The 72089-nt window shown below is 44.1% G+C and overlaps 1 protein-coding gene across 1 annotated transcript; it reads left to right on the forward strand.

Moving 5' to 3' along the window:
• Positions 1–25111: 25111 nt before the first annotated feature.
• LOC141088582 (uncharacterized) lies at positions 25112–41338 on the forward strand. Its single transcript, XM_073574734.1, has 4 exons — positions 25112–25505; positions 25804–26134; positions 40870–40919; positions 41233–41338. Exons 1-4 carry the CDS (start codon positions 25159–25161, stop codon positions 41336–41338), a joined length of 834 nt encoding a protein of 277 aa, XP_073430835.1. The 5' UTR covers positions 25112–25158.
• Positions 41339–72089: the final 30751 nt, after the last annotated feature.

The raw sequence follows: 72089 nt of genomic DNA on the forward strand, positions 1-72089 counted from the left end.
AAATTGTACACATTATACTAAGTGTGGCCGCACTAGTGACTTGTATAAAGACTAAAGTATGTTCTCGCTATGATCTTCTACGCCTCTATTAATTTCTTCACGACATGTGCCATAAATGTACGGCGCATGTCGAGTCTCCCCCTTTGATGTGGGCTCTGGCGATAAGCCCGCATCTTTTCCAGTACATGACAGCTGATGAAATCAGCTGTCATGTGCCTCTAACAGCCACGGGTGGAATAGCGAAACATCGTATCTACACCAAAATGGTATCAGTAAACAACATCAGCCTGTCACCCAAAAAATAAGCCCTAACCTAGCCCGAGATCCCAAAAAATGGAGACACTATGGGTCTCAGAAAATGACGGATTTTTTTTTTCTTTTTACTTTGGATTTTCTTTTCACCTCTGAAATAAAAAAGAACCTAGACATGTTTGGTGTCTATGAACTTGTAATGACCTAAAGAATCATAATGGCAGGGCAGTTTTAGCATTTGATGAACTGGTAAAAAAAAAAAATTGGAAATGCACATTTTTTTTTTTGCAATTTCACCACACTTTTATTTTTTCCCATTTTTTCAGTACATTATATGGTAAAATCAATGGTGACGTTCAAAAGTACAATTCGTCCCTCAAAAGAACAAGCCCTCACATGGCCATATTGATGGAAAATAAAAAAGATATGGTGTGGGGAAACGGGGCCAGTGGGTGCTCTTGTCCGCTGGCCTGGCTGCCTTTAGAAAGACTGCACGGGCCAGGGCTCTTACCACTGAATGCCCGCTCTATCTCCCCGTGGGCAACATACTACACAGATAACGCAGGGTTATGGTAAAACAGTGTAGCAATACTTTATTGAACCACAACACCCAATAGAAAACAGAACAATTCCAGCAATTACCCCCAACATGGTGCACATTAAAGGGCCTAACCCTTCCGCTGACTCACCTGGATAACAGTTGATGTTACGTCAGAGCTCCCAGGGTCGATATTCCACCTGTAATATACACACAGAGAAGAGATATAGACAAGCTTAGGGAGATGATCGAGAACAGTCCATAGAGTCCGTAGAAGGTCGAAAGCCAGTTGACACAACATCACAGCTCCCAGGGTCGCTATTCCACCTGTGATATACACACAGAGAAGAGATAATGACAAGGGAGGTGACAGTCCATACTGTCCATACAAGGTCCAAAGCCAGTTGACACGAGAGTCACCACCTGGCTTATCCGACCATCTCCATGGAACCAGGCGACCAGCGGGTCCTAAAACCTGTCTTTCTCCAAACATACAGTATCTATGGTTCTAAGATGGTCACTGGATCAGATCTGTGTTCTTCCAACCGAAGTCGAAAACTCCTAGATTGTTTCCCTTAGAATCATAGATCCGTGTCCCTTGTGATGGTGCCATGATGAATTGGGTGCAGTCTTCTCATCCATTGAATGTTGTACAGAATGTCTGACTAGTAGCTCTCTGTGTCATGAGATGAGATGAGATCTGGTCTCTCCGTCTCAGGGTCTTTTTATACCCCAGGCAAGTAAGCTATTTTTAGAATTACCCAGTGTCCTTCAGTACATCCTCACATCCTTTACCTATCTACCTTCGAAGTCAACAAACTGGTTATAGAATACAATACACAATTAGCATATCAGCTCACAATAAGCACAGATAAGCACACACTATGTACAAGTCACTATTACAGACTTACACAGTATGAAACTCATTTGAAAGAGCAATAAGCGAAAAGGAGAACCATACTCAAGATGACCACACCCAAGTGAAGAATGCATGGTCTACAAATATCTAAAGGGCTGTCACATTGTAGAAGGATCAACTTTATTCTCATTTGCACAAGGAAAGACTAGAAGCAATGGGATGAAACTGAATGGGAGGAGACACAGATTAGATATTAGAAAAAACTTTTTGACAGTTAGAGTGATCAATGAGTGGAACAGGCTGCCACGAGAAGTGGTGAGTTCTCCTTCAATGGAAGTCTTCAAACAGAGGCTGGACAGACATCTGACTGGGATGATTTAGCGAATCCTGCTTTGAGCAGGGGGTTGGACCAGATGGCCCAGGAGGTCCCTTCCAACTCTACGATTCTATGATTCTATGATACATCAGACCCAAGGCACTTTATGTCAGTGCATATAGATGACCAATGTCATGTATGTAGTATATTTTTGTGATGAGATAGGAAACCCAAATGTGAATGGAAAGAGCAAGAACAAACATTGGGCCTTCATCATTACAAGACCCAAACTCTTAACGCTGTATGACATCTACAGTTGGTAAGTGCCAATTACTTAGATGGCCAAAAAAAATAACAATGGTTTTGATTTAACATAGGAAACTCATCTGAGCACAGAAAGAACCAACAATGAGAATCATATGAAGGTGACTGTATTCAAGATCCAAAACGCCCACTTACCACTTTGCCTCTAGTGTACTTCATTGTATAACTAAATTCATCACATTTAAATCTATGGCCCGAAGCTGTAAGACCTAATGTTAGTGTCCATGAAAAGCTCAATTTCTTAGCTAACAATTCGGTAACTAAAGTGCAAAAGGAAACGACAAGACCTAACATGAGAAACACATGGTCTACATCAGGTAGAACCTGTAGATCTAGGGTATCTGCTAAAGGTGAGTGCACATACTATGGTTAATGTCATGTATGTAGTCTATTTATGCTGTGAAATAGGAAACCTAAATGCAGAAGGAAAGAGGAGGAACAAACTTGGGGCCTTCATTCTAAGAAAACCCATAGGCTCTGATTCATCAAAGTGTTTTTTGACGTAAATCCTTTTGAGAAATTGCAAAAATTTTTGCACAAAAATTTCACTATGTTTGGCATTTTAACACCACTTTCATCCAGCTTTGCCAAAATGGGTAGCGTTAGGATGGGACAGGGGCATGATGGGGTGACCACAGCTCGTCTAATTCATGACGAACTGTTGTGTTCCTTATGCCATGTCCCTAACTGGAGAAAGCTTTGTGGCGAGATGCACAGAGGTGCAAACCGCTTGTCAGACGCTCTTAATGTGCCTATTAATGAATCATTAGCATCTGGTCGAACATTCTACATCAAGACAAGTGTGAACATTGCTGGTCTTGAAGAATCTGGGCCATAGTCTCAAAGATGCATGGCATCTATTGTAGGTAAGTGCCAATTACTTAGGTGGCTCTTTGACCTTTCCCAGCGCGTGTGCACCGCATCACATTGCTCTGCCCTAGTCAGGGCAGAGAAGTATATGTGGCACCCCTGAGGCTCAGTCACCACAGAGGTACTGCACCTCCTCCTGAGGTGTGGTGCCCCACCATCCAGGTAAGTTGGAGACTCCTGACTACGCTCCAACACTCGCACCCGACGCAGCAGAGTAGTTCAGCAAAGCCACATTGCGGCTCCTTGCTTAGAGAGTAGCAGAGCACCTTTGGTGGTTCCCTGCTTGGAACATGAAACATGCTGGGAGGCGGGTGGAGTTGAGAATACATAAAAGAGCGGGAAGGTTTAGAATTACAGGTCAGTCTGGGAGAGGAAGCCACTCAGAGAGGAGTGAGGAAAGGAGATCCCTGAGAGAGGGATGGAGGAAGGAGGTGCTGCAGCAGATCTCAGTGACCTGGGTCTGCTGGCACGGGAAAGGAAAGAAGGAGAAAGACATTGAACTGAAACCAGATCTTCCATAAGAGAGAGAGATTAGAATGGAATGAAGGAGTAAAAGGGAACAGAGAGGACGTGGGTTAGAGGAAGAACCCTGCCTAGAAGTTCTAAGCGCAAGGCCGGGGCCCGGTCCCCGAGGTTGTATGGACACAAATGGTTCTGCAGCAGACACCGGTGGAGTGTGGGCTGTAAATGCACTACTCCCATCTAAGACTTGGGGGCACAACAGCAACTTGGATAGTGAGCTGGGACTCAGGAGTAGGGAGTCCCCGAAGCAGGCTACAGCTGTCTGCCGTACAAGTAGAGTTCTTGGGAACATCTGTCAGAAGGCACTCCAGTGTAACTCAGTACTGGGAGTACTTCACACTTAAAGGCGCTATAGAGGAGACGTTCAGAAAGGCACATGTTGGCGGAGCGTTGGAAGGGAGCATTCCATCTTGCCTGGAGATTGACTGAGTCCCTGACCCGGAGGACATGGCACGGAGGCAGGCACCTGTGTGTATTACAGACTGTGAGTAAAGCTTTGGAACTGCAAGCCCTCGTGTCCTCCATTCATTCTTGCGCCAACGCATCTAGCCCCGTTACATCTGGGTACCAGCTTCTACACCGCTTGTGCCTCTCCTCTTCCCCCACATCTACACTGCCCTGGGGCTACAACTCCACCTGTGGGGAGCTTCACCATCTTGGCGGAGCGTTGGAAGGGAGCATTCCATCTTGCCTGGAGGTTGACTGAGTCCCTGACCCGGAGGACACGGCACAGAGGCAGGCACTTATGTGTACTACAGACTGTGAGTAAAGCTTTGGAACTGCAAGCCCTGGTGTCCTCCATTCATTCTTGCGCCAACGCATCTAGCCCCGTTACAACTGGGTACCAGCTTCTACACCGCTTGTGCCTCTCCTCTTCCCCCACATCTACACTGCCCTGGGGCTACAGCTCCACCTGTGGGGAGATTCACCATCTTGGCTGCAACACACCACCAGCCCCAGAGGATCTGCATGCAGCGTCGGCCTAACATCTCACTTGCCGAACACCACAGGTGGCATCACAAACTATTCATTCCACCTTTCATATTTTCCTATTACTTGGGCGCCCAGGGCCACGGACTGGGTCCCCGCTGCTGTGACACGTCCTGCTGATACCGGCCCAGTGCCGAGTACCCCACAGCCAAGGGATGGTGACCCAACTTGGCGTCACGAACAGGATGACGAGACCCGATGCCATCGGGTTCTGTGTGCCTAAGATTTGTTGGACTTAAAACTTTTGAGAATGTGCAGAAGACCCAATTTAATAGACTGTAAAATGAACATTAAAAATGGCCGCTGGCACGGTGAAGAAGGGCGTGACGATATGAGAAGTCTTAGGAAAAGACCGCCAACAGTCTTGGGCCTCCCCTGCCTGAATTACTATGTGACAGCAACATGGCCCACCCCCCGAGGGGTTTGTATACTTGCTTGGTATGGAGGCGCTGGAAGAAGACGCCGCCCCAAGAAGGAGGGGCAGAAGCCAGTGGTGGGAAGGAAGCCGAGACAGGAAGAAGAACACCAGAACGCCATGATGGAAAGAGAAAAGAAGTCAGAAGAGTGGGGGGAGGAGAAGTCAATCGCCCCCAGGCCGCTCCTGCGGAGGCTGCGACCGCTGATACATCCTCTGCAGCGCCCACCACCACCTTACAACCGATATTGCCACTGGATGAGCCCCATCCGGAGGAAATATATGAGGGCTCTGGAGCAGAACGGAAGGCCGGGACCGCGTCCCCGTCTGGACCGGGCATGGTTGCACCGGCCTCCGCCGACGACCCCGGCGGAGACTGGTCTTGCCCCTGCCCGAATTCAGCTGTGGTCCACCCCATGAACAACTCCGGGAGTTGCGGCTGCCGCCGTCCACCACCAGGTAGCGGGGCCGGAACCGCGGCTGGGAGCGCCAGGTATGATTACCGCTCCAGGTCTGACCCTAGTTTTGTTAGCGGAACCCAAGAATAGGGATGGCCCAATTGACCTCCGCCGGCGAGCCCCGACCGCAGTGCCGCTGGCTGAGGTCCCGATGGACACAGAAGAATCGGACTCCGAGGTAGCATCGTCAACACCGACTGAATCGCCGACAGCAGCAGCAGTGCCATCGTGGTAGCGGATATGCCGTCCCCGCAGGCAGTTGACATTTCCATGGCCCTTTCAATTACCCCAGCCAGTCCCTATCTCTCCCCTTGGGAGACAGAGTACATGCACTTAGCAAGCAACCAGCAACAGGATGAAGATACCCAAAGCATCTCCACTGGAAACAGCAACCCAGAGAACCAGTTTCCAGAAACCCCAGGAGGGAACAACAACCACTAGTTAAGAAGTTTCTAAAAAAAAAAAAGAAGAAAATAATAACTTTCGTTACCCAGGAGGGTTTATTTGCACCGTTGTGCCTTTTGTCCTATTTTTGACCATCATGGTTTAGTTTTGTTTGTTTTTCCAGTGTTGCCCAGTTGTGTTGGCAGCCTTTCCATTTGAACTACAGAGATCATGGACGCTGAATGGTCCAGAACTGCTATTGTAAATAGTTGCACCTCTTTAGGTGCCCTCTCTTGGTTTTACATGGACACTTTTTGAAGATAAGGTCTACCTCATCTGGAGTATGACTCCAATCAAAGGACACTGCAAGAGATCCTGGCTGGGAGCGGTGTCCAGCACTTACAAGAATTGTTGAAAGTTTTAATGTGAAGTATTTCATAATGATGTGTCTTATGAGAGTATTGGTAACTAGGAAATTGCTTTTATATAGAATTAGGAATGTTTTGGTAGAGAGATGAGAGATTTGAATAAAGAATAAAGAATTGAAAATGTAGGTGATGAACCAGGCACCACGGTTGTCACTCAGAGTTAAAAGAAAGAAGAAAATGTGCACTAAAGATGGAAAGACATGTGTTGATGAAGAATACTGAAGTGATAGTGAGTAACAGACAAAAGCACTTTGAATTACGTAATATATTGAAAATTGCACTTTTGACTTAAGATTTTAAATAGTTAATTAAGAATTGTTTGCAACGTTCAAGAATGAGTGCCTCCCACATTGGGAAGTTTAGTATAAGAAATGTTTATTCAGCATTACAAAAATTTTGTATGTTCCTGTGTTGTCAACTTTGTTTGCCATGCAGCCCGCAGATGTGCTGTGTTTAACGGGGGGGTATGTGGCGCCCCTGAGGCTCAGTCACCACAGAGGTACTGCACCTCCTCCTGAGGTGTGGTGCCCCACCATCCAGGTAAGTTGGAGGCTCCTGATCACGCTCCAACACTTGCACCCCACGCAACAGAGTAGTTCAGCAAAGCCACATTGCGGCTCCTTGCTTAGAGAGTAGCAGAGCACCTTTGGTGTTTCCCTGCTTGGAACACGAAACGTGCTGGGAGGCGGGTGGAGTTGAGAATACATAAAAGAGCGGGAAGGTTTAGAATTACAGGTCAGTCTGGGAGAGGAAGCCACTCAGAGAGGAGTGAGGAAAGGAGATCCCTAAGAGAGAGATGGAGGAAGGAGGTGCTGCAGCAGATCTCAGTGACCTGGGTCTGCTGGCACGGGAAAGGAAAGAAGGAGAAAGACATTGAGCTGAAACCTGATCTTCTGTTATGAATGAGTCACCGAAGGAGGAAAAAACAAAAATACAAGCTAAGTCCAGAAAACCGGAGAGGTTGGTAGCTATCGGATTGCAGACCCCTGATCCTATCCACAACAACTAACAGTAGCTGTGGGGGGTTCCTACGATGCCCTAGACCCCTCGATCTCAGCCGGAGAACTAAATAGGCCTAAAGAAAGAAAGGGGAAATCTAAACTGCCCCAGAGCAGACCCCAAAGCAATAGGCAGCCCCCAACATATAATGACGGTGAAGCAAGATGAAAACACTAACACAGATAGAAAGATAGGTTGAGCAAATGATGGGGCCCAAGCTAACTAAAAAGGACAGGATAGAAAAGCTGCTGTCTGCAATCCGCAAAAAACCCTACCAAAAAATGTCCCAACCGTCTGATAGGAAAAACAGGCCCAGAAGTCGCTAGGACTTCAAAATGACTATATCAGCACTCAGGTAAATTCTGAAGACAGAGCAAAGAGACAAACTGATCAGAGACAAAAATGGAACTCAGCACACCCCCTACCGGGGATGGCTGAACTCCCAAAAACAAGGTAAACAAAACAAAACTAATAAGTTCAATAGCAGAGCAAAAACTTATCTTTGGGAAGCAGGAATCAGACTGGTCTCCAAGAATCCAGCAGAGAAATCACCAGCGACTCAGTAGGGCGTCGGCTGCCTTATATCCAGTCAGCAGTTCCTGTTACCCAGTCATCATCTACCAGATCAGGTGTTTGGTAATCAGCCTCACTACCTTCCTTCACCAGAAGAGGGAGTTCATCAGACATCGACGGTGAAGGGGAAAATGAACTCACAACAGTACCTCCCTCTTGAGGAGGGGTCACCGAACCCTCATCCACGCCACCAGGGCGATCAGGATGGGCCCGATGAAAGGCACAAACCAATCTTTCGGCATGAATATCGAATTATCCTCCTGGCCATAACCCTTCCATTTAACCAAATACTGGAGTCTCCGTCTAGCCAGGCGAGAATCCAGTATCTTCTCAACCTCATATTCCACATTACCTTCAACCAATACCGGGTCAGGAGGTGCCACCACAGGAACTACTGGCTCAACAAACCTCTTTAACAGAGACTTATGAAGCACGTTATGGATCTTAAATGTAACAGGAAGAGCCAATCAAAAAGAGACTGGATTAAGAATCTCCAAAATCTTGTAGGGTCCAATAAATCTAGGTTTAAACTTTGGAGAAGCCACCTTCATAGCGATATTCTTTGATGACAACCAAACCATATTACCCACCTTAAACTGGGGACCAATGGTCCTATGCCGGTTGGAAAACCGCTGGGCCTTTTCCTGGGGGAGAGACAACTTCTCCACCACTTGGTCCCAGATCTGGTGCATTCTCTCCACCACAGTGTCAACACCTGGGCAGGCAGAAGGCTCCACCTGCCCTGAAGAGAGTCGAGGATGAAACCCAAAGTTACAAAAAAAAGGTGACATCAAAGTGGCAGAACTAGCTCTATTATTTAAAGCAAATTCGGCCAAGGGCAAAAATGAAACCCAATCATCCTGATCAGCAGAAATAAAACATCTCAAATACGACTCCAAAGTCTGGTTTGTTCTCTCCGTCTGCCCATTGGTCTGAGGGTGAAACGCAGAGGAGAAGGACAACTGAATTCCCAGCTTGGAACAGAAAGTCCTCCAAAATCTAGACACAAACTGAACTCCTCTGTCAGATACAATGTTCTCAGGAATCCTGTGCAAGCGAACCACCTGTTGCAAAAACAAGGGCACCAACTCTGAGGAAGATGGCAACTTAGGGAGTGGTACAAGATGGACCATCTTAGAGAATCTATCACAAATCACCCAAATAACAGTCACTCTCTGAGAGACAGGCATATCAGAGATAAAATCCATTGAAATATGGGTCCATGGCCTCCTGGGCACCGGCAAAGGCATCAACAACCCACTAGAGCGAGAACAAGGTTGAGACCGAGAGCAAGTCCCACAGGACTGCACAAAATTCCTGACATCACGAGACAAGGCAGGCCACCAAAAAGACCGACTCACCAAATCTCTAGTACCAAAAATACCTGGATGACCAGCCAATGCAGAGCAATGAACTTCAGACATCACTCTCTTCCTCCACTGGTCAGGAACATACAATTTTCCAATGGGACAACTCTCAGGTTTGTCCTCCTGAAACTCTTCCAGAGCACGTCTCAAATCGGGCGAGATGGCAGAAAGAACTACCCCCTCACCTAAGATGGTAGCAGGCTTGGTCACAACAGGAGAATCAGCAAAGAAACTCCTAGAGAGGGCGTCTGCCTTGACATTCTTAGTGCCCGGAAGAAAAGAGACCACAAAATCAAAACATGTGAAAAACAAGGCCCACCTAGCCTGTCTAGGATTCAAGCGTTTGGCCGACTCCAGGTAAATCAAATTCTTGTGGTCAGTAAGGACCACGACTTGATGTTTAGCTCCCTCCAACCAATGTCTCCACTCCTCAAATGCCTATTTCATGGTTAACAGTTCCCGATTCCCCACATCATAGTTACGTTTGGATGGGGAGAACTTTCGGGAAAAGAAAGCACAGGGATTCATTTTAGATGTTACAGGATCCTTTTGGGACAAAACAGCTCCTGCACCAATCTCAGAAGCGTCCACCTCCACCTGAAATGGGAGTGAGACATCAGGTTGCTGCAAAACCGGAGCAGAAGTGAACCTTCGCTTCAGCTCCTCAAAGGAAGAAACAGCCTCCGGAGACCAATTCAGCACATCAGCACCCTTCTTAGTCAAATCAGTCAATGGTTTGGCAATACCAGAAAAATTAGCTATAAATTTACAATAAAAATTAGCAAAACCCAAAAACTTCTGGAGGGCCTTCAAAGAAGTGGGCTGAACCCAATCATAAATAGCCTGTACCTTGACCGGGTCCATTTTAATAGTTGACGGAGACAAAATAAATCTCAAAAATGAAATCCTCTGTACACCAAAAAGGCATTTCGATCCCTTGACATACAGGGAATTCTCCCTCAAAATCCGGAACACAGTCCGAACATGTTCCACATGAGAGTCCCAATCCTTGGAAAAGATCAAAATATCATCCAGATAGATGATCAAAAATTTATCCACCAAGTCTCAGAAAATATCATTCATGAAGCACTGGAAGACAGAAGGGGCATTAGTGAGCCCACAAGGCATCACCAGGTACTCAAAATGTCCCTCCGGAGTATTAATCGCCGTCTTCCATTCATCCCCCTGCTTAATGCGAATAAGATTATACGCCCCCTGAGGTCAAGCTTTGTAAACCAGCAAGCACCTTTAACTCTGGAGAATAGATCAGAAATCAGGGGTAACGGATACTGATATTTAACAGTAATTTTGTTGAGGGAACGATAGTCAATACAAGGCCTTAATGACCCATCTTTCTTAGCCATGAAAAAAACCCCAGCACCTAAGGGTGAAGAGGATGGTCTAATATGACCCTTCTCCAACGACTCCTTAATATAGGATCGCATAGCCTCGTGCTCGGGTACAGATAAATTGAAAAGTCGACCCTTGGGAAATTTACACCCAGGGCTCAGCTCAATTGCACAGTCATAACTCCTATGGGGAGGCAAAGACGCAGACTCATTCTCACTAAATACATCATAAAAATCAGCCAAATAGTCAGGAACATCATGCGACTGGGGAGAGGTGGAGAAAACAGGAGCATCACTAAGGGCACACCGACAACCCCAACTCACCACAGACACAGATTTCCAATCCAAAACTGGATTATGGATTTGCAACCAGGGAAACCCCAGAACAATGGTATCATGCAAATTATGCAACACCAAAAATCTGCAATTCTCTTGATGGTCTGGGGTGACCCGCATTACCACCTGGGTCCAAAACTGAGGTTTATTCTTCGCCAAAGGAGTAGTATCAATACCCCTCAAAGGGATAGGCGTCCGCAGAGGTGTCATAGGAAATCCACAACGTTTAGCAAAATCCAAGTCCATCAGGATCAGAGCTGCTCCCGAATCCACAAAAGCCTTAGCGGAAAATGTGGACAGGGAGCAGATCAGAGTAATTGCCAGAAGAAACTTAGGTTGAACACCACCCACAGCAAATGAGTGTGCAAAACGTTTCTCTCGTTTAGGGCAGACAGAAATGATATGCGAGGCATCACCACAGAAGAAACACAGCTTATTATGCCTTCTGAACTCCTGACGCTGCGCCCAAGACAAAACTCTATCACATTGCATAGGTTCAGACATTTGTTCAACAGGTGGCAACACCTCTCGGGCGGTTTTGCGTTCACGCAAACGCCGATCAACCTGAATGGCTAATGACATAGAATCGTCAAGACCAGAGGGAACAGGAAATCCCACCATAGTATCTTTTACGGTTTCTGACAAACCCTTCCGAAAGAGAGCTGCCAAGGCACCATCATTCCAGGTAGTAAGGACCGCCCACTTTCGGAATTTTTGACAGTACAACTCTGCAGAATCCTCACCCTGACTCAATGCCAACAGGGCCTTTTCAGCCTGATCAATAGCATTAGGTTCATTATACAACAACCCCAAGGCTTGAAAAAATGCGTTCACATTAGTAAGAATAGGATCATCAGGTTTCAAAGAAAACGCCCAATCCTGGGGATCGCCGCACAGCAAAGAGATGACAATTTTAACCTGCTGCGTGGAGCTCCCCGAGTTAGGCTTCAAGGCAAAAAATTATTTACAATTATTCTTAAAATTCAAAAATTTAGACCGATCCCCAAAAACACATCAGGAGTAGTGATCTTTGGTTCAGCAGCATGTGAATGAGCAAGATAGGCGGAAATTCCCCACACTTCAGCAGTGAGCTGCTCCACACGATCAGACAATTGCTTCATCTCCATTGAGAAAGAAAAAAAAATTCCCCCTGCGGCCTCAGAGACATAGAGGAAAAAATATACACAAAAAAAAAAGTATTCTGACAAACTCTTTTTTTTTTCTTTTTTTAACAATCCTGCTATTGAGTACCCTAGGATCTGCGGTATGGCTGGTGATTCTGTTATGAATGAGTCACCGAAGGAGGAAAAAACAAAAATACAAGCTAAGTCCTGGAAACCGGAGAGGTTGGTAGCTATCGGATTGCAGACCCCTGATCCCATCCACAACAACTAACAGTAGCCGTGGGGGGTTCCTACGATGCCCTAGACCCCTCGATCACAGCCGGAGAACTAAATAGGCCTAAAGAAAGAAAGGGGAAATCTAAACTGCCCCAGAGCAGACCCCAAAGCAATAGGCAGCCCCCAACATATAATGACGGTGAAGCAAGATGAAAACACTAACACAGATAGAAAGATAGGTTGAGCAAACGATGGGGCCCAAGCTAACTAAAAAGGACAGGATAGAAAAACTGCTGTCTGCAATCCGCAAAAAACCCTACCAAAAAATGTCCCAACCGTCTGATAGGAAAAACAGGCCCTGAAGTCGCTAGGACTTCAAAATGACTATATCAGCACTCAGGTAAATTCTGAAGACAGAGAAAAGAGACAAACTGATCAGAGACAAAAATGGAACTCAGCACACCCCCGACCGGGGATGGCTGAACTCCAAAAAACAAGGTAAACAAAACAAAACTAATAAGTTCAATAGCAGAGCAAAAACTTAACTTTGGGAAGCAGGAATCAGACTGGTCTCCAAGAATCCAGCAGAGAAATCACCAGCGACTCAGTAGGGCGTCGGCTGCCTTATATCCAGTCAGCAGTTCCTGTTACCCAGTCATCATTTACCAGATCAGGTGTTTGGTAATCAGCCTCACTACCTTCCTTCACCAGAAGAGGGAGTTCATCAGACATCGACGGTGAAGGGGAAAATGAACTCACAACAATCTTCCATAAGAGAGAGAGATTAGAACGGAACGAAGGAGTAACAGAGAGGACGTGGGTTAGAGGAAGAACCCTGCCTAGAAGTTCTAAGCGCAAGGCCGGGGCCCAGTCCCCGAGGTTGTATGGACACTATTGGTTCTGCAGCAGACACCGGTGGAGTAGTGGGCTGTAAATGCACTACTCCCATCTAAGACTTTGGGGCACAACAGCAACTTGGATAGTGAGCCGGGACTCAGGAGAAGGGAGTCCCCGAAGCAGGCTACAGCTGTCTGCCGTACAAGTAGAGTTCTTGGAAAATCTGTCAGGAGGCACTCCAGTGTAACTTAGTACTGGGAGTACTTCACACTTAAAGGCGCCATAGAGGAGACATTCAGAAAGGCACATGTTGGCGGAGCGTTGGAAGGGAGCATTCCATCTTGCCTGGAGGTTGACTGAGTCCCTGACCCGGAAGACACGGCACGGAGGCAGGCACCTGTGTGTACTACAGACTGTGAGTAAAGCTTTGGAACTGCAAGCCCTGGTGTCCTCCATTCATTCTTGCACCAACGCATCTAGCCCCGCTACATCTGGGTACCAGCTTCTACACCGCTTGTGCCTCTCCTCTTCCCCCACATCTACACTGCCCTGGGGCTACAACTCCACCTGTGGGGAGCTTCACCATCTTGGCTGCAACACACCGCCAGCCCCAGAGGATCTGCATGCAGCGTCGGCCTAACATCTCACTTGCCGAACACCACAGGTAGCGTCACGAACTATTCATTCCACCATTCACATTTTCCTATTACTTGGGCGCCCAGGGCCACGGACCGGGTCCCTGCTGCTGTGACACATCCCGCTGATACCGGCCCGGTACCGAGTACCCCACAGCCCTAGGAGGGCGACCCATATACATGAGCAGCAGGGCAATGCAGAGGAACACTGTGTAGATGACATGGTGCTCGTCATCCACACAAAGCACAGAAGAAGGACAGGGTCAAAATAAGAAGGGATTCGCCAGAGCAGGATCAGCGACACCCATCAGACCCGACCATCCCCCAGGTGAGTATAATAAAAGGTGTTTTTCTTTTGTTGCAGGCCACATCGGGGGCATGTACACAGAATATTAGCATATTACGAGGGGCTGCTGATAAGTCTTTGGCTTTGTGATAGTTTTTTGTTTCTATGGTAACGAATGTTACCTCACATGAAAACCTTATGTGTCTAATATATGTTTTCAAAATTTTGTGTTTTTAGCTTATGACAACAGTGTTCTACGCACACGGGAAAACAAAATGCCGGAGTCAAATGCGATATTCACAGCAAATGAGAGCAGAGGAGTGATAAAATTCTTGTTTTTGCAAGGAAAGTCCACAAAGGTGGTATGTTGCAAACATTGGGGGATCAATGCCCTTCATATTCTACAGTTAAGTACTGGGTTGCCAAATTTAAAACGGGCCACTTCAGCACCAACGATGAGGAACGTCCTGGACGACCGAGAGTGGTTCTTGTTCCAGAGATCGTCAATGCTGTGCACAACCTCATACTGGAGAATCGGCGAATTTCAGCTAAAGCAATAGCAGACATCATGGGGATTTCCTGTGAATGTGTTTGTGCAATTATCCATGAACATTTAGTCATGAAGAAGCTATCTGCAAAGTAGGTCCCCAAATGTTTGACAACATATCAGAAAAGCATGCGAGTGAAAACTTCCCGGTCCATTTGTCAGCATTTCCAGACTGATAAGAACTTCCTGGATTGACTGGTCATTATGGACAAGACCTGGATTTATTTGTATTACCCTGCAACCAAGGAGCAGTCAAAAGAGTGGAGGCACAGTGGTTCTCCTCGTCCAAAGAAATTCAGGGTGCAAAAATCAGCCACTTTGGTAATGTCTTCTGTGTTCTGGGATAAGAAGGGCGTGCTGCTAGTGGATGACCTTCAAAAAGGTTCCACCATCACTGCAAGGTATTACATAAAACTTTTGGACCAATTAAAGGCAGCTCTGGAGGCCAAAAGGCGACGCAAGCTGTCCAAAGGAATCTTGTTCCTGTAAGACAATGCCTCCTGTTATGAATGGGTCACCGAGGAGGATAGCAGGCCCAGGTTAAGCCACAGACAACCAAAGAGGTTGGTAGCTAAGTGGATTGCAGACCCCTGATCCTATCCACACAACTAGCAGTAGTCGTGGAGCGTACCTACGATGATCCTAGACGCCTCGGCACAGCCGGAGAGCTAACTAAGCCTAAAGCAAGAAAGGGGAAATCTAAACTGCCCCGGAGCAGACCCCAAAGGAATAGATAGCCCCCAAACATATATTGTCGGTGAGACAAGATGAAAACACAAACGCAGGCAGGAAAATAGACTGAGCAAATGATGGGGCCCACACTGACTAGACAGGACAGGAAAGGAAAGACACTGTCTGCAATCATGCAAAAAACCCTGCAAAAAGTCCAACACGTCTGATGCACAAAAAACACTGAAGTCGCACGACTTCGCCCCCACTATATCAGCACTCTGGTATATTCTGAAAGCAAAGCAAAAAGAGTCCAATATAACAGGGGACAAAACAAACTAGCACAAGCAGTAACATATGTGTGGTGATTCAGCACAGCCCCAGCCGGAGCTGGCTGACCCGTACAAAGCAGAGATAGACAAAACCAGATTAAACGCAAACAGAATAGCAAATGAACCACTTAGCTGAACCATGCAGGGACAGAGCAGGAGACATCAGACCTGAGAAGGAACAGAAAGAAAATCACCAGCAGGGATAAAGGGAGTCAGCTGTCTTAAATCCCAATCAGAAACCCCAGATCTCCAATCGTCTTCCTCATTACCAGGTGGCAAGCCTCTGTCAATCTGACCAGCTCCACTACCTTCAGTAATCACTAGAGGGAAGCCAGAGAGAGAACTCACAACAGCCTCCGCTCACACTGAACAAGCGACCAAGGCAAAACTGGTGGAGCTGGGCTTCCAGCTGGTTGACCACCCACCTTATTCACCAGATCTAGCTCCCTCTGACTATCATCTGTTTCCAAACCTGAATAAACACCTCAAGGGTACCAAATTTCACACCATTTCTGATGCCATGGCTGTTACGGATGCCTGGTTCGAGGCACAACCGAAATCCTTCTTTTTGCACGGCTTACAGAACTTGGAATACCGATGTAAGAAGTGTGTTGACATCAGTGGTGAGTGTGTGGAATAAAAGTAATCTTTCATCTTCTTGTCTTGTTTATTTCTGGGTAAAGCAAAGACTTATCAGCAGCCCCTCATATATGTATAAAAGTGCTTAAAGGTGGTGGTGTATCTAATATGGGGCAGACCTGGTGATAGGTTCCCTTTAAGCAACCACTACTTACCATTTTGCCTTTGTTGAACTCCCTTTTATAACTACAATTTTTAAAACACAGTTTACAATTTTATACATCACTGAAAATCAATTCTACTTATTCACAACGACTCGTAAGCAAAAAATAAATAAAATAATTAAATGCTAAAAAAAATTCCTCCATCAGTCGAGCTGCTCGACCATTTCCCGCAGACCTTTAAAGTGTCGATTCTGCTTGACTGGCTAATTGATTGTTTCAGCTGGGGTTAATTAATTAATTAGTTGCAGACTGGAATTAAAGATTGCAGTCATTCTCCACTTTCCATTAATGGGCCGCAAAGAGAAGGACGAGAAAAAAAGAAAGAAAGAAAGAAAACCTTTATTAGTACATAAACGAGTAGTTTAAAATCCACATAGAAAGTGATACATTTTCCAGGCGTCCATTAAACAAACCTATAAAATGATTTGCTTCATTATGTATTTTACTTATTTTCTCTTACATTCGCTGATATCTTCTGTTCACCTTTTTTTTTTTTTTTTTTCCTTTTGCCTTTTGCCAGCCGGTTTTAAATGCCTATTTGAAATCAATTTCTCTAATAATGGCTTTAATGAGCTCATCAATTAAGGCTGCCATAATGAAATGTAAGTGTGTGGTTTCAGTTATCAGTTAAACTCTGTAACTAATTTCCATGCTCCATCTATCAAAAATGAATGGCTAATATTGTTTAGCTTCTGCTATAGGCCGATAGGGAGACCCGTAGCCCTTCTTCTCCTCTAATGTCCGAGAGTTCTTCAATGGAGGAGGGTGAGAAAAGGAAAAAAAAAACACGTAATGACTCTACAGATCCGTCCTGTCTTTAAGGATGATAGGAGGTGCGGGTTCTTTCAGAGCAAATGGCAGATTCGTAATTATTAATAATTAATTACATTTTGGGACTTATTAGATAAACCGATGGCTGCGCGTAGAAAACGGGTTAGAAGGTTACCGAGCGTTACAAAGGGCCGGCGTCTGATCCTCTCCACTATCAACTAAAGTGGACAATTGATTAACGTACCAGTGCTGGTAAATGGTTGTCATATAAAAGCCATGCGATTATTAATAATACACATTTTTTAATGAATTAATGTATTCATTTATTTATTTCCAACCTCTATACGGCATTGCGGAATACACCTTTATCTATCTCTTTTACTTATTTCATTAGTTAGTATATTTTTATTCTTTTATTTTCTATCTATATGATCTTACTTTATATATTTTAATTTAATAACTTACTTTAAGTCAATAGGGCGTATTTTAATTTAATTTGTTATTGTTCTTTAGTTTTACATTTTCTTCTTTTTGGTCACATATTAATTTTGGTTTTGTTAATTATGAATTACTAGATCATTTTATTTTCCTTGTATTTATATTTTGGATTTATTTTATTATTATTTCATGTTATTATTTTAATATTCTTATTTATTACAGAAATGTATTCAATTATTTTATTTTTTTTAGTTTTTAATATCACTATTGTTTATTTTTAAATGATACATTTTATTTAGCTGTGTTATTTATCCATTTTTATCCATTTATTAATCTAGTTATTTATTCGTCATTCATTAAACCCTTAAAATTTTCCAGGCTTGGGGCTCACTCTAGGTCAGGGTTCCTCATCTCCGGCCCTCAAGGCCCACTAACAGGTCATGTTTTCAGGATTTCCTTAGTATTGCCCAGGTGATAATTGCATCACCTGTACAATACAAGGGAAATCCTGAAAATATGACCTGTTGGTGGGCCTTGAGGGCCGGAGTTGAGGAACCCTGCTCTAGGTGACTGCAGACTGTGAATCCTCACAGTGTGCACCTTGTGTGCTGTCAGGATTCTCCAGTGCCGGCGCCAAGTGCAGGCTGTCATGTTACCTCAATTTTGTGATTTGCATACTACCAGCCACATTCTGACTAGATGTATCCAGAATTCACTTATTACTAGTGTTGAGCATTCCGATACCGCAAGTATCGGGTATCGGCCGATACTTGCTGTATCGGAATTCCGATACAGACTTCCGATATTTTTTCAATATCGGAAGTCGGCATCGGAATCGGAAGTTCAAAGTTGATTGACAGCTTGACGTCATCATGATGCGCGGTGTGTGCGCATCATGATGCGCCGTCATTTCGGGCCTTCCGGGGGTCTCTGCCGGCCTGCCGGGGGGCTGTGTGGACTGCCCGGGGTCTGTACCGTCCTGCCGGGGGGCTGTGCCGGCCTGCCGGGGGGCTGTGTGGACTGCCCGGGGTCTGTACCGGCCTGCCGGGGGGCTGTGCCGGCCTGCCGGTGGTCTGTGCACCCTGTGGGGGTCTGTACCGGCCTGCCGGGGGGCTGTGCTGGCCTGCCGGTGGTCTGTGCACCCTGTGGGGGTCTGTACCGGCCTGCCGGGGGGCTGTGCCGGCCTGCCGGGGGGCTGTGCTGATGTCCGGGGGTCTGTGCAAGCATCGTCCGATGGGACTATAAGTCCCATCTGGCAATGCCTGCTACCATGACAGTGATTGACACATTAGCCAATGATGGGACAGTAGTAGTCCCATCATCCGGCTAATGTGTTAAATGTTAAAAAAAAAATGAAAAAAAAAAAATACTACATACATACTACATACATACTACATGCATGCTACATACATACTACATGCTACATACATACTACATATATACTACATGCTACATACATACTGCATGCTACATACATACTACATACATACCACATATATACTACATACATTCTACATGCATGCTACATACATACTACATACATACTACATGCATGCTACATACATAACATATATACTACATGCATGCTACATACATACTACATGCTACATACATACTACATACATGCTACATACATACTACATACATACTACATACATGCTACATACATACTACATACATACTACATATATACTACATGCTACATACATACTACATACATACTACATGCTACATACATACTACATATATACTACATACATACTACATACATACTACATGCATGCTACATACATACTACATGCATGCTACATACATACTACATGCATGCTACATACATACTACATACATACTACATGCTACATACATACTACATATATACTACATACATACTACATGCATGCTACATACATACTACATGCATGCTACATACATACTACATGCATGCTACATACATACTACATACATACTACATGCTACATACATACTACATATATACTACATACATACTACATGCATGCTACATACATACTACATGCATGCTACATACATACTACATGCATGCTACATACATACTACATACATACTACATGCTACATACATACTACATATATACTACATACATACTACATACATACTACATACATGCTACATACATACTACATGCATGCTACATACATACTACATGCATGCTACATACATACTACATACATACTACATACATACTGCATGCTACATACATACTACATACATACCACATATATACTACATACATACTACATGCATGCTACATACATACTACATACATACTACATGCATGCTACATACATAACATATATACTACATGCATGCTACATACATACTACATGCTACATACATACTACATACATGCTACATACATACTACATACATACTACATACATGCTACATACATACTACATATATACTACATGCTACATACATACTACATACATACTACATGCTACATACATACTACATATATACTACATACATACTACATACATACTACATGCATGCTACATACATACTACATGCATGCTACATACATACTACATGCATGCTACATACATACTACATGCATGCTACATACATACTACATACATACTACATACATACTGCATGCTACATACATACTACATACATACCACATATATACTACATACATACTACATGCATACTACATACATACTACATGCATGCTACATACATAACACATATACTACATGCATGCTACATACATACTACATGCTACATACATACCACATACATACTACATACATACTACATACATACTACATGCATGCTACATACATACTGCATGCTACATACATACTACATATATACTACATGCATGCTACATACATACTACATGCTACATACATACTACATACATACTACATGCATGCAACATACATACTACATACATACTACATGCATGCTACATACATACTACATGCTACATACATACTACATATATACTACATGCATGCTACATACATACTACATGCTACATATATACTACATGCTACATACATACTACATGCTGCATACATACTACATACATGCTACATACATACTACATACATGCTACATACATACTACATACATACTACATGCTACATACATACTACATACATACTACATGCTACATACATACTACATATATACTACATACATACTACATACATACTGCATGCTACATACATACTACATACATACCACATATATACTACATACATACTACATGCATACTACATACATACTACATGCATGCTACATACATAACACATATACTACATGCATGCTACATACATACTACATGCTACATACATACCACATACATACTACATACATACTACATACATACTACATGCATGCTACATACATACTACATGCTACATACATACTACATATATACTACATGCATGCTACATACATACTACATGCTACATACATACTACATACATACTACATGCATGCTACATACATACTACATACATACTACATGCATGCTACATACATACTACATGCTACATACATACTACATATATACTACATGCATGCTACATACATACTACATGCTACATATATACTACATGCTACATACATACTACATGCATGCTACATACATACTACATACATACTACATGCATGCTACATACATACTACATGCTACATACATACCACATACATACTACATGCATGCTACATACATACTGCATGCTACATGCATGCTACATACATACTACATACATACTACATGCTACATACATACCACATATATACTACATACATACTACATACAATACATTCATAAAATACATACATAGACATACAGTACATATAACATAGAGTAACATACTTACCAATACTTGTCACATTGTTCCCCGAAGCCATTGTCTTTTAAAGGAATAAATATTAACATAACAAACCACAAAAATACTCACCCACGATCCGAAGCAGTCCACGAGTGTGTCCCACGACGATCTTGGGTAGAGAACTGCAGCATCAGCTGTTGCTGCCGTTCTCTACGGGCTGCAGGAATCCAATGACGGAAGGTAGGTATCCTTCCGCACTGTATTCCTCCGCCACTTAATAAAAAAAAAAGTCCCTAGTCTCACTTTATGCCATTGCTGTGTGGGAATTTCCCACGCAGCAATGGCATAAAGTGAGACTAGGGACTTTTTTTTTTTAAGTGGCGGAGGAATACAGTGCGGAAGGATACCTACCTTCCGTCATTGGATTCCTGCAGCCCGTAGAGAACGGCGGCATCAGCTGATGCTGCAGTTCTCTACCCAAGATCGTCGTGGGACACACTCGTGGACTGCTTCGGATCGTGGGTGAGTATTTTTGTGGTTTGTTATGTTAATATTTATTCCTTTAAAAGACAATGGCTTCGGGGAACAATGTGACAAGTATTGGTAAGTATGTTACTCTATGTTATATGTACTGTATGTCTATGTATGTATTGTATGAATGTATTGTATGTAGTATGTATGTAGTATATATGTGGTATGTATGTAGCATGTAGTATGTATGTAGTATGTATGTAGCATGCATGTAGCATGCAGTATGTATGTAGCATGCATGTAGTATATATGTAGTATGTATGTGGTATGTATGCAGCATGTAGTATGTATGTAGCATGCATGTAGTATGTATGTAGTATGTATGTAGCATGCATGTAGTATGTATGTAGCATGTAGTATATATGTAGCATGTAGTATGTATGTAGCATGCATGTAGTATATATGTAGTATGTATGTAGCATGTAGTATGTATGTAGCATGCATGTAGTATGTATGTAGTATGCATGTAGCATGCATGTAGTATGTATGTAGCATGTAGTATATATGTAGCATGTAGTATGTATGTAGCATGCATGTAGTATATATGTAGTATGTATGTAGCATGTAGTATGTATGTAGTATGTATGTAGTATGTATGTGGTATGTATGTAGCATGTAGCATGCATGTAGTATGTATGTAGTATATATGTAGTATGTATGTAGCATGCATGTAGTATATATGTAGTATGTATGTAGCATGCAGTATGTATGTAGCATGCATGTAGTATATATGTAGCATATATGTAGTATGTATGTAGCATGTAGTATATATGTAGTATGCATGTTGCATGCATGTAGTATATATGTAGTATGCATGTTGCATGCATGTAGTATATATGTAGTATGTATGTTGCATGTAGTATATATGTAGTATGAATGTAGCATGTATGTAGTATGAATGTAGCATGTATGTAGCATGTAATTTTTTTTTTTTTTTTTACATTCAACACATTAGCCGGATGATGGGACTACTACTGTCCCATCATTGGCTAATGTGTCAATCACTGTCATGGTAGCAGGCATCGCCCGATGGGACTTGTAGTCCCATCGGACGATGCCTGCACAGACCCCCGAAGCCTGCACAGCCCCCCGGCAGGCCGGCACAGCCCCCCGGCAGGCCGGCACAGCCCACCGGAGCCTGCACAGACCACCGGCAGGCCGGCACAGCCCCCCGGCAGGCCGGCACAGCCCACCGGAGCCTGCACAGCCCCCCGGCAGGCCGGCACAGCCCACCGGAGCCTGCACAGCCCCCCCGGCAGGCCGGCACAGCCCCCCGGCAGGCCGGCACAGACCACCGGAGCCTGCACAGACCCCCTGGCAGGCCAGCACAGCCCCCCGAAAGGCCCGTACAGACCCCAGAGAGGCTGTACAAGGGAAAAACAGGGTTTTTCTTATTCCGATACCGGAAGTCCCATAGACTTGAATGGGACTTCCGGTATCGGAATCGGCGATACCGATACTTTTTTTTAAGATCGGCCGATCCATTCCGATCCGATACTTTGAAGTATCGGACGGTATCGCTCAACTCTACTTATTACACTTCCATTGTGCAAGGCCGCGCATGTCTAGTCAGCACTTGTCCGCATGTATGCAAATCACATGCTCGCGGTCACACACCTGCCCGCTCTCAGCGCCAGCACCGGAGAATCCTGACAGCACACCTTGCATTTGATTGCTTGTGCTTTATACAGAACTACTCTTGTATTGTTGTATTTAGCCCAAATCAGAGTCTCTGACGCCTAGCCTGCGGCTGAATGTTACAGAAGAATTAACTTGACCGGCACATGGGCCTCCACCAGGCTCCCGACTTCCGGGAAGACTTTCTACAAGATTTTGGAGGCATCTGTGAGAATTTTTGCCCATTCGTGCAGAAGAGCATTTATGAGGTCAGACCCTGATGTTGAGGAGATACCGGGATCACAATCTCTGGTTGGAGAGGAAATCCAGGCTCTGTGCAGCACGTGATGTGCTTTTACCAAACTCCCCCAACCATGTCTTTATGGACCTTGTGCACTGGGCACAGTCATGAGAAGCAGAAAACGTTCTTCCTCAAACTGTTCCCACAAAGCTGGAATATAAAATTCTCCACCATTTCACAATGCAAGATTTTCCTTCACTGGAACTAAGAGGAGTAGGCTGGCCCCAGAAAAACAAAACCCATAGTATTATCCCTCAGTGGGCACAATGCAGGTAATGTTCTCCTGGCCTTCACCAAACCCAAGCTCATCCATCAGACGCCAGAGAGAGAAGTGTAATCCATTTTTGCACAGAACATGTTTCATCCACAGTCTAGTGGTGACGGTTTTACACCACTCCATCTTGTGCTCGGCATTGTGCTTGGTGATGTACGGCTGCAGTGTTTGTGCTGATGTAAATATCAGAAGAGGTTGCTTATAAAGTGTATGCCTAATACTATGACTGTCTGATTGAGGCTTTATTTGGATTTGTTTTCTGCTTTTCTTATTACTTTTTTGTTGTTTTATGTTTTGATTTTTGGTATCAGCAGCTACAATAGGGTGGATATAAAATGTTTAGATGGTTTTACACAGTGTCAATATTGTGTCGTAAAGGTAACGGATGGAGGTAGATGGTGGTGTCCCGGAATGGTGGTAAATGTGGTGGAGGAAAAGACCATTGTACATTATTGGTGATGTAGTCAAAGTACGTAGTGGTGGTAACTGAAGAAGGTCACAATTTGTAGTCAATGTGGCTGTGATGGAAGTGGTTTAGGATGGAAAGCTGGAGTATGTTAATTCTCATGGATGGCTGCTATGTCATGATCCATGCGGGATCATGTCAGATAAGAGCACTGGTAACCTTTTCTTTTCTTCTCTCTAAGGCTAGTTTCACATTAGCGTTTTTTTGCGCAGCGCATCGGGAGCATAAAAAACGCAAAGAAAAACGCAAAACAAACGCGCGTTTTTTTACGTCATGCGCACGCTGATGCGTCAAAAAAACGCAGCGTACTTGCGTTTTACATGCGTTTTTGCATGCGTTTGCGTTTTTTATGCGCATGCGTTTTTAGTTGTGACATTTCACAATAGAAAAATCCTTGAACACCAATGGGTCACCAGTGGGCGTTTGTCATTGGAATGTTTTATAGACCCTGTACTGCTGAATTCATCAGATTTTGCTGCTGTTTCCGGTGTCAAGATGGACCTGCGTCTGGATAATTTCCTCTTCAAGCTGGATCTTGACATTGCGCTGTCTCAGGCGTATGCCTTTTGTTGCCAGCAAGAAAGGGAGAGGGAGAGACAGCAGAGACGGCAGCGGCGTCGGTTTTGGAGGCATCCAATTATCGAACTCCGGGCAAGCCGTGGAGCATATCACACGCTGTACAGCGAGCTCCAGGAAAACCCGGAGAAATTTGCTGACTATACACGGATGTCCCAGGAAAGCTTCCGTGACTTGCTGGGTATGGTTGAAGGAAACATCCGGAGACGGGACACTCAGCTCCGGCGTGCCATTCCTCCCGAAGAAAGGCTCCTTGTCACCTTACGGTATGTATGTTGTTATGTTTGCATAATTTTTTTGGCTTTTTCCATTTTTTTTTTTTTTTGCCAAAAAAAATCGTTTTTTTTGGCTATTGAATTTTAACATTATTTTTGGGAAATTGCTTTTTTGCATAATGGTTTTTCTTCTGTCATGTACTAATCCCAAGCCTTTATAAAATGTTTTTTTGCTATGTTGTATTAAAAAAACATGCAAAATAGTTAGGCCATGTACTTTTTTATTTTCAGTGTTTTTAGTAATACCCAAGACAGAAATATAATTATTTTTTCTTTTTATGTTTTGCAGGTTCCTGGCAACTGGAGAGAGTCTTTCATCCCTGCATTTCCAGTACCGGCTGGGAATCTCAACTTTATCCGGGATTGTTGCCGACAGCTGCAGGGCTCTGTGGGATGTTCTGTGTCCGGAGTTTCTGCCATTGCCCACTGCCGAAAAGTGGCTTCAAATATCGGAAAAATTCTGGGCAGTCTGCAATTTCCCGAACTGCCTAGGAGCGGTGGACGGGAAGCACATCCGCATCACAAAACCTGCAAGAAGTGGCTCTGAGTACTACAACTACAAGAAGTACTTTTCCACAGTACTAATGGGCATTGCGGGAAAAAAAAAAAAAAGAAAAAAAGTAAGACTATGCACTGGAGGATGTGATCATCCAACTGTGTGTGATGATAGAAACTCCATGGAGTTAATAGCATCACACACAGTTGGGTGATCCCGGCCAAGATCACTGCTGCATCACACTGCATTTAAATACTTACGAAAATCCTTGCGGACCCGGGGAGAGGCGTTGTCCCAGCCATCCATCAGCGATTCGGCCACCTCGTTCCAGAGCCGCCGGATCACCACGTTGTCCGAGTGCAGTTGGTGACGGGTGTCCCACAACGGGACTCGCTCCTGGACTAGACGGATGAGCTCGTCGTTGTCCAGGGCGAGGTCCTCCTCCTGCTGTGGAGCCTAGAAAAGAAAGACAAACATTAATCTTTGAAAGATTTTAAAATGAAAAATCTAGAAAACTAGCTGAAGAGCCCGGTGCTGCCCGGGCATAGTAGAACTGTGGTTAGTTATAGAAAATTATAATTATCCTCCATCCCATAGTCCTGTGCCCATATACTCATCACACATCCTCCAATCCATAGTTCTGTGCCCATATACCCATCATGCATATCCTCCATCCCATAGTCCCGTGCCCATATACCATCATACATATCCGCCATCCCATAGTCCCGTGCCCATATACCATCATACATATCCGCCATCCCATAGTCCCGTGCCCATATACCATCATACATATCCGCCATCCCATAGTCCCGTGCCCATATACCCATCACACATCCTCCATCCCATAGTCCCGTGCCCATATACCCATCATACATATCCGCCATCCCATAGTCCCGTGCCCATATACCCAAACATACAAACAAACATACACACACACACACACACACATACATACACACATACACACTTTGAGCTTTAGATATTGATACACAAGCCATGAAAAAATGTTTTGTTTTAAATGAAAATAAATGCAAAAAAAGCAAAAAACACCGAAAAAAGCAACCATGAAAATTAAAAAAAAAAACTTTAAAAAATGATTACCAAAAAAAAAGAAAATAAACCAGCCTAGAAATTAAGTTTAAAAAAAATCTGTAACCAAAAAAGCAGCAAAAAAAAACAAGGAAAATTACCAAAAAATACTAATAAAAATTTACCAAAAACATAAAAAAAAAAACACCTGAAAGAATTTTCAATACAGTTCCAAAAAAAAAGAAAATAAACCAGCATAGAAATTAAGTAAAAAAAAACAGTCCGTCTGTACTTACATCCCGTCTTCCCGCCCGCACTTGGCCTTGCTGCTCCTGCCGTTCCTCCGGTGGTGGTGGCGTGGTGGAGGATGAGGTCTGAAAATTAAACAAAAAAAATTAACCACATGTGAATATTTTTACCAATCCATACGGAAGCATGGTACTCTCTTCTTCTGCCTCTTGCCCTGTCCCGGGGACATATTCATCACCAGATGAAGACATGCTGCAATAAAAAAAAAAGAGACATAAGTACATAGAAATGTATTGAAATTTCAGCCAGACATTAGGTTTTTCATACTTACATTGGTGCAGCTTGTGCTTAGCTGTGTGTCCACTCGTTGAGCAATCTGTTGTGGAATCCCAGTGCCCACACCATTTTATCACCTTGTTTTAATTTTTTTTTTTTTACTGTCTAGACCACATTCCAGGCGTGTTTATCTTAGAAACGCATGCGCATAAAAAACGCAAGCCTGCGCAAGACCATGCGCACGCATGCGCTCCCATAGGCTCCAATGTGGTGTTTTTGCGCATTCCGTGCGCAAGCGTGCGCATGCGTTTTTTTGACGAGACAGGGCGGAACCAAAAATGCAACATGTTGCGTCTGACGCGCCTGGCGCGAAAGACAAAAAACGCATGCGCACGAAAACGCAAGTATGCGCAAGACCATGCGCACGTCATGTTAAATATAGGTGCGCAGTGCGCATGCGCCCTGGTGCGCACGGTGCGCTGCGCACAAAAGCGCAAATGTGAAACCAGCCTAAGCTTTGTAGTTTTGCCCTCGGTGGCCAGTATGGTCATTGCACTGGTGTTTTTAGAGATAGTTTTGCCCCGGTGGCTAGTATGGTCATTGCACTGGTGTTTTTAGAGATAGTTTTCCCCTGGTGGTGGTTAGTGTAATTGCACGGGAATTACTAACCAGGTGTGTTTACTCAATAGAGGTGTGTCAGTTGTTCTGACTCACGTTGGTGATATTGTTGGGCTTTTCCAACCATGCTGGGTGAAGGAAGGAGCTGAGGAGAGTCCAGGACAGCTCAGTCAGAGTCCTGGAGTGGCAGCTATGGAGTCAGCGAGGAGTTCGTGTAAAGTATGGTGGAGGTGGCAGCTATGGTGTCAGTGAAGAATTCTTGCAAAGCTTGGTGGAGTGGCAGCTATGTTGTAGAGCTGCACTCAGTTGCTGGACTCTTTTGCTGGAAGCTGCACTCAGGTGCTGGACTCCGCTGCTAGACAGCTGCACTCAGGTGCTGGACTCCAATGCTGGACAGTGCACCCAGGTGTTGGACATGGTGGGAGGAAGATGCACTCAGGTGTTGGACTCTGTTGCCTGGAGCAAGTGCATCAGAGCAAAGCTAAGTGTTTCCCTGTTTGTCACTTTTCCTCATGTTGGTGTTAGTACAGCAGTGGGGCCAGTGCCTGCAGCACCCAGCTCCCTAGTAAGGAATAGGTGTAGGGTGTGCTAGGATGACAGGTATCCTGATCGGCGACAGGTGAGGAGCCTGTATAGGGAACATTAGGGGTGTTAGGGACACTGACTCAGGGGAGTGCAGGAGGTCTCGACATCCCCCTTTCTCTATTGCAGGGCCCACCATTGTAAATGTTTCCCTATCCCTTGTGTCTTGTTGTATTAGTTACCGGCCTGCGGGCCGTGTCACACTGGACAATTACACGTGCTGTGTCCTGTTGTATTAGTTACCGGCCCGCTGGCCATGTCACACAGGACGGGGCACGTGACATTATCACCAACCCATACATTTTTTTTTTCTGGTGAACCTCAGGCCATGTTCAGACCTGTGAGCATTTGCTGCTGGGCCTCACTGAAGTGAATGAGGAGCTGCATGGTGTGTAAGCAGTTCCAGCAGCAGTAATCAGGATCTGGGGCCTTCCCTCTGACTCAACCGGAAAATCAAATAGCGGCTGGCAATGAAGCCCCCTAGAGTCGCTGCTGGGGAGCGGGACTTGCTCATACAGGCGGACGCACCCAGACAGGTGGGTGGAGTTGGTGTCCCCATGGTGCTGTCTGGGGTTCCCAGAGGTGAAGGGGTATGTCCCGGTAGTGAGCAGACTGGTGTTATAGTCTGTGGGGCTCACGCCAAATCTTCCATACCACCTTAAAAGCCGCCCCCTCCTGGTCGTGTGGAGGAAGGCGACCAGGGAATGTATTTTTCCTCCATATCCCAGGCCCCTCCCTCTCCGGTGTGAGCAGCAGGTGTGCTGCGGGGGAGTAGGGGCAAGTCTCTACCCTCGTGATTAGCCAACCCTGGAGGCACAGACCTTATGGTGGAAAGGGTTGGGGGGTGGTGTACCCCTTGGTGGAGTGCGGGGGTGTGAGTGTGGTGACACAGGGGGACGCCTCTGTTGTCAATTCCAGAGAGATTTCCCCAAATATTGACAAACGAATGTGTGGCAATAAACGTTCAGTTCCGGACCTGAGTGTGAACGAGCGTGTATGGGTCCCACCAAAAAAAATCTAGTGGGAGTGTGTTGTGGAGTCTTACCAGCTCATATCAAACATGCACATATATAACTCGTTCCCCAGGATGGCGCTTTGGAGATGTGTGGTGCCTCCAGAACTTATAATGCCAATACCAGCGGTGCATTTGTCATAAACCTGAAGTGCAGGTGGTTGCTGGGGGGAACTCTGGATCTGGGCGTCCCCTCTGTGGGTGGTTCCTGATGAGGAGCGGTTTTGAGGGTCCAGACACCCCTCATTAAGGGGAGGGTACTGCCATGATCCATGCGGGATCATGTCAGATAAGCGCACTGGTAACTTTTTCTTTTCCTCTCCCTAAGCTTTGTGCTTAGAGATAGTTTTGCCCCCGGTGGTCAGTATGGTCATTGCACTGGTGTTTTTAGAGATAGTTTTGCCCCGGTGGCCAGTATGGTCATTGCACTGGTGTTTTTAGAGATAGTTTTCCCCCAGTGGTGGTTAGTGTAATTGCATGGGAATCACTAACAGGTGTGTTTACTCAATAAAGGTGTGTCAGTTGTTCTGACTCACATTGGTGATATTGTTGGGCTTTTCCAACCATGCTGGGTGAAGGAAGGATCTGAGGAGAGTCCAGGACAGCTCAGTCAGAGTCCTGGAGTGGCAGCTATGGTGTCAGCGAGGAGTTCATGTAAAGCATGGTGGAGTGGCAGCTATGGTGTCAGTGAAGAATTCTTGCAAAGCTTGGTGGAGTGGCAGCTATGGTGTAAATCTGGACTCAAGATGCTGGACTCCGTTGCTGGACAGTGCACCCAGGTGTTGGACATGGTGGGAGGAAGATGCACTCAAGTGTTGGACTCTGTTGTCTGGAGCAAGTGCATCAGAGCAAAGCTAAGTGTTTCCCTGTTTGTCACTTTTCCTCAAGTTGGTGTTAGTACAGCGGTGGGGCCAGTGCCTGCACCACCCAGCTCCCTAGTAAGGGATAGGTGTAGGGTGTGCTAGGGCGACAGGTTCGTGATCAGTGCCCGGTGCGGAACCGGCATAGGGAGCATTAGGGGTGTTAGGGACACTGACTCAGGGGAGTGCAGGAGGTCTCCACATCCCCCGTTCCCTATCGCAAGGCCCCATCGTTGTAAATGTTTCCCTATCCCTTGTCTTGTTGTATTAGTTACCGGCCTGCGGGCCTTGTCACACTGGACAATTACACGTGCCGTGTCCTGCTGTATTAGTTACCGGCCCGCTGGCCGTGTCACACAGGGTGGGGCACGTGACATGCTAATCATCGTGTGCTGAGGACTATAGCAATGTATCTAATGACCAATGCTGTACAATAGCCGGATATCTCTGTACATGGTGCTCCTGAGTCCATACAAAATATCTGAGGAAGGAAAAGTAAGAGTCTGGATGGCAAACATTTCAACTTGTGTGTGCACAGAAGATTTACTATTACTATGTGTTTGCACATAAACAGTGAACATTAAGACTATGTGCAGGTGTAACTTGCATCGGTGTATCCTACACAATTACCTGTATATAGATGGGCTCCTTATAGTCGAGTACCACGACACTACACACCCAGCCCGGGGATGCCGCATACACTGTACAACCCCACTGTGGACTTACTTGTGATTTCCACTAGATGTCATGCGATCTGCTCTGTGGAGATGTAACTGCTCACATGCTTAATGTTTATGACATTAATTACCTGCAAAAAGCCCCTAAACAAGAGTGCTGCTTTTTTTTATCCCCCAAGAATAATATATGTGTGTATTATTATATTTTTTATGATTCCAGAAGACCCCTACTCATATATAAGTATTATCGCTTCTCCACCTTCCTCATGGTCTGCACTGCTCTCCTGTCCACAAAATGTCATCATGTGACTGAACCTACCCATCAGCCTCCTCCAATAGAAAACACTTCACTTGGTCACATGACATTCTGTGGCCAGGAGAGCAGCGCAGCCCATGAGGAAGGAGGAGAAGCTGTGATACTTGTATATTAGTATACGCCACAAAATCATGTCCACAACACATTTATTTGAAGACAGTTAAAGTGGTCGACCCCCTTAATGTGTTTATTAGATTTTTTCCTAATGACAGGATGAGACATAACTTACTGAGTACTGGGGGTCCGACATTCTCAGCCCCATTCATTCTCTATGGCATTATCGGAGATAGGCTGGAAATGTTGTGACTATATACAGTATATACAGTATATGTGAGGAAGCTGCAGCTGCTGCAGAACCTGTTTGTGAATCTTTAGTGGAATAATCTTGTCTGCCTTGATTGATATGAAACACCAACATCCTTATAAACAACATAATAAGAATAAAATAGACATCTGTAACTTCTGAGCTGTCATGAGGTTCTGAAGCAGCTGAAGTGCATATTATAATTTGTAGCAGGTGCTGTGTATTATGAGGTTCTGCAGTCGTTCAGATATGTATTATGATCTTCTGCAGCAGCTGAGGTGTATTATGAGGTTCTGCAGCAGCTGAGGTGTATTATGAGGTTCTGCAGCAGCTGAGGTGTATTATGAGGTTCTGCAGCAGCTGAGGTGTATTATGAGGTTCTGCAGCAGCTGAGGCGTGATATGGGTTCTTTAGCTGGGATCCACCATGGAGTGTATGATACATCAGTCTCTCACTAGTTGACACAGCAGAAGAAACTTCCTACATGATTGATCTCCTTTAGGAGGAGATGAGCGTCACCAGCGCCGCTTGTCTCTGTAATTATCATGCTCTGCCATCTTTAGACGTGATATTCACACCAACATCCATGGACATTACAAAATATCATAATATTAGTCATCATAGGGTTAAATATAAAAACTACACAAGAAGCCTAAAAATCCCACAGTCCCGGTATGGCGGTCTAAGCAATTATAACTGATAACTTCCAAACAATGGCGCGTGTAGAGGGGCGCCCGCGCTCCCCGGCTGTCTGTGTGGCGGCTTCGGAGGGGAGAATGGAGATAAAGAAGTGTTATTAAAATAGTGACAAGCCGCTCGGAAAGTCGTCTCGGGATGGAAAGGGGGCAGTGTGCATCAGAGAGAAAATAATGAAATGCAAAAATCAGCCGCTCTGACAATTGGGAGGCTGTGTCGCAGCTTAGCCTGTTGGTCCACGGCTATTTGTCATAATCAGCGGCACTTTTCTCATTAGCAAAAAGCCATTACCAGCGGAGTTTATCAGCAGCTGTGAGTTATCGGGGGCACTCAGCAATCCTAGAGTGTAACCAGGGGGTTCAGAGGGCTGCCGCAGATTTAATAAGCCCAACTCCAACTTACCAAGTCGTTCTCCGAGAGGTAACCAAGTAATCGGCAACTCCGACCGGTGATGAATGGAATTACACATTACAATACATAGGACAAGAAAATAAATATCATCCATCCCTTTCAAGATTAACCCCTTCCGATAGTCATTTTTGATCTTTCATTTTTTTCTTAGCCTTTTCCAAAAATCATAACTTTTCTAGTTTTCGACCATACGAAGACTTTATTTTTTTTGTTTGAAGTTTTGAATCAAGCTATTTATTTTACCATATAATGTATTAAAAAATAGTGTGTGGGGGGAATTCAAGTAGGCTGACATAGTAAAAAAAAAAACAAAAAAACTTTTCCAACATTTTTATTTTAGTTTTATTTTAACTGATTTTGACTGATAAAATTGACCTGGCAACATGATTCTTCAGGTCAGTAATATTATGGTGATTCCGAACATCTATAGTTATTTTTTATGTACTGTATATATATATGTATATATATATATATACACACACGCATATATATATATATATGTGTGTATATACTGTATGTGTATGTTTATATATATTTTTTTAAAGTTCTGTATTATTTTAACAAGTAATATATATTCTACAAAAGCCAGGTAGGTTTGGGTTAAATCCTAGCACTGCAGGTCTTAATTTGATGCACCTGTCTGGGTTTTTTTACAATAACCAAGGTCTGTGTTCACAAAGTGGGTGTCATTCTACTGGATGAAAATTCGAGTGTGCTGGAGCTGGTGAGTGATCAGCCAAGATGTGAGCAGAGAAAGAGACTTGCCAAGATTTCTCTCTGAATGGAGACTGCACGGGTTAGCTAGGAAAGCTGTGCAGTCTGAGTGTTGGAGCTGCAGAGAACCTTGTGAAAGATGCAGTCTGTTCAGTCTGAACTGTGCATGGAGTAGAATATTTCTATTTGGCAGTGGAAGCTGTTGGAGCTCGGGCTGAAGAGGATACTGAGACTTTTGGGATCGGGCTTCTTCTGCGTATGAAATTTTCTCCAGGAGAATGGACTGTAAGCTGTCCTTGTGAGCCCACACCGATATATGTGCCCTGCTAAATGAACTGTACATTTGCTGCTGCCTTTGCGCAAGAAGTGGCTGTGTTTTTATTTTGAATCCCTTGAAGTTTTATGAAAGCAATAAAACTGTACCTGTTTTGCCCAAATTACATTGTCTGTGTGAATGCTATCTAATGCCTACCTGAGAGAGTGGATCCGAATGTCCGAAAGTGTTGACACCCTTGAAATTGTTTGAGAAAATGAAGTACCATATTTTGCGGACTATAAATCTCACTGGACCATAAGATGCAAATTTTGAGGAGGAAAATAGGAAAAAAAATGTAATGTGGCAAATGAGAGTCCTTCTTATTGTCCGAATTTAGCTTACCATCATTGAGCCAAAGTCTTAATCTGTGCATGCACTCCCTCCGGCGGCCATTTTCCTGAAGCCCACAGCCAGGAGAGCAATCTGTAGGTGTGGAGCGGGGACACCTCCTCCCAGCTTAGGACCCGCAGCATCGCCTCACTCCTGCTGCCACCAGCGGCAACCCTGTCTCACATGACCCCACTCCACCGCCACCAATCCTCCGGTAAGATGCATTCAAACTTTAAGATGCAGCCGCATTTTTCTCCCAAAATTGAGGGCAAAAAGTGTGTCTTATAATCTGCAAAAAAAACTGTAGTTCTCCCAGAAAATTATTGCAATTACACATGCTTTGTTAAACACATATTTATTTCCTTTGTGTGAATTGAAGCAACACAAAAAAAACTGAGAAAAAAGGTAAACTGGACATAATTTCACAAAGAACCCCAAAAATAAGCCGGACAAAATTGTTAGTACCTTTCCAAAATTGTGCGTAAACAACTTTGTTTCAAGCATGTGATGCTCGTTCACACTCACCTGTGGAAAGTAACAGTTGTGGGCAACATGAAGTTGACTCAATCTTTGCATTATGTGTCTGTGAGAACAGAAAGAGGAGAAGAGAACTGTCTGAGGACTTGAGAACCAAAATTATTGAAAAATATTAACCTTCTCGAGGTCACACTTCCATCTCTAGAGATCTTGATGTTTCTTTGTCCACGGTGTGCAACATAATCAAGAAGTTTTCAACCGATGGCTCTCTAACTAATCTCCCTAGATGTGGACGACAGAAGAAAATTAATGAAGGATCCCAACCCAGGATAATCCAGATGGTGGCCAAGCAGCCGCAATCAAGGTCCAAAGAAATTCAAGCTCAGGGTGCATCAGTGTCAGTGTGTACTATCAGTCGACATTTCACCACAGCTGACACAGAGACATATAAAAGCTAGACTGCAGTTTGCTAAAATTACATGAGCAAGCCAAAATCCTTCTGAGAAAGTGTCTTGTGGACAAATGAGACTATAAAAGAGCTGTTTGATAAAGCGCATTATTCTACTGTTTACCGAAAACAGAATGAGGCATACAAAGAAAAGAACACAGTACCTGCAGTCAAATATGGTGGAGATTCAAAGATGTTTTGGAGTTATTTTGCTGCCTCTGGCACAGGGTGCCTTAACTGTGTGCAAGTCATCATGAAATCTGAAGATTACCAAAGGATTTTGGGTGGCAATGTCGTCGTCCAGTGTCAGAAAGCTGGGATTGAAAAGCACTTCCATTTATCTATGCCAACCGAATTAGTTTTTTTCAGCCAAACTTGTGGAACAAATAAAAAAAATGCAGCAATGTTTGGTTTTATGATTTGGCTTCTTTAAGGCTTGGTTTCACCAATAATGAAAATGAAAAAATTCTCAGTAAACTAAGGAATAATTTTTTTCCATAAGCTTCACTGCCAAAATTCAAATTACTAGAAATGAATTAACTCTTTCACACCATGGTCATTCCCCATGTTTTAGTTTTTTCCTCCACTTCTTCCACGAGCAATACATTTTTTATTTTTCCGTCAATATATTCATATGAGGGTTTGTTTTTCGTGAAACCTGTTGTACTTTTGAATGACACCATAGATTTGACCTCATACTGTACTGGAAAATGGGGGAAAAATTCCAATTGCAGTGAAATTACAAAAAAAAAGTGCAATTCCACAATATCCACTATATGATAAAACTGACCCAGTAATATGATTCTCCAGGTCATTTCATATACACAGATATGAAACATGTATAGTTTAGCTTTTATTTAAGTAGTGAAAATAAATTGTCAAATTTGTAGGAAAATTTTTTTTTTTCATTTGTCGCCACTTTCCGAGACCCATAGCGCTTTCATTTGCTGGGTGATGGCTTATTTTTTGTGCCCTTAGCTGACGTTTTTATTTATTCCATTTTGGGGTTTATCACTTCTCATTGTATTTTATTGCAATGTTGCGGCGGACAAAAAAACGTAATTCCTATTTTTTTTCTTGTTACGGCGTTTGCCAATCGGATTAATTTATTTTATATTTTGATAGATCGGACATTTGTGATACCAATTTTGCATATTTTTTTAACTGTTTCATTTTTTTCAATGGGGCAAAAGGGGAGTGATCTGAACTTTTTAATTTTTTTTATATACCGTATTTTCCGCTTTGTAAGACGCACTTTTTTTCCCCAAAATTTGGGAGGAAAACAGGGGTGCGTCTTACAAAGCGGACATGCCTTACCTAGGCTGTGATCGGGGGCGTCCGGCGGTTGCTGGCCGCTGCTGCGGGTGTGTCCGGTGCCGCGTTGTGTGCCCGTCGATGCCCGGGGCTCTGCCAACATTGTGCGACAGGCCAGAGCCCCGGCATTTCCTCAGTTCCCTGTGTGCCGGTAAAAAGATGGCCGCCGGTGCGTGCGCAGATGGGATCTCGGGACCCAGTTCTCGAGAGATGAGATTTGAAATCTCATCTCTCGAGAGGTGGGTCCCGAGATCCCATCTGCGCACGCGCCGGCGGCCATTTTCCCTGGGTTCCCTGTGTGCGCGCGGTGGTGCCTGCAAAAAAATGGCCGCCGCGCGTGCGCAGATGGGATCTCGGGACCCAGCTCTCGAGAGATGAGATTTCAGATCTCATCTCTCGAGAACTGGTCCCGAGATCCCATCTGCGCACGCGCCGGCGGCCATTTTTTTTTTACCGGCACTTCAGCGCACATATACAGGGAACCGAGGAAATGCTGGGGCTCTGGTCTGTTGAACAATGTCGGCAGAGCCCCGGGCATCGATGGGCACACAACGCCGCACCGGAGCACCCGCAGCACCGGCCTCCAACCGCCGGACAAGTGGAGAAACCTGACACCAGCACAAGACTCTGCAGCAGCAACAGCACACATCGGAGCCCCCCCTCATCCCTGAATGCGGCCTGCAGCATCACTCCACGCCTGCCTCCTCCAGCAGCGAGCCTGGGACCCCTCTACACCGCAGCCACCAACCCCGGTAAGCAATAAGATGCAAGGATTATAAGAGGCACCACCATTTTATTAAAAAATATTTTTTTCTTATTTTTCTCCTCAAAAATTGTGGTGCGTCTTATAATCCGGAGCGTCTTATAAAGCGAAAAATACGGTATTTTTTAAAAATTTCTTTTAACATTTGACTGACTTTAATAGTCCCTTTTGGAGACTTGAAGCTGCGATCGTCCGATTACCTTTATTATACATAGCATTGCTATGTCTAGAGGAAATTATTTGCCTCAAGCCAGTATTCACAGAATTATCCTAATGGCAGACACAAGGGTCTCTTTAGCAGACCCCTGGATGTCAAGGCAACCCAACGGCGCCCCCAATCACCTGACAGAGGTGCTGATGAGCGGGATTAATGACATGCTTCCACAGAGACTGACAGCAGGATTTAACTGATTAACAGCCATGGTGGAATTCTCTGACTGTTAAAAGCACATGATGACTGATTAAATCAGCTGTCATGTGCGGGGAAAGATGCAGGCTCAGCGCTTGAGCCTGCATCAATGACAGGGACATGACATAGTTATACGTCAATAAGTCATGGGGTTAAGAGTGCTTGCCAACATGAACTTTTTCAGGTGGAAACCACCTGAAAAATCTATCAGAAAATGCTCACAAGAATGAACATAAGCATTTATATATAAAAACAACTTTCTGTGCACATGTTCAGGCTTTTTACCTTATTTTAACCACTTGAGATTTCTATAAACGCCAAGTAGTTACCTCTGCTTGGAAGATGCTCTTATACTTTACAAAACAAGTCAATAACAAAGCTCAAAAGACCACCGGACATCTTTTGGATAGTTTATTCATACATTTTACGTAAAAAAATCTTATTGGTTTATTTATTATTCAATGGAGTTAAAAAAGACTGGAAAGAGACAGTAAAAAAAAAACCACATGGGAAATCTTCCAAAAAACGTTGAAAAAACAGGAAACGACTGAAATAGCGACACAAATAACTCTTTTAAAAGTCCATGTTTAAAACACATGCATGTACCCTAAAAATAATGTTTTGACTACAATTTTATATATTTGTTATGCAACGCTTCTATAAGGCCATAATATTCTGCAGCACTTAACAGACATCTTCACTGTCCCCATTGGGGCTCCAAACCTAAGTCACTAGAGCAAGATCAGAGAAGACCTACCAGGATGGTGAGTGGACTGCAAACTATGTCCTACGAGGAATGGTTAAAGGATCTGGGAATGTTTAGCTTGCAAGAAAAGGATAAGAGGAGACTTAATAGCCATCTACAAATATCTGAAGGGCTGTCACAGTGTTCAGAGATCATCACTAGAGCAAGATCAGAGAAGACGTACCAGGATGGTGAGCGGACTGCAAACTATGTCCTACGAGGAATGGTTAAAGGATCTGGGAATGTTTAGCTTGCAAAAAAAGGATAAGAGGAGACTTAATAGCCATCTACAAATATCTGAAGGGCTGTCACAGTATAGAGGGATCATCCTTATTCTCATTTGCACATGAAAAGCAATGGAATGAAACTGAAATGGAGAAGTGTTCAAACAGAGGCTGGAAAGACATCTGTCTGGGATCATTAGCGAATCCTGCATTGAGCAGGGGGTTGAACACAATGACCCTGGAGGTCCCTTCCAACGCTAACATTCTTTTAAGTTCCTGATCAGTCATTGGGAGGAAACTCACCCAAACACAGGAGATCATTACAAACTCCTTGCAGACATTGTCCTCACTCAGTGGGATTTGAACCCAGGACCCCAGAGCGGCAAAGCAACAGTTCTAACCACTGAGCCACCATCCTGCCCTATAACTTTAGATCATAGTCTTAAAAAGCTTCCCCTGTAGACCACTGCTCAGCTTATAAATTTAGGAACAGATTTGCAATCAGGGCGCTATCTGAAAAGTCTTGGTCCTAAATATTTGGGATTTTTATTGCTCGCTTACTGCTAAATCAATGATTGACTTCCTTGCAAAATTTTTGCAAGGCATAAAATGGAAGATAAGAAATAGATTGAATATTTAATCTTTTTACATATTTAATTTAAAAAAGTAAAAGAAGAACAAAGTATAATTTCAAGATTTTGGTTCTTTTTTTTGCATCTAATTCTTTCTTTATTTATTTTTTTTCATCTCTTCTTGGCAAAGCTTTTCAGATGAAAATAATGATGATAATAATAATGAGAATAATGATAAGAATAACAATAATAAATAATGAGAATAATAATAAGAATAAAAGTATTGTATTGTTAATAATAATAATAAATAATTAATCATGAGAATGTAATTACTAATAATAATAAAGGATTTAAGGACAAAAGGTTAAAAGACATCAAACGTTAGCTTTCTTGGGTAATGCTATAAACGAGCAAACTGAATTAAATTCAATGAAATTTTGTAAAAAAAAAAAAAAAAAAGGTAGTATAGTAATAGAATAAATTAATGTTTTTTAAAAAAAATCATTTAAAAGAAAGGAAACTAGAAAGAAATGCTGAATCATTGAGATTACTATATAAAATATAGTTACTACATATTTACAAAATTTACTATTTACTAAGATAAATATAAAAATATTATTATTATTGTTATTATTATTAATCATAACAGTAATAATAATAATAATCATCATCATCATAATACCTGTTATATTTATTGTGTTAAAAAATGGAAGAAACTTAATTTATAACAAAACAAAGTTTCTCACCAGTTTTGCAGCTGAATATTTTTTTTAATAAGAACATACATAACAAATGCAAAAAAACATAAATAATAAAGTGATAAAAATATAAATGAAAAGTATTGAGCGATTAAAAAAAATGTTAGTAAAAATAATAACAATACTAATAATATGTCTAAAGATTAGATTTTGATTTTTATTTTCATTTTTAAGTGCTGAAAAGGTATCGGAGACCTTGAAATATTGCAAAAACCAAACATTGGGTTAAAAAAGAAGCCTCTTTTTTTCTGAAATGCCTCCATGCTTCGGGAATGACTCTTTGCTTCCCTTCTTAATCTGTATTTTACGAGTGAGAAGCTTTGCATTATGCAAATCGTTAGATAGGAACAGGTGACATTTCAGCAAAGAACATGAGCAGCGGCCCGGGCCGGGATTGGCCTGCTGATTTATACATTAGTATTTGTCACCAGGATTGCAGGGGCTCCGCTCTACATATCACAGTTTGCGCTCAAGTTATTTAAGGTGGAAACTTCAGAAGATCTCACTCGAGATTACTTCAACCTGCACGAAGAGTTGGACCTGCAAAGCGTCACAATTTACCCACATCACATAATTATCAAAGATACTGGATATAGGCATCCGTTCCAGATACTTGTTCCCGAAGTCCAAATTTTTGTGCAGAATCACTGGTGGAAAATATTCAATAGTCCCAAAATGCATGAAATACAGGTGAAACAACCCAAATTTATCAAATTGGAGCAAATGTTACATCTTTATTTCTTTTACTCGATCATATAGCACTATCATGTTCCTCAAAACTTTCCAGTCATCATCTCTGACCTCATTGGGTCAGTATGTATATGGAGTGTGGAGGAAACTGGAGCTCCTGAAGAAAACCCAAACAATCACGGGGAGAAGATACAAACTCCTTGTAGATGTCCTTAGAGGAATTAGAATCCAGGACCCCAGCACTACAGTGTCAATCATTGAGCCACCGTGCTCACTCATTTTCCTTATGGCTGTCATAAAGGTGAAATTTTTGTGCACATTTTGCAACCCTTCCATTTTAACAAAACTTTTTAAAACTATGTTTGCCATGTGATATGTGCTTTTTGCTTTACTTTACTTTAAAAATTCCATGCATTTTTCTGTTTCGCATAGAAATTTCAAGACAGAAGAAGAATCGACACCTGTGGTGCTGGAGGAGGATGTTATCAATGCCATGGATGGCAAGAAGAGCAAACCAATCAATTTGGGAACAAACTAAGCCAGACATGTAACTCAAAGCAAGGATCACCAAGCTATGACTTACCTACTTTGGACACATCATGTAAAGAGAGTAATCACTGGAGAAGGACATCATGGTCGGAAGAATAGAAGGAACAAGGCGAAGAGGAAGACCTGATGGCTTGATACTATCTAGATAAGGGTGGAAAAGACCCTGGTGGACCTACCTAGGCACAAGATTGATCTTCCTACAGAGTGTTCATCCATCAAGTCGCCATAACTAAAGATTGAGCTGAAGGCCTAAATTAAAAATTCCCATATCTAGTGAAAACAGGGAAAAAGCAGATACAGTATGTAACAATGGAAGACTTGCATCTGCAGTCATATTTTTTAAATGCTGGAAGGGTCTGCAGTAGGGCCTGTCTATAGTATTGTAATTATAACACTTGTGTTATGTCTCTACTGGTGAGGCAGATCTTTAGCCCCTTTTCAACATCAGGCGTAATAGTACGCCGATGTCGGATTTCCTCCCTTTGATGTGGGCTCCGGCAGTGTGCCCATATCTTTCCTGGAACATGTCAGCTGTTTTGAACACCTGACATGTGCCGCAATAGCCGCGGGTGGAAGCGCGATACACCTGCGGCTATTAACCAGTTAAATGTCGCTGTCAAACTCTGACAGCGGCATTTAACAAGCAATTCTGGCAATCACACCGGAAATATGCACACCAGTGACCCTGTCACGTGATTGCGGGTCACCAGTGTGTCCTGGAGACCTCTATGGTTGTAAGTGCTGGCTTGCTGTGAGCGTCATACAGTGGTCGGCACTCATAGCAAGTCAACAATTCTACTACATAGAGGCGATCTGACCATCACCTCTATGTAGCAGAGCTGATTGGGCTATTGCAGCTTCTAGTCTCCTATGGAGACTATTGAAGCATGCCAAAAGTAAAAAGAAATATGTTTAAAAATATAAAAAAATAAAAAAAATATAAAAGTTCAAATCACCCACTTTCGCCTCATTCAAAATAAAACAATATAATCAAACATACACATATTTGATATCGCCACGTTCAGAATCACCTGATCTATCAATAAAAAAAAGGATTAACGTTATTGCTCAATGGCGTAGTGAAAAAAAGTCAAAACGCCAGAATTGCGGTTTTTTTTGTCGCCGCGACATTGCATTAAAATGCCTTAACAGGCGATCAAGAGATCGTATCTGCACCAAAATGGTATCATTAAAAACATCAGATCGGCGCACAAAAAATAAGCCTTTACCCCACTCGAGATCATGAAAAATGGAGACGCTATGGGTATCGTAAAATGGTGCAATTTTTTTTTATATTTTTTAGCTACGTTTGGAATTTTTTTCACCACTTAGATAAAAGAGAACCTAGACATGTTTGGAGTCTATGAACTCGTAGTGACCTGGAGAATCATAATGGCAGGTCACTTTTAGCATTTACTGAACCTAGCAAAAAAGCTAAAGAAAAAACAAGTGTGGGATTGCACTTTTTTTTTTGCACTTTCACCGTACTTGGAATTTTTGTTCCCGTTTTCTAGTACACGACACTGTAGAAATCAATGTTATTGTTCAAAAGTAAAACTCGTCCTGCAAAAAATAAGCCCTCACATGGCCATATTGATGAAAAAAATAAAAAAAAGTTATGGCTCTGGGAAGGAGGGGAGCGGAAAACGAAAACGCAAAACCGAAAAAAGCTCTGGGGGTTAAGATTTTAAATCCTTGTGCCCGGATGAGCAGTTGTAATGCAGCATGGACAGATGATGCCGGTGCATTGAAGAGGTGGAACAATGGAAGCAGTGGAGGCTGACCGGCAAAAGTAGGAGCAAATTGGAGACATGGGATCTGATGAAAAAGAGTAACAGTGCAATCAGATGGCCATATAAATCGGACCAAGATCAAAACTCAATGCTCGGACTGGCCGCTGTCTTTCTCGACCCGAGTATGTCAGCTGCATGAAACTCCATGAAGCTGTCACGCTGGGGTTAAGAGAGCTGTCAGTCAATTCATGCACTTTGTTCCCATCTCCATACCATTAATATGGTCATCTGACTTTTTTAAATTTCCCAAATGGCTGCAATGAAACAAAGAGTGAAAAATTTAAAGGGGTCTGAATACTTTCTGTACCCACTGTATGAGTAACACCTTGTTATTTGCAGAATCCTTTTTTGCATCTAAATGAAACTACTCCATAGTCTGCCTGGGGAGGCATGGATATGCTGGGTCATTAAGGGAGAGATATTTCTTTTATTGGCCACTTTTTAGCCGCAGAAAGTTTATTTCTAAAGAATGTATACAGATGACACAGATAGCAAAGTAAATAAAAAAAAAAGGAAAAAACTTTTTAAGATATTTTTTTCTTTTCTAAAGAAATGTTTCAATGGTATGTATCAATGGAATTAATGTAGATATCTGAAGCATCCAAAGCATAGGAAGCAAACCATATCCGCATGCAAATCGAACATTTATATTAATCCTCACTGAGCAAGAAGTGCCCCAGTTTTGGGCACCACTGGAGCATGGGATCGGCAATCCTCCAGGTCAGAGAGGGTTAATGCATATGTAAGAACTAATTTGTCACTTACGTGTTTGGACCAAAAGCGATGACAAGCTATTATTTTATCTTTAGAGTTGGAAGGATGCACATTAGTGTTGGCTAGTTTCTGCTTTTTCACTCGAAAATGGGGTTAGGTCCTATCATCCAGGATAGAAAGTCTGCATTGTGTTTTACAGAATCTATGATACAAAAAAGTAGAAAATCTAATAGCAAAGATGAAGAGCCCAACCAGTGCTATACTACCACTCTATTATCGCCCCATAGCAGTCGAGTGGTTTGCGTCTACAGTATGGATGGCCTAGGAGACAATGGTCAAGATTTATTAAGGGATTTGCACTAGTTCTCCCACAGAATGTTTTGCACAAAAATGTGCATCCTTTCTCAGTTTTATGCCCCTAAAGATATAGCCCCAATGTGGAATCTCCGCTCATTGAGAAAAAGTGGTGCAGGTGACCAGACAACTCACCGATATGGATGGAGATGACGCAATTCCTAATTTTACCTGTGACGGCGCTGTAGAGAAACTGGACACCCACTGCCTCCTTTTCCAATAGATCACAGCTGATCGCTGGGTGCCTCTGCAGGGGAACACTTTGTGATCAGCTTTTTGACCCTTCCATCATGTAGGCATTGTCTAAAACACAAACCCTCTAGAAAGGTGGCAAAATATGCTAGCATGTCTGTGTATGTATGAGTCTTTATTTGGGTTTGACTGTTTATGAGTACAGCTTAAAATGTGTCTATGTATGTAGATATGTATGGGAAAATGAGTGAATTAACAATCTGCCCTCTCGGTATACTTTTACACCACAGATTTTTAACAAATGCAGCTGAGGATTTGTTGAGGATTAATGTGGTCCTCAATGCTGAGAAATAGGGACAGATACCTATCCTTCATGTAATACCATCAGGCAGGCATCTTATTGGCTCTACTTTATTCTGCAGGAGAACAAAGATCCCAAACATCCAGCCAATGTCATTGTTCTGTCTCTGACATAATTCATGATCTTTGACTGTCTGCTTGTTTAAATATTTACAATGATTTGCTGTGAATATCCATAATGTTCAGTTTCAGCCATAGATTTAGTGTTTTCATTGTTTTTGGCTCCCCATAGTGACCAGAGTCATAAATGCAGTGTCATTGTGTATTTACTTTCATTTTTGCTTCAATATTTTCCCTTTCTTCACAATGCATCCTGGGAAAGCTTGTCAAGCACCCTGGTAAGTATGCAAAGCATTATGGCCAAGTCCAGCCCCATTTTTCCCTCCAGTCCTCCATTTTCTATCAAGCCTGCATTCTGGGAGCACCTCATTTCTCTTCCCACTTGTGTCAGCATCGCTGGTAGGTAACAACGCTTCTTGTATCTAATGCTTGCCTCAGATCATCCTGCTTAGTTAGCTCTCCCCTGGTTAGCTATTAGTGCAGATAATCTATGTTATGTATATTATGTATTCCTATGAGCCCAGTACTGATTGTATTTATATGTTTTACTTGTAGTTTCACCACATCAGTATACCACTACATTCAATAAAACACAGATTCAACCTACAGTCTCCCTTATTGGACCCCCGGTATAGCGGTTTAGCTGCCTGTATAAGCTACATGAATCCCCCTTCTTTAGTGAGGACACAATAGTCATTAAGATCCATCTTCAGTGTAACGAAAAACAAGGAGTCCTGGAAGTGATGATTTGGTCCCACAGAGCCCTGATCTCACATCCTCCACTCTGTCTGGGATTACATAAAGAGACAGAAGGCTTTGAACAAGAGACATTCACAGGAGATCTTTGGTTAGTTCTCCAAGATGTTTGGAACAACCTCCTGCCGAAATCCTTTAAAATCTGTGTGCAAGTGACAAGTACCTAGACAAATTACTTCTTTGGCACCGTTTTGATGGCCATGCCAAATAATAATTTGATTTAGATTTCTCTTTCGTTCATTTACTTTGCATTTTGATAAAGTTGTATTTTCAAGCTGTAAAATTGCTTTAGTTAATTAGATGGCATAAAAATAAGCAAGTTTGTAATTAACTTGCTTTTTCTATCTGCTGTCACTGTCCTTCAATGGGAGCTTTTATCTTTATAGTGTACTAGCCGAGAGTGCTCAGTAGTTAAATTTCAGGAGAGGAATTAACTCTTAACATACCAGCCACCTTTTTACAGTTTTCTATAAAACAGCTAATCGCCCTTCTCCTGCCTCTCATCTTTTAACAAGCTGCTCTTATCAATCCTGTAGAATCACAATCCCCTGACTCCTAACATCACAACTCTCACTGTCAGGAGCTGTGTGCTTGTTCTAATGCCCTGTTATCTCTATGTGTAAATAAAATATACTGACAGTCATGTAGACTCAGAACAAACCACTGATAGCTGAGTGTGTTACATCAGAACTTGTGCTGAGCTTTATTGTTCTACTAATACTACAGTTCTGCTACACAACAGAACTGTCACTCAAGGAGCAGTGCCCACCCAGCCAGAAACCTAGTAGTAAGGAGACTACAGAGTTGCAAATTTCTCAAAACGCAACTTAGAAATAACCCTCTTATTGTAAAAATAAACTATTAACACTTTACTGCATTTTTTCCACACTTGCCTAAAACTTTTTGCACAGTACTGTATATGCATGTATATGTGCATGTATATTCTTCAGTGCTTTTTTGTGCTTGCTCCTATATGTTTCACCCGATTGCTGAAATTCATGTTCTGCAGGTAACGCAGCTCGACTACAGTGACATATCACATCACCTTTGATATTTCTATGCAAACATCACTATGTGCATTGTAAATGATGAGTAATGTGTGTGCATTATAGCACAGAGAGACCAGGAGGATGACATTTTACATGACATTTCAGCATCATAGGTTCGTTTTACCTTCCCTTACAGCTAATGGAGTACTTACTGGAGCAGCAGAGTGATTCCAAAGACCAACCCGAGTTCGATTATTGAGAAACTTTTTTTATTATATTACATAGAATTTTTATGGAGTTACGTGTTCCCAGTTTGGAGTTTTATGTGGTTACTTTGTTACATCAGTAAGTTAGTAACCGTCCTCCTGGAGTCCTCACAGAAGCTTTGGTTAATTTTTTTTTTTTGCAAGTTATTCTTGTTATTCTTTAAGTGTTTGGTGAACATTTATTTATTTTTTATTAACTTTTAGATTTGGTTGAAAAAAATAACAGACCCAAAAGAACAAACAATGAACATATACCCTACAGCAAATAAATAAGTAAATATTAAATGTACATGTAAATAACATAGAATACTTAATTAACACCATTTTGATCAAAAAAGGACACCTTGTTGTGGTGGGATGACTTTTATGCTCTTTTGATCAAAACAGAGTTAGCAAAGTACTTTACATGTAAATAGCAGTGCAGTCTGTGATCACTATTAGTGTTTCTGCCTCTGGTACAGCTAAATCCTATATATGAGTCCCAGGAGAGACCTCATGAAAGAAGAGCTTGAAGAATATTAAATATGCAGAGAAATTCAAGAATTTACACAAAATGTAGGAATGTTGCTTACTTTCTCTTCTACTGTTCTGTCTGCTTAACTTTGTTGGCCTTGCTGATAGGGGTGAACTGCCAACTGATTCCAGTGACAGCGGTAGAAATTCAAGAACAGTTTTCCAGTCTTAGTAGGTGATGGCATACAGTATGACTAGAATATGCCATCCATTGATGATCACTGGGGTCTGACCTCTGGGACCCCTACTGATCCTGAGATTGAAGAGACCACAGCACTGGTTCAATGCTGAGTCCCCTTCACAGTTTTTCTTTGCAAAACGGCAGCCCTGGCCAGCAGACTGTGCCAAGAAGAGAAGTAGGCCCTGTACACACACACACTCACAGACACACACACACTCACAGACACACACACAGTGTCTGAATATGTCTTTGTGCAGAGAAAAAGCTGCAAAGTGGGCACAACACTAAACCAGTGCTGATGCTGGTCATGACTCATTATCATACTGTAATTGTGGGTGTCCCAAAAGGCGAACCCTCAGCAATCTTTAAGTGATATCTTTTTTTCCCTCTTTGGCTAAAATTTTGGCAAATGCTTTTGTTAGCTAACTGAGCTTATGGTTATCTCATTCCTTGATCCACATTATCCAACTTTTTTTTTCACTCTGGAAAATCCATTTTAGGAAATTACGAATTAATAAAGACAACGGGATGTTTGAAAAACAAGGAGAGGCATCAACTTAGGGTTTTGATCTGTCAACCATGCAAAGTACAGCCCTCTCACTCTGGAGGACCTATAATGTCCACACGTTACATTGCATTCAATGCGGGCCCAGGTACCATGGACGGGATAGTACGTCAGATGTCAGAAAGGGGTTAAAAAACAAGGAGAGGGACCAACTTAGGGTTTTGATCTGTCAACCATGCAAAGTACAGCTACAAAGAGTGTCTCTCTCTGGAGGACCGATAATGTCCACACGTTACATTGCGTTCAATATGTAGCGTGCAATACTTCACTTCTCCTGGGGTGGTGCTATATGGTATTTAAACACCTTCTGCCAGCTTCCACCAGTGATCACCTTGTGATCAGAGAGGACCCTTCTTGCCTGAAGTAGTGAACTTCCTTTTTAAATGTAATTAAAAAATTCTGTACAATTTTTTTTCAACCCAACCTAATTTTTTGAAGCTAAAATACATCCCTTTGAACTCTCCTTTCCCTCTAAACTCTGTATTTCCATGTATTTTCTTCATTTACACAGGCTAAAACAGATTTCACCTGAAATAGATGTTCTCAGACCCGTGCACCGCTATTTTTTTTACTCTAGAATATCCATTTTCAAATACCCTTTTAGGAAATTATGAATTCATAAAGACGAGGGGAGGTTTAAAAAAAAAAAAAGGAGAGGCACCAATTCACGGTTCTGATCTGTCAACCATGAGCAAAGTACAGCTGCAAAGAACGTGTCTCACTCTGAAGGACCTATAATGTCCACACGTTACATTGCATTCAATACAGGCCCAGGTACCGTGGACGGGATAGTACGTCAGATATCAGAAAGGGGTTAAAAAACAAGGAGAGGCACCAACTTAGGGTTTTGATCTGTCAACCATGCAAATATAGCTACAAAGAGCGTCTCTCTCTCTCTGGAGGACTTATAATGTCCACACGTTACATTGCATTCAATGTGTAACGTGCAATACTTCACTTCTCCTGGGGTGGAGCTATATGGTAATTAAACACCTTCTGCAATCTTCCACCAGTGATCACCTTGCGATCAGAGGACCCTTCTTTTCCAAGTTAGTGAACTTCCTTTTTAAATGTAATTAAAAATTTCTGTACAATTTTTTTTTTTTTAGCCTAACCTAATTTTTGCAAAGTTAAAATACATCCCTTTGAACTCTCCTTTCCCTGTAAACCCTGTATTTCCATGTATTTCCTCCACTCGCACAGGCTAAAACAGATTCCACCTTAAATAGATGTTATCAGACCCGCGCACCGCTAAGCTCATGCTAATATTGGTTCCAATAAAGAACAAATCAGTGGCCAACTTGACTCGTCTTATCGTGCAGTCAAAACTGATGGTTGAAGAAGTCATAAAGATCCCATTTAATCTCCCTCCTATCTATCACCGCCGATGTCTTTATCCTCTTTGTGCAGTGGTAATATCTGCTCATTACGAAAGCAAAACAGATCTGGCATATATAAGAGCGGAATGAAGTGCTCACTTGGATTTTGACAGGATGATCAGTGGAAGCAGTAATCTGTGGGAATCAAAACGGCTAAATTATTCCATAACAGTAATTTGAGAGAACAGCTCGGAGCATACACAGCTGCTCTCATATATTGTGACGTTCCCTGATAAAACATCCTTCCCAATTTAGCCTCTCTGTGCTTGACTAATCTGTAACAGCTCTTGCAATGTCTAATCATACTATCAAAAGACAGGGAGCCCGTTCAATTGAGAATCAAATGAAAGGAGATTGGAAGAGTATCTTCAATTGAAATTACATTTGTAAATGAGGCATACTTTTTCTCTACCGCGCTGGCTTGTGGTAGTTCTGCGTCGGTTATTCGGCTCACGAATGACTTGTGTATTTTTCCGGCTGGCACTGTCATGGGGAACATTATTGGTGCCGAGTACCTCTCGGTTATGGATGATATGGTAGTAATAATAAACATTTCCAGGGCTCTTGTACAAATATTATAAATCAGAAAGAAATTGTAGATTTCTATTTAGTTGTTATTATGGTTAGTGGAGCCTTCCCTTCATACCTGTTGTAGCCTCAGGGCCAAATTTACCTATCGGCACAATGGACCTGGAGGAAATAGGTGCCTGTTAAAGATATTAGATGCATATACAGTAAGTATACAAAACAGTTACGGCTTGTAAGTACAGTATCACGTAAATTTGTTAGAGTTGCAAAGGGGTTATCGGGAGACACACGCCACCGCATCGACGGTGAGCGTTGGCGATGACATAACCACCCCCTAAACCAGCCAAGATGCGTGCCCGAATCAGCAGATTCAATTAAATAGGACACATTCATAATATCTACTAATCACGCACACGTCTTCTTGGTTGTACAGGGTCTCTGGCACCACTCACCCAAGATATAGAAGTGAGTGGCACCAGATAAATCCTTGAACTAAAATGATTTTCCCACATTAAAAATGTTAGGGTTGCAGATCGCCCTAAATATAAAATATAAGGAAGTGCGATCGCATCCCGGGGTCCACCGTACAGAGATGGAAAACTGCTGCTTAGTAATGGAGGACGTGATATGGCAGTATAATAAAGGAACACATGGGGTTAACTTTACCCTGTGTGTACCGAGGCGGACAGAGCCGCTCGGCCGCCAAACATAAATGCCATGGCCTGTTTAAGCTCACAGAGCACGGCAGTGTGAACACTAGTGTATAGTCACAGGACTCTACCCCTGAGACACTGGGTCAGAGTCCCTCTAGACACACTAGTGCTCGGCTCCGGAACTGCAGTGCCAGGAGGAAACGACTAAATGGATAAAGCGCACTATGTGCACACAGCACCGCTCTGGCGAACGCCACTAACCACCTGGACTAGGGAGGAAAGCGCTAAACTTGCACACGGCGCCGCACAGGTGGTGACTGTAACTTGCAGTGGTACGATAGTGCCCTGCAGTGGGCTACACCATCCGGACGCTAGTGTGTGCAGAGTACCAGGAGTACAGTGGCATGAGCACAGCCACCCTTTGGCACTGACTCTAACTCCGAATCCCTATACCAACAGACACAACCAAGGGTAGGGGTTTCCAATGAGTCAGTCACCAGATACATGCATCCATCATCATACACACCATGAGTATTAGAGTTTATACTAGCGCATGGCCGAGCAGCCATGCGAACCTTTTATAGCAGCGTCCTTCAGGGACTTTCCTAGTGGTCCAATGGGAGCAGCAATAGGACCTGAGCACATGACCTCAGACCTCCAATGAGAGGACTTCCCATGGGCATGCTCAGTGGGCTGAAAGAAGGACTTAGTCCCAAGAGGTGCTTGCTGCTGGCTGTTGCAGGTTACCATAGCTGAACCCTGTTTGGCAGCAGTAACCAAGCCAACAGAAGTAGGCTGAGCAAGACGCTGGGAGCGATGTCTTTGCTGAGCAGGCTCCCCTGTGGCTGGAGAGGAATGGGAGACTGCAGAAAGCAAAGCCCGGGATTCCTGCTGTGCAGAGGCAGGAACCTGACGCCTAACATAACCCCCCTCCTAGGGCCCCCTGTGCCCTGCTATTCTCAAAGGCCGCAATGAGCAAGGGAGCACAAATGTTCTCAGGGCCATGACCCTTCCAGTCCACTAGATAATATTTTTTGCCCTGTACCACCTTACACCCCACGATGGCGATCACCTTGTACTCGTCCGAGGACAAACTCGATGTCCCGGTAGGTTACTCCGAAAACCGGGACATGTGAATGGGCTTAAGGAGGGACACGTGGAAGGTGTCAGTGATACCCAGGTGTGGCGGAAGAGTCAGAGGGTAGACCACAGGGTTAACCTGCTCGAGGACGTTGAAGGGACCAATAAAGCGAGGCGCGGACTTAGTGGACTCAACCTGCAGCTTGATGTTACGGGCGGATAGCCACACCAAGTCGCCGGGAGCAAAGGACGGAGCAGGGCACCGGTGAGCGCCAGCAGAAACCCTTATTCTCTCCTTGGAGGCCCAGATGGCATCCTGAGTGTGATCCCAAATGTCACGTGCCTCCAATGCCCAGTCTGCCACCCTAGAGTCGGTGGACGACACGGGCATGGGCACAGAAACGCGCGGATGCTGGCCGTAATTAAGGAGGAAAGGGTCTGACCGGTGGAGTCGGCCACAGCGTTGTTCAAAGCGAACTCCGCCCACGGCAACAAGGATGCCCTGTCATCCTGCCTGACCGAAACAAAATGTCATAAATATGCGACCAGGGTCTGGTTGGCTCTCTCTACCAAACCGTTTGTCTTGGGTTGATAGGCTGAGGAGAGGTTCAGCTCAATACTGAGCAGGTGACATAGCTCTCTCCAAAACCAAGACTCGAACTGGGGACCCCTGTCGCTGACAATCTTGTCCGGCATGCCATGTAGGCGGAAGACAAGCTTAATGAACAGCGCTGCCAGACCCGCGCAGAAGGTAATCGAGAGAGTGGTACAAGATGCACCATCTTGGAGAAATGGTCGGTGACAACCCAAATGACCGTGCTGCCATTGGACTTGAGCAGCCCCACCACAAAGTCCATACTGACCATCTCCCAGGGCCTCTCCGCTACCAGCAGGGGGTAGAGTAGCCCAGCGGGCCGCTGCTGAGGGGACGGATTCTGGGCGCAAGAGACGCACTCCTGAATGTAGTCCCTGACATCATGGGCCATATGCGGCCACCAGTACGTCCTCGCCAGAAGCTCAGAGGTCTGTTTCGTCCCAAAATGTCCACCCACCCTGGACGAATGAGCCCAAGAGAGGACCTCCGGTCACAGACAGGCAGGCACAAAAGTCTTGCCCGGAGGTACAGACTCAAGGGAGACCGGAGCCATGGTCCTGAGGCTCTCAGATGGGACTATCAGCCAAGGCTCCTCCTCTGATGACACCACGGAGTGGGAGAGAGCATGGGCCCGGACGTTCTTCTCCCCAGAGAGAAAATGCAGGGTGAAGTGTAAATGGGAGAGGAACAAGGACCATCTGGCCTGGCAAAAATTTAGCTGCTGGGCTGTTTGTAAATAAACCAAGTTTTTGTGGTCAGTAAACACTTCGAAAGGGTGGCGAGCTTCCTCCAGGAGGTGTCTCCACTCTGAAAAGGCGAACTTCATCGCTAGCAACTCCCTTTTCCCGATGGAATAATTCCTCTCTGCTGGTGTGAAGGTCTTGGAGAAGAAGAAGCATGGGTGCTTCCGACCTTGCGAGTCCATCTAGAACAGGACCGCTCCAGCACCGACGGAAGAGGCATCCACCTCCAGAATGAAAGGTTTATCAACATCGGGGGATGTAAAATGTGAGTGCTAGCGAAATGGGACTTAATAGAGGAGAAGGCCTTGGAGACAGGTTCGGACCACAACTTGGGGTTTGCACCCTTCTTGGTGTGGGCTACCAAGGGGGCTACCAAAGTTGAGAAGTGGGGGATGAATTGGCGATAGTAATTTATGAACCCCAAAAAGCGCTGCACCGCTTTGAGAGAATGAGGTTCCTGCCAATCCATCACCGCCAGTAGCTTGACAGGGTCCATGGCCAATCCCTGGGCGGAGTTGACGTAGCCCAGGAAAGGCAAGGACTCCTGCTCAAACACACACTTCTCCAACTTGGCATAGAGGGAGTTTGCCCGCAGGAGGACGAAAACTTTGCAAACATCTGTGGCGCCCCTGAGGGTTCAGTCGCCACAGAGGTACTGCAACTCCTCCTGAGGTGTGGTACCCCACCATCCAGGTAAGGTGGAGACACCTGACCACGCTCCAACACCTGCATCCCACACAACATAGTAGTGCAGCAAAGCACCCTTTGGTGGCTCCCTGTTTGGAACATGAAGCGTGCTGGAAGGTGGGTGGAGTTTAGTTTTGCATCAAAAGAGCGGGAAGAGTTTATGATTCAGTCAGTTTGTCACAGGAGTCTGACGAGGTCAGTCTGTGAGAGGAGATCCCCAGAGTGGGATGGATGAAGGGAGTGCTGCAGCCGACCTCAGTGATCTGGGTCCGCTGGCACAGGAAAGGAATTTTGATAGAAAGCCTGACTCTCCATAAGAAGAAACGGATTTGTACGGTACGTGAGGAGAAGAAGAGAACTAAGGATTAGGGTTAGAGGAGAACCCTTCCCAAGTTCTAAGCGCAAGGCCGGGGTCCGGTCCCGAGTTTGTCTGGATACTAATGGTCCTGCAGCAGACACCGGAGGAATAGAAGTTGTCACCACTTTATTCCCACACCAGACTTGGGGGCACAACAGCATCGATCGTGAGCCGGGAATAGGTAGTAAGGTGTCCCCAAAGCAGGCTACAGCTGTCTGCCGTACAAGTAGAGTTCATAGGAACATCTGACAGGAGGAACTCCAGTGTAACTCGGTACTGTGAGTACTTCACTAAAGGCGCTAAGATGGAGACGTTCAGAAAAGGCACATATGTTGGCGGAGTGTTGGAAAGGAGTACTTCATCTTGCTTGGAAGTTGGCTGAGCTCCTGACCCGGAGGACAAGGCACGGATGCGGGCTCTTGTGCCACAACAGACTGTGAGTAAAGCTTTGGAACTACATGACTTGGTGTCCTCCACTTATTCCTGCGTCAACCTGCCCGGCACTGCTACATCCCCTGCGCCTGACAGTACACCATCTAAGTTTCACTTCACCTACTCTGCCCTGGGACTTCAGCCCTGCCTGTGGAGGGCTATAACATCATTGCTGCACCACACCATCTGTCCCAGAGGATCTGTCTGCAGCGTCGGCTTAACATCTTCATTGCCGAACACCACAGGTGGCGTCACGACTCATTCATTCTAATCATCATAAGCACACTGAACATTCCCTTTTCCTTTTACAATGGGCACCCAGGGCCACGGGCCGGGTCCCAGCTGCCGTGACATCTCCCATTGAGGCTCATCGGGCCCGGTTCCGAGTACCCCGCTGCCCTGGGTTGAGGGTGACCCACATCTCTCCGGTGGGAGTCAATATCTGGAGAGTAGATGAGGATATCATCCAGATAGACTACTACCAAGGTGGTAAGCATATCCCAGAAGATATCGTTCACAAAGTCTTGGAAGACGGCCGGGGCATTACAGCATCACCAGGTATTCATAGTGCCCGTCCCTGGTGTTAAATGCCGTCTTCCATTCGTCCCCCTCACGGTTGCGAATCAGGTTATAAGCCCCCCGCAGATCAAGTTTGGTAAACACTCTCGCTCCCCGTTGCCTATCAAACAGCTCCGATATCAGGGGCAGAGAATACTTTTCTTAACGGTGATGGCATTAAGACCTCTGTAATCGATGCAGGGACGTAGTTCCCCACTCTTCTTTTGGACAAAGAAGAATCCCGCCCCCGCTGGTGACACTGACTTCCTAATGAATCCTCTTGCCAGATTCTCCCTGATGTATTGAGATATGGCCTCTGTCTCCAGGAGAGCTAGGGGATAGACTCGACCCCGGGGAGGCTCAGCACCAGGCAAGAGGTCAATAAGACAGTCATAGGGGCGGTGAGGCAGAAGGGTCTCCGATGCCTTTTTGGAGAACACGTCTGCGTACTGTTGATAGTGTTTGGAGAGAGAGGAAAGATCTGCGGGGACTTCGGTTGAAGCAACCTGAATGCACTCCCTCTGACATCTACCCTCACAGGCTTTACCCCAACTGAGAATCCTCCCCGAGACCAGTGAACTATAGTAACCTTTCAATGATGCACTGCAGGAGCCATTGTCTCCTGTCAGAGTGTCACTGAAGGTCCTATAGATGTCACTGTTCTATAGGGGAAATCGTCGTGGGACACTCGTGGATTTCTGCAGATCAGGGAGTATATTGGTTGTATGTTACTTTAATATTTTTTACAGATGACACTGGCTTCGGGGATCAAAGTGACAAGTGATGGTGAGTATGTACTCTATGTTATATGTACTGTATGTCTATATGTATTTATTGTATGAATGTATTGTATGTAGTATGTACAGTTGTGGCCAAAAGTATTGACACCCCTGCAATTCTGTTAGATAATACTCAGTTTCTTCCTGAAAATTATTGAAAACACAAATTCTTTGGTATTATTATCTTAATTTAATTTGTCTTAAATGAAAAAACAAAAAGAGAATGAGGCAAAAAGCAAAACATTGATCATTTCACACAAAACTCCAAAAATGGGCCAGACAAAAGTATTGGCACCCTCAGCCTAATACTTGGTTGCACAACCTTTAACCAAAATAACTGCGACCAACCGCTTCCGGTAACCATCAATGAGTTTCTTACAATGCTCTGCTTAATTTTAGACCATTCTTCTTTGGCAAACTGCTCCAGGTCCCTGATATTTGAAGGGTGCCTTCTCCAAACTGCCATTTTTAGATCTCTCCACAGGTGTTCTATGGGATTCAGGTCTTGACTCATTGCTGGCCACCTTAGAAGTCTCCAGTGCTTTCTCGCAAACCATTTTCTAGTGCTTTTTGAAGTGTGTTTTGGGTCATTGTCCTGCTGGAAGACCCATGACCTCTGAGGGAGACCCAGCTTTCTCACACTGGGCCCTACATTATGCTGCAAAATTTGTTGGTAGTCTTCAGACTTCATAATGCCATGCATACGGTCAAGCAGTCCAGTGCCAGAGGCAGCGAAGCAACCCCAAAACATCAGGGAACCTCCGCCATGTTTGACTGTAGGGACAGTGTTCTTTTCTTTGAATGCCTCTTTTTTTCTCCTGTAAACTCAATGTTGATGCCTTTGCCCAAAAAGCTCTACTTTTGTCTCATCTGACCAGAGAACATTCTTCCAAAACGTTTTAGGCTTTTTCAGGTAAGTTTTGGCAAACTCCAGCCTGGCTTTTTTATTTCTCGGGGTAAGAAGTGGGGTCTTCCTGGGTCTCCTACCATACAATCCCTTTTCATTCAGATGCCGACGGATAGTACGGGTTGACACTGTTGTACCCTTGGACTGCAGGGCAGCTTGAACTTGTTTGGATGTTAGTTGAGGTTCTTTATCCAACATCCGCACAATCTTGCGTTGAAATCTCTTGTCAACTTTTCTTTTCCGTCCACATCTAGGGAGGTTAGCCACAGTGCCATGGGCTTTAAACTTCTTGATGACACTGCGCACGGTAGACACAGGAACATTCTGGTCTTTGGAGATGGACTTGTAGCCTTGAGATTGCTCATGCTTCCTCACTATTTGGTTTCTCAAGTCCTCAGACAGTTCTTTGGTCTTCTTTCTTTTCTCCATGCTCAATGTGGTACACACAAGGACACAGGACAGAGGTTGAGTCAACTTTAATCCATGTCAACTGGCTGCAAGTGTGATTTAGTTATTGCCAACACCTGTTAGGTGCCACAGGTGCTGCTAATTACACAAATTAGAGAAGCATCACATGATTTTTCGAACAGTGCCAATACTTTTGTCCACCCTCTTTTTTATGTTTGGTGTGGAATTATATCCAATTTGGCTTTAGGACAATTCTTTTTGTGTTTTTCATTTAAGACAAATTAAATGAAGATAATAATACCAAAGAATTTGTGTTTGAAATCATTTTCAGGAAGAAACTGAGTATTATCTGACAGTATTGCAGGGGTGTCAATACTTTTGGCCACAACTGTATGTAGTATGTATGTATGTAGTATGTATGTAGTATGTATGTGGTATGTATGTATGTAGTTTGCATGTAGTATGTATGTTTGTGTTTTGTTTTTTTTTACATTCAACACATTAGCCGGATGATGGGACTACTACTGTCCCATCATTGGCTAATGTGTCAATCACTGTCATTGTAGCTGGCATAGCCCGATGGGACTTGTAGTCCCATCGGAAGATGCCTGCACACAGACACAAAGACCCCCGAGAGGCCCACACAGACCCCCGGCAGCCTGCACAGACCCCCCGCAGCTCACACCGACCCCCGGCAGGCCCGCACAGACCCCCGAGAAGCCCGAACAGACCCCGCCCGCACACACAGACGCACACAGTCTCCGCCCATGCACCGCCCACACTCTTCCCCCCTCCTGAACTGGATGTGCAAGGAAAGAAAGGGTTTATTTTCATTCCGATATTTGTGTCCCATTGACTTGCATTGGTTTCCGGTATCGGAATCAGCGATATTTTTGGGGTATCGGTCCAATCTAATCCGATCCGATATTTCCCGATATCGGAAGGTATCGCTCAACACTAGTCCTCATGTTTAACTGTCATCATTTTTCCTCACAGCTCACAACTGCTTCATTTCCATGACAACTCCTCAGCTGATTTCTAGCTGGCTCACCAACCCCCTCTGCTGGCCAGAATTTATAAGGCATCTCCCTTTTCTGACCTGCAGCAGGAAATTGTGATTAAATCTATGCTGCCTGGCATGGGGGTCCCTTTTGGGTCCCTCCAAGCATGAGGGAGGTAATGTCACTGTGACAACCGGACTCTGGGGTGTCCCATCAGTGCCTGGGCCCACAGGAGAATCCTCCTGTTCTCCGGAGGCCCAGTCCGGCCTTGTGTTATGTATTGTCACTCGAGACAGAAAGGCTTCTTGCATGTCGTTTTCATTACCCTTGAGCAAAATTCTCATTAACAATGCAAGTCCTTTGTAGACGGAAGTCATGCATGGGTTCATGCCACCCTGCAGAGGAACTGGTACGAACAGGGCCTCCAAGGGCTGACGCAGTGTTCACATGGTTTGTCTTAATGTTAAACCCTTGTTGTAACATATTAGATGCCACCCCATAATACATAAATAAGAATAATTAATATTTAACAACCTATCACAAGAGAATGATTAAGCCTGTGGCTATATCTGTCCCAATAAACGATTATTAGAGGCGAATCTTTTCAAATTCGAATTCATAATATTCGACGAATACAAAATAAAATTTCGATTCACATTAAAATGTTCAATTGCCATGAAAAACATGTATGGCACTTTTTCTTACCCTCACACACTAAGCTTCACTGCAGTTTTTTTTTAACAGTTATCACTGCTGAAGGGCAATTTTGCGGCTGCAATTTTTTGAAAATCACAGCAAGACCATGCATTTTTGTGGCAAAAACTGTCCTGCAGTGTATGAAGGCTGCCTTACAATTTAATCAGTGTTTTGTGGCTTTCTCTCCTTATGGCTGACATACATCAACTGGGGACGAAGGGAGGAGTTAACACATCGGAGGTGAAAGACACATGACAAACGTCTAAAAGGGACACACCTGATTGCATAGCAGTTTAAAGACAATACAATGAAAATATAATTTTAATTCTACTGATTGGTGAAGCCCCCCAAAGATAGATATTATTATGAATTCTGCCTCTCCACAGCAGGAATCCTGGGCCTTGCCTTCTGCAGTCTCCCATACCTCTCCAGCCACAAAGGAGCCTGCTCAGCAAAGACGTCGTTCCCAACATCTGGCTCAGTCTTCTTCTGTTGACTTGGTTACTGCTGCCAAACAGGGTTCAGCTATGTTAATCTGCAGCGAGCAGCTCTTGGGACTAAGTCCTTCTTTCAGCCTACTGAGCATGCCCGTGGGAAGTCCTCTCATTGGAGGTCTGAGGTCACGTGCTCAGGTGCTAATGCTGCTCCCATTGGACCACTAGGAAGGTCCCTGAAGGACGCTGCTATAAAAGGTTCGCATGACCACTCGGCCATGCGCTAGTATAGACTCATATGCTTATGGTGTGTATGATGATGGATGCATGTATCTGGTGACTGACTCATTGGAAACCCCTATCCTTGGTTGTGTCTGTTGGTATAGGGATTCAGAGTTAGAGTCAGCGCCAAAGGGTGGCTGTGCTCACGCCACTGTGCTCCTGGTACTCTGCACACACTAGCGTCCGATGGTGTCGCCCACTGCATTGCACTATTGTACCACTGCAAGTTACAGTCACCACCTGTGCGGCGCCTTGCGCAAGTTTAGCGCTTTCCTCCCTAGTCCGGGTGGCTAGTGGCGTTCACCAGAGCGGTGCTGTGCTGCGCTTTATCAATTTAGTTGTTTCTTCCTGGCACTACAGTTCCGGTGCCGAGCACTAGTGTGTCTAGAGGGACTCTGACCCAGTGTCTCAGGGGTAGAGTCCTGTGACTATACACTAGTGTTCACACTGCCGTGCTCTGTGAGCTTAAACAGGCCACGGCATTTATGTTTGGCGGCCGTGCAGCTCTGTGAGGTAATAGAGTCCACCTCGGTACACACAGGGTGAAGTTAACACTGTGTGTTCCTTTTTTATACCGCCATATCACGTCCTCCATTACTAAGCTGCAGTTTTCCATCTCTGCACGGTGGACCCCGGGTTGCGACCGCACTTCCTTATATTTTATATTTAGTGCGATCCGCAACCCTAACATTATACTAGCGCCAAGGTCTGGCTAGTAATGGCGGACAAGCAGTGTAGTATGTATGTAGTATGTATGTTGTTTGTAGTATGTTGTATGTATGTTGTATGTATGTATGTAGTATGTATGTTCGTGTTTTTTTTTTCCTACATTCAACACATTAGCAGGATGATGGGACTACTACTGTCCCATCATTGGCTAATATGTCAATCGCTGTCATTGTAGCAGGCATAGCCCGATGGGACTTGTAGTCCCATTGGACGATGCCTGCACACACACACAACACCTGACAGACCACCGGCAGGCCCGTACAGACCCCAGGCAGGCCCGCACAGACCCCCGGCAGCCCGCACAGACCTCCGCCAGGCCCGCACAGACCCCTGGCAGGCCTGCACAGACCCCCCACGGTCACGCAAGTCTCCGCCCACGCACCACCCACACTCCATTATAACGCATCATAATGACATCATTTCAGCATGCCTGACAGGCTGTTGTGAGTTCATTTTTCCCTTCATCATTGAGGTCTGATGAACTCCCTCCTCTGGTGAAGGAAGGTAGTGAGACTGATTACCAAACACCTGGGCAGCTAGATGATAACTGGGTGGCTGGAATTGAGGACTGGATATAAGGCTGCCGACGCCCTTCTTCCTGGCTGGTGATTTTCCTGATGGATTCTTGGAGACCAGTCTGATTCCTGCGTCTCAAAGCTAAGTTATTCTGCTCTGCTTTGTACTCTTCAGTTTTGTTTTTGTTTTCCTTGTTTTTTGGGAATTCTGCCATCCCCGGCCGGGGGTGAGCTGAATTCCATTTTTGTCTCTGATCTGTTGATCTTTTGCTCTGTCTTCAGAATATACTTGAGTGCTGATATAGTCTTTTGAAGCCTAGCGACTTCAGGGCCAGTTTTTCCTATCAGTCGGTTGGCTCATTTTGATTGGGTTTTTGCAGATGGCAGACAGCAGCTTTCCTATCCTGTCCTATGTAGTTAGCTTGGGCCCCATCATTTGCTCAACCTATCTTTCTATCTGTGTTAGTGTTTTCATCTTGCTTCACCGTCATTATATGTTGAGGGCTGCCTATTGCTTTGGGGTCTGCTCTGGGGCAGTTTAGTTTTCCCCCTTTCTGTCTTTAGGCTATGTAGCTCTCCGGCTCTGATCGAGGGGTTTAGGGCACCGTAGGAACCCCCCACGGCTACTGCTAGTTGTTGTGGATAGGTTCAGGGGTCTGCAATCCGATAGCTGCCAACCTCTCTGGTTTTTCTGGACTTAGCTGTTTTTTTTTTTTTTTTCCTCCTTCGGTGACTCATCATAACACAGGCTCATTGCATTATGGGAACTTCAGATTCCGGTATTCGATATTGTAAAAATATCGGAACTCAGTATCGGAACTCCGATACCGTGAATATCGGCCGATACCCGATAATTGCAGTGTCGGAATGCTCAACACTAGTGAGGACGTGAGGTAAAAAGTTTTTTCTGGAAGATAGTGTCAGATGAAGACAGGGAGCTGATCGGAGAGGAGCTCGATAGGCAGAGCTGATCTGTGAAGAGGGAAAGGACAAGAGCAGAGACTGAGAGACTCTAGGGAAGCTAAAATACTGCATATTCACTAGTAGGATTTTTTATGGATTAAGCGTGCGCTGCCAGACCATCACTCCTCACAAGTTGTGTGCTTAATACATTTATTTCCCCTGGACCTGATTAAAGTATCAAAAGGGACTTTAGTATAGTATTTATCATCTGATAATATATTAAGGGCTTCGTTACAATAATCATCTCTATTCTGGATTACGATCCCTCCACCCTTGTCTGCTGATCGAATTACTATTTCAGTGTTGGATTTCAGTGTTTTCAGAGCGGTTTTTTTGTTTTTTGTTAGATTACATTTATAACCACAAGCAACTTTAGTAGAAAAAATCTCTTTAAATTTCTTTTGAACAACATCGCTGAAAACTTTTAGATAGTGGCCTCTATCTTCAGCTTCCTTTATGCCTGTTACTCTCCTACATAGGGTGAGTATAATTAATTGTTTTACTTCTTGATTTTCTCGGATAAGACCCTATTGCGCTCTTTTCCTTTCAGTTTCCACTATTCTAAACCTCTGACGGTGCCTGGAAAACACTGTTGGTGCTTTGGATTTGGAGCAGCAGAGGGTCCGTTACTCTGTTCAAGGATGGAATATTTTCAGAATAGACTCTCGTCCAGAGAAACATTAATACTACAAACAATTGGAAATATCGGCTTTTCTACTAGTGAGGAGGAAACTGTTAACCCCTTCAGTGAAGATGAAACAAAGACACTCCGGAAGATTTTCTACAACTTCAAAGAAGCTATCAAGGAGGAACTCCATTACAGTTTGGATGCTCGTTTTCTATCGATTTATCTAGAAGAGAACATATGCCCTCGTGGACTGAGGTTAGTGTTCGACTCACCCTTTATGAACGATTTGAACTTTACGCAAGACTGGGACAATAATCTTAATAATTGTATGCACAAAATGATTTTATTATTATATAAGAAAAGGTCCAAATTGGCTGAACTGGCAGCTCTCAAGGTTATGAATTTATCAAAAGATCTTATCCCCTTTCATAAACATCCAGAATACAAGAAAATTAACTCTAACGTCATAACGCATGTCATGCAAGTGGAGCATGAAACCATATTAAAAAAATCAAAAAAATTACAGAGAGATAGAGAGGACTATAGAAACAAGAATAAAACAGTTGAGAAGAAACTCAGTACAGATAATAAGGATACCGAGGTTTTGAATAAAATAACTAATGAGACAGAACAAGAAAAAATAAAAGACAGAACCATTCTGGGACAATCCTCTGTACCTTCAGGTTTTCTTCCCAAAGGCCCCTTTACTGGAAATAAGGAAAATATTTTCTCCAAACCTCCAGTTATAAAAAGTACTGCAACCACTGCACCACTTATTGAAGCCATTAAACACTTAGAAAGTATAAAAAAAAAAATGAAACACCTTAATGATAATGACACTAAGAAGAATTTAATTGACACTGTTAATCCCACCATTATTCATGATAAAATTATTACACCCACCCCCGTGGAATTTTCCTCACCTGCACTTATTGAGTTTCCCGATTCTATTCCTAATTCACTACTGGACCTTTCTATATATGAGGACATTGATTTGAATATATCCAAAGGTAATCCTGTCCCTAATGATAATTTTTCTAATACACCTAATGATAATACGGTTTTAATTGACAATTCGAACATTAACAACACCGCGACGGTTCCATTTTTACCGCAGACAATAAAAAACTCACAGATAAAAAACTTTTTTTCACCATGAACTGGAAAAAGAAAGGGCTCTATAGAGGATGCAGAGGGGGCCGAAAAAAAGAAAGGGAAAATAAATGTAAAATAAAGGATAGAAATAAATCTTCTTCTGTGGGTAATAATATTTTCAATTTATCCTCCTACACTCTCACTACCGATGAAATTAAAGTCCTCTCTAAAGGGTTGAATTTTTGTCCCACCTATAAAACAAATGATTTTGATCTTTTTTTAGACCTCCAGTTGTTTATTAGAAAACTTACACTAAAAAGACATTTTGCAATTAAAGAAATGAATAAAATTACTTGTAATAGTGCAAATGAATATACACAAATTAATAGTGAAGAAAATAGTGAATCAATTTTTCATTTGAATGTCCCAATCAAATCCAAATTCTATCCAGTAGAAGATAGAGGCCACTATCTAAAAGTTTTCAGCGATGTTGTTCAAAAGAAATTTAAAGAGATTTTTTCTACTAAAGTTGCTTGTGGTTATAAATGTAATCTAACAAAAAAAACAAAACGAAAAAACCGCTCTGAAAACACTGAAATCCAACACTGAAATAGTAATTCGATCAGCAGACAAGGGTGGAGGGATCGTAATCCAGAATAGAGATGATTATTGTAACGAAGCCCTTAATATATTATCAGATGATAAATACTATACTAAAGTCCCTTTTGATACTTTAATCAGGTCCAGGGGAAATAAATGTATTAAGCACACAACTTGTGAGGAGTGATGGTCTGGCAGCGCACGCTTAATCCATGAAAAATCCTACTAGTGAATCTGAAGATTTATGGCCACAGCGTGGTCATTTGGATGTGCAGCAAGCTGACCGTGTTCCTTTATGCCTGTTACTCTCCTACATAGGGTGAGTATAATTAATTGTTTTACTTCTTGATTTTCTCGGATAAGACCCTATTGCGCTCTTTTCCTTTCAGTTTCCACTAAAATACTGCATATAGCAGACCCCTGAGTGAAGCGCTAATAAAGAGAAAATGGACATCAGAGTCCTAGGCTGACAGGAACTGTACGCCCTGATAGCCGAATCTGAAAGTACAGGGGATTGTAAATTCCTGTGCACATTGAACACCTGAGGGCACGGCAGCGGATAAGGAGCCCGGGGCCGACGGTGAAGAGAACAGTACCCGTGGAATAGGCTCACGCTGACAGCCACACAGGTTACTGAACCCATCACGAGTAGAGGGTCGCAGCATAGTTATATACAGCGGAGACCCACACACAAAGCGCAGAAAGGAAGGTCCTAAATTCCCACCTGACAAGGTGGATTCCCTGAATGCCTCCAGGCGAGCCGGACTCATTCCATCACCTGCATGTGGTACTCTGGACTACAACCAATTACCAGTAAAAGGTAAAGAAACTGCACCTCTCTGTGTCTTTCTCTTATTTCTCTGCACCCCAACGTTCACAGCCATTTTTACTATTTATTTAACGTCTTTGCCCTGGAACTACAGCCCTACCTGTGGAGGGCTACAACATCATAGCTGCGCCCAACATCCATCCCACAGAAGCAACACCGCAGCGCTGGTCACCTCTGACTAGAATACCACAGGTGGCGTCACGTATTTCACCATCTAATAACTTTATTTTCATTTTTACCACATAAATACCACACAACTTTCCCCTATTTTATTACTGGACGCCTCTGGGCCACGGATCGGGTCGCCGCCGCCGTGACACCGTCCTCCATGGAAGTCGACGGGCCCGGTACTGAGTACTCCCAGGCCCCGCGGGGTGCACCAACTGGCGTCACTAACAGGATTTAGTGAGCCTAGCAAAGCTGGGTAAAGGAGCCTGGCAAAGCTGGGTACTGTGCGCCATAGACTTTATTAAATTGAGTGCTAAAGACTTTAATGAGCTTTCAAATAACCGCCATAACAGCATCATACAGTGCGTGCGAGCAGAGAGGGACGTGCAATTGTGGACAGCGCCAGAAATAAAGTACGACGCGAAGCCCCCTGCCCGTGCTCTGACGTTAGTGAGCAAGTGAAAAAGCAGGAAGAAAATGCTCAACACGGGTGAAGATTCAGCGGCGGTCGCAGCCGCAGCCTCCATAATGCCGCTATCACTGCCATATATACCAGGAGCGGCCTGGTTACCACAGTACTCAGGGGAGTCGCACACCCTGAGCGATTTTAACGAAAGACTATGTAGCTTGTTCAAAGTGTATCCCCTGTCAGAAAGCCAAAAAGTCAGTATCCTCATTGGCCAGTAAACTGGTGCGGCTCAGAGGGAAGTAAAGTCCTGGCCGGACACTGATAAAAGAACTGTCAAACAAATCTTAGCCAGACTGAAAGGCACTTTTGATACCCATACTGCAACAGAGATAAAAATGAGATTTTTTGGGTGCAAACAGAGAGTGCAGGACAGTATACGGGACTATGCCCTTAATCTTCAGGAGGCACTATAGGCCGTAAAGCAGGTTGATCCTGAGAGCGTGCAAGATGAAGATAGATTACTAACAGAGCAGTTCATAGAGGGACTCCAGTCTAACAACCAAAGGACACAGCGTCAGCAGTGCATATTGGCTCTACAAAATCCTGAATTGAACTTTGCATACTTTAAGGACAGAGCCATCAGAGTGCTGTGTTAGCCGAATCCTAGCAGCACAGAGCCCTCTAAGCATTCTGCAACTACATACCAGCAGGAGACAGCATCCTTTCCAAAGACCCCTGTTGAGACTGACAAGCTGTCCCAAGATAAGGATTCTGCTGCAGACTTACGTCTCCAAGTAAAGGAATTAACTAAAAGTGTGGCTACACTCACAAAAACTGTGCTGTCCCTGCAAGTGATTCCAAAAGAGAAGATCCAGTTGACCTCCAGTCCAGAAGACGTCCCGTGGCGACAGCAGAAGAGGGTCCCCCCGACCAGAGGAAGAGACAGTGATCGTTACGACGAGGACGGACAGCCCATTTGTCGCCGCTGCCACAAGGCAGGACACCTAGCAAGATACTGTCATTTAAACAAGCAACCCCTGGGGCAAAGGGCCAACCCTCAGGAGTAAGATGACCAGGCTCACCAAATTGGCGAGACAAGTACGTAGGAGGACGGCCAGTCCTGCCTGTCGTTATTGACGGTTTTCCGATGAACGCTTTACTGGACACCGGCTCCCATGTGACAACGATACCATATGTTCTTTTTAAGCAGTACTGGGCAGATTCAGACATTACTCACAGCCCAGATAAAGATCTTGCCATCATTGCCAGCAATGGTCAGCCCTTGCCTCAGATGGGATATAAAGAGATGACCATCAAAATTGGCCGAGTAGAATTGCAATCGCAAGGTTTGATATTGACAAATGAGAATGCCATCCTATGATCACTTTAGGCATTAATGTAATTGAAAATTGTGTTGGAGAAATTATTGTTTTGTTACAACAGGTAGCCGAGACCGCCTGCTCCAGTCAGCAACGGGTCCTGCAAAAGGAGATCAGAGCCCTGATGCAGAGACAACAGGTAGAGCTGTCTGGTGGAGAAGTCGGCAGTGTCAGAGTAAGTGATCCTTTCCCCATTGCAGTACCTCCCAGAAGTGAAATGTTAATTTGGTGTTGGGCAGCAATAGGACTAAGGGGTCAAGATTACCCAGCCTTGGTAAAACCCATGTATTCTGATAGTAGGCCCACTATCCTGACAGCCAGAGGGGTAGTTGATGTCCGCAAGGGGAGAGTACCGATACGTATCTTAAATTGTGGGGAGAGAGAGGTCCAGTTACCCTGGTATGCCACCCTTGCTAAATTGTTCACGGTCAGCAACAATGCAATAGAGGCACTAGAACCCTTGCTTCTGTCTGACAAGGTGGAAGAGAATGGCTCTGAAGGGCAACAGGAGGATTGGTGTCAGCAGCTACATGTAGGCACTGACTCCACCCCTTCACACCAGAAGCATGGAGCTTACCGGGTGGCTCGAGAATTTGAACGGGCCTTCAGCAAGCATCCTCTAGATGTTGGGCAGGCAAAAGGGGTTCAACATCATATCCCCACCGGAGATCATCCACCCATTAAAGAGAGACACCGGCCTGTACCCCCAGCACACTACCAATGTGCCAAGAGTATGTTACGAGAGATGAAGGAGGCTGGGGTAATCAGAGATAGTTGTAGTCCCTGGGCAGCTCCATTAGTCCTCGTTAAGAAGAAAGACGGTACTATGAGGATATGTGTGGACTACAGGTGGATTAACAGCATTACACATAAAGACGCGTACCCATTACCTAGAATTGATGAATCACTAGCTGCACTGAGAACTGTTAATTATTTCTCTACCTTAGATCTCACCAGTGGGTATTGGCAGGTTCCTGTGGCAGAGGCAGACAAAGAGAAGACAGCGTTTACAACACCAATGGGCCTCTGCGAGTTTAACTACATGCCGTTCGGGCTCAGCAATGCACCAGGAACATTTCAGCGGTTAATGGAATGCTGCCTTGGACATAAAAACTTTGAAACCATTCTGCTGTACCTGGATGACATCATCGTCTTCTCCAAAACCTACCAAGACCATTTGAAGCACCTAGCCAAGGTATTCGAAGCCCTGTCAAACTTTGGCCTGAAAATAAAACTGTCCAAATGTCACCTTTTCAAAACCCAAGGTGCAGTACCAAGGCCATGTGGTGAGCGCGGAAAGGTGTGGCACCCGATCCTGACAAAGTCACCGTTATCCGGGATTGGAAAAGACCCAGCACTATCCATGAAGTGAGGCAATTTCTTGGGTTAGTAAGTTACTACCGAAGATTTATCAAGGACTTCACCAAGATAGCAGCACTGCTGCAAATTCTTCTAGTGGGCCAATCCAAGAAGGCCAAGAACAAAAATCTTCCGTTCGAGCGGAACAAAAGGATAGACGAGTCCTTCACCAAGTTGAAATTGGCCCTCACAGGAGATGAGGTCCTGGCCTACTCTGACTATGACCAACCATTTGTACTTTACACTGACGCCAGCAACGTGGGATTGGGAGCAGCGCTGTCACAAGTGCAGAAAGGCAGAGAGAGAGTGATTGCCTACACCAACAGGAAGCTTCGTCCCACTGAGAGGAACCCCGACAACTACAGTTCCTTTAAGCTGGAGTTCCTCGTCATAGTCTGGGCGGTAACAGAGCGCTTCAAACACTACTTGGCTTCCGCAAAGTTCACCATCTACATGGACAATAATCCGCTAACCCACCTTGAAACGGCAAAGCTCGGGCACTTGAGCAGCGATGGATGGCCTGGCTGTCCAACTACGAGTTCACCATCAAGTACAGAGCAGGATATAAGAACGCTAATGCGGATGCGTTGTCCAGGATGCCCAATTCACCAGACGGGGGAGAAGATCCAAAAGAACTCGAAGAAATCGAGTTACCAGCCTTCCACCATCCAATTGCAGCCCAGCGCTCTCAAGGAGTGAGGAATAAGTGCTTTGTCGTACGAGAGGTAATGCTGAACCCATTACCCCATCATGGGTGAGCAGAGACACAAGATAGTGATCCAGCTGTTCGCCTAGTAAAGGAGTGGCTGGCACAAGCTGATGCTCACCCTGGTCCAGATGACCCACAGGAAGCACAGCAGCTATGGAAGGAAAGAGGCAAGAGCAGGTTCATCTATGAGGGTAAACTGTGTCGGAGGAACATCAACTCGCGCACACATGAACTGGTCTGGCAGGTGGTAGTCCTGAAGAGGGATGCGCCAATGGTCTGAGAGGCATACCACAATGGAGCAGGACACTTCGGTTGGAAGAAGTTGGAAATCCTACTTCGTGAAAGATTCTACTGGGTTGGCATGAGGACAGCCATTGAGAAGTGGTGCCGAGAATGTGGCCCATGCAACCTGCGCAGAAAAGACCGAAACAGCCAGCGAGCCCCATTACAGCCGATCATCACAAAACAGCCGCTTGAACTGGTAGCCTTGGATTACGTGAAGTTAGCTCCGAGTAGGAATGGCTACACCTATGCTTTGACCATCGTGGACCATTACTCAAGGTTCTTGGTAGTCGTGCCTGTTAAAGACCAAAAAGCGAAAACAGCAGCCAAGGCATTTCAGCAACCCGTTTGTCGACCGCACGGATACCCTGAACAAGTGCTCACTGACCAAGGTCCAGCCTTTGAGGCAGAAGTGTTCCAGGAGTTCTGTAACATGTACGGTTGCAAGAAAATCAGAACGACGCTGTACCATCCACAGACAAATGGCATGTGTGAGAAGATGAACCAAGTGGTAATTGACTTATTGAAGACCTTACCTCTTGAAGAACTAAACCAGTGGCCAGAGAAGTTGCCAGATCTGATAGATCTATATAATCATATACCGGTAAACTCTACAAATTGCACTCCGGCCTACCTGATGAGATCAAGACCTGGCAAGTTACCTATTGATTTAGACATGGGAGTCTTAACACCTGAGACAACATCACCAGATGCAGACTGGGATACAGAGCGGCAGCAACAATACCGCAAAGTACAAGAATGTGTGGAGAAAACTTTTTCCCAAGCAAGACAGAGACAGGAAAGGAATTACAACCAACACACGCCTGCAGTTCCCTTGACACCAGGAGAACAAGTACTTAAAAGAAAGAGATGTGTTCACAAACGAGATGACCAGTGGGAAGCAGAGCCATGCACCGTAATACCTTCAGACTTTAATAACACAAAAGTATGTGCCCCGATCAATTGAAGGACAAAAAAGAAGTCCAAGACACTCCACAGCCTACAGTAGAGGTAGAAGAAAAGATTCAAACTATACTTGGAGTATTTCCTCGGACGTAGACACAAGTAAATCAGGCAATAGTAGTACCAGTACTAACCTTTCATCAGCCTACTGCACCAGATGAAGAAGAGACTCTAAATGAAATTGCTCCAGTAACAGATGCCACATCTGCAGAGGAATCTGACAATCTCATGGTGAGTTTAGGAGTAGAGAAAAGGCAGTAGAGAATACCTATCTTACACAAGTCTACTTATAGCGTAGTGACTAATGCACCAACAGTAGACATCAGAGAACGGGTCAGGTCATCAGAAATATCTATACTATACTGCGTAGATCCACTCGTAGTACTAGAGGTCAGATCCCTGCCCATTACAGAGATTACGTAATGTAAATAAAGTAATAAGAATGTATAGCAGTAACCGTTAAGCATGAGAGCCTACAGAGACTTACTGTAAGAACCTTTTTTAAAATATTCGCAATAACCAGTTAAAGGACAATTGGGCCACAGGACTATGTGTGGTCAGAACTATATTTGTAAATAGTTACTCCAAAAAGGCCTTTGAAATAAGCCGCCGGCGTGGCCGAAAAACAGGCCCATCTACAGAGTGCCCTGTAGCCACGCCCAGGGACGACACACAAAGTGGGTTAAGGCGGTTCCCACCAACCAAAATCCAGGTACAAGCACAAAGACAATTCCTGGACAGCAGCATAAGGACTGGTCGTTGCAGTAACTGTGCTATTGTTTTCTTTTTCTTGTCTGGTTTTTGATAATTTTTACATTTTTAGACTTTGTAGATTTGCATTAATTGTTGTTGGTAACAATTCTTGTTATATTTTCCTCAGTCCAGGAGTACTGAACTTAACTCCCCAGAGTCCAGATGTCACAGTGAGATTACCTCCCTCTAATGGGTAAAGTCATGCTTGGAGGCAGAAAGGGACCCCCTGCCAGGCAGCATAGATTAAAAATCACAATTTCCTGCTGCAGGTCAGAAAAGGGAGATGCCTTATAAATTCTGGCCAGCAAAGGGGGTTGGTGAGTCAGCTAGAAATCAACTGAGGAGTTGTCATGAAAGCGAAGCAGCTGTGAGGAAAAATGACGACAGTTAAACGTGAGGACGTGAGGTAAAAAGATCTTTCTGGAAGATAGTGTCAGATGAAGACAGGGAGCTGATCGGAGAGGAGCTCGATAGGCAGAGCTGATCTGTGAAGAGGGAAAGGACAAGAGCAGAGACTGAGAGACTCTAGGGAAGCTAAAACACTGCATATAGCAGACCCCTGAGTGAAGCCCTAATAAAGAGAAAAGGGACATCAGAGTCCTAGGCTGACAGGAGCTGTAAGTCCTGATAGCCGAATCTGAAAGTACAGGGGATTTTAAATTCCTGTGCACATTGAACACCTGAGGGCACGGCAGTGGATAAGGAGCCCGGGGCCGATGGTGAAGAGAACGGTACCCGTGGAATAGGCTCACGCTGACAGCCGTACAGGTTAGTGAAACCATCACGAATAGAGCATCGCAGCATAGTTATATACAGCGGAGACCCACACACATAGAGCAGAAAGGAAGGTCCTAAATCCCCACCTGGCAAGGTGGATCCCCTGAATGCCTCCAGGCGAGCCAGACTCATTCTATCACCTGTATGTGGTACTCTGGACTACAACCAATTACCAGTAAAAGGTAAAGAAACTGCACCTCTCTGTGTCTTTCTCTCATTTCTCTGCACCCCAACGTTCGCAGCCATTTTTACCATTTATTTAACGTCTTTGCCCTGGGACTACAGCCCTACCTGTGGAGGGCTACAACATCATAGCTGC

Source organism: Dendrobates tinctorius, unplaced genomic scaffold (assembly GCF_039654945.1).
Source record: "Dendrobates tinctorius isolate UK_male_01 unplaced genomic scaffold, ASM3965494v1 ptg000039l, whole genome shotgun sequence".
In the NCBI taxonomy this organism is placed as follows: Eukaryota; Metazoa; Chordata; class Amphibia; order Anura; family Dendrobatidae; genus Dendrobates; species Dendrobates tinctorius.

Bases quoted from the DNA above. Each gene is read 5' to 3' on its own strand.
- LOC141088582 (XM_073574734.1), top strand. From the start codon at position 25,159: ATGGACCTGCGTCTGGATAATTTCCTCTTCAAGCTGGATCTTGACATT. The intron at 26,135-40,869 runs GTAAGACTATGC...TCGATCATATAG, and splicing joins AAAAAAAAAAAAGAAAAAAA to CACTATCATGTTCCTCAAAA. The intron at 40,920-41,232 runs GTCAGTATGTAT...TGTTTCGCATAG, and splicing joins ATCATCTCTGACCTCATTGG to AAATTTCAAGACAGAAGAAG.